This window comes from Rhipicephalus sanguineus, chromosome 4 (genome assembly GCF_013339695.2).
Source record: "Rhipicephalus sanguineus isolate Rsan-2018 chromosome 4, BIME_Rsan_1.4, whole genome shotgun sequence".
Lineage (NCBI taxonomy): Eukaryota > Metazoa > Arthropoda > Arachnida > Ixodida > Ixodidae > Rhipicephalus > Rhipicephalus sanguineus.
In genome coordinates, this window is record NC_051179.1 from 115,144,640 (window position 1) to 115,211,418 (window position 66,779).

Sequence of the window (66,779 nt, forward strand, 5' to 3'; positions counted from 1 at the left end):
GACGTTTTACGGATACTTCTTTATGGGTGGCGCCTGAAAGGATTAAGCCTGTAAAGATAAAGCCTGTATTGGTGGACTTAGGCCCAGGAAAATATTGCACTCAGATTGGAACGATATCGGCGCACACAGTCGTCGGCCGTCGATAAAATTGATGGTCGTCGGAACACGTCGTCTTTTATACACGAGCGATCGAAAATTAAGGCGTTATCGTTGGTGCTTGCGTTAGCTCTAGCATAAACACGACTACGTGCGCAGTGCGCGCGACCGCATTTGAAAGCTCTAAAACTACCGCGACGTTTCTCCAAACATTTGAGCACGCCCTTCGGCGAGCGGTTGTAAGAGTTATTACAGACCAAGCCCGATCAAATAAGAATAAAGCAATCAGCACGCGTGGCAACATTTCAAGAAGTCTATATTGGCGCACTCCTGCACCGAACATATCTTAATTCCTATAGATTCAGTGAAAGTTAGACAACAAGCATAAACTGGGGCGCATGTACCCTTAATGGTGGAACCGAATGAAAAGAGATTTTAGGGTCTATCTCCTATTCAAATTTTATATTTCTATTTTTAAAAGTCATCTTTGTAAACGTCCCATAGAAATGTTTGATACTTTACTTTATGACAGAGCTTACACCTAAAAATTTTAGGACGTTCGTCACAACATTTTCTTGAATCTAAACACTGGCCCCGACGGTGTTTTTCCTTAGTATGATGTGCTTAGTCTCTTGGCGTAACGTCGGTGACACAAATGAAATATTATCTGGTATTTTCCTTCGCTGGCCTGCACACAAAAGTACTATCGTATGCATTTATCTGATCAGGAGACGGAAATATGTCCTTGAAAAACAATTTTTTTCTTTCAGTTTTTGAGGGCGGCTTACGATTTCCTTTTTCCTCCGGCGCCGCGCTACACTCGATGCATCAAACGCAGGCATTTTATTATTATTAATAAATAATTCTTGGGATTCAACAAGTGGGCATTTTATTATTCCTAATAAATAATTGTTGTGCTTTAACGCCCCGAAACCACGATATGATTATGAGAGACGCCGCAGCGGAGGGCTACGGAAATTTCAACCACCTGGGGTTATTTAACGTGCGTCAATATCTAATAAGAACACGAACCTCAAGCTTTTTCGCCTCCCCCGAAAATACGGCCGCCACGGCCGGGATTCGATCACGTGACCTTCGGGTCAGTACTCGAGTGCCATAACCACTAGACCACCGCGGCGGGTTTTCTTATTATTGATGCGGTTCATACTACATGTTGATGGTGTGTGTTGGCGTCAGCTGCCCCACTTCTGATGACATACCGAACGAAAGGAAGGAAGAAATACTGAAACTGAAGAAAAGCGCAGTACGCTGCAGAAAGCATTTACGAAGTCCTGCAAGCATGTAAATCTCACAACTGGAGGCATTCGCACAGTTCTGTAAAGAAGGGAAGCAGCACAAAAGAGTCTGCACACCAGCATATAGTAACTCCCACACATATCTGCATGACAAAACACGACGAAACATGAGCGATAACACAGAAGAAAATGTACAATGGATGCTCAGAAAAAAACATAAAATTCTGTTTGTGTTCAGGATGATCACGTCAAATGCATCTTAAATTAATGCCGGCGACGAAACACGGTGGGACAAAAACGAAAGTCGTTTTGATGCTGTTAGAACGTCGACCTTTCACTCTAAACAGAAAGAGTATATGCACTTGGACCATGGCCAACAATTCGAATAAAGAATAACGAAGCATGCGTTTAAAATATCTATCGAACGTACGAAAGTGCTCGACAAGTACTCAGTATTCTGGTGTGTCCCTTCTGTATAAGTGATGCCACTCCCGCGTAGGACGATAAATGACGAAGACGCAGGTGCGAAGCTACAAGGTTCCATCATTCAGCACGTTTTAGTGGCGAGGGCGCAAGCAGTATGCAGTATTTCGAATAAATTAAATGTTTCCTCATGCTATTCGATATTCAGTGTGAGCCACGCGGTTAAAACATGCGTAGCAGGGTAAATATGCTCCTAGGAAAACACATTCCTGACTAGAAATTCCAAGCCGCGTAAGTTGCCCCCCCATTTATATAGTTCCTTACTCCTGCCCAAAACATATGCGTGAGAAATATTTACTTCGCAAACTTGAAGACAGCCGTTAAACATGCGAATTCATTTCGCTTGCTATTTCTTACGGCTCTCCTTTTTTTTTCCAGGACTTTGTTATTTGTAGAAAATACTGCACTCGTCCTAACGTACTGCACAAATACCAACTCGCCCAGCAACGAGTTTTATTGAACCAAGCAGCATGTAAAATGGTACACGCTAAGTTGTGTCATCTTTTGTACACACACACACACACACACACACACACACACACACACACACACACACACACACACACACACACACACACACACACACACACATACATATATATATATATGTGTGTGTGTGTGTGTGTGTGTGTGTGTGTGTGTGTGTGTGTGTGTGTGTGTGTGTGTGTGTGTGTGTGTGTGTGTGTGTGTGTGTGTGTGTGTGTGTGTGTGTGTATCACTTCGGCACCCTTCTCGCAGTCTCTTGTCGCTGCGAAGTAGTGTCTTGTTCAAGAAAACCTCGAGCGGCAAAGGCTACCTTTTAGTACTCCCCTGTGACATGCGAGATCACATTCTTCTTGCCTGCCATGACGAGCCCACATCCGGTCACATATGTTTTTTTCACGAAGCCTCGCCAGAGTTGAACAGACGTGCTGCTGTCCCAAACTTGCTGCCTACGTAAAGCGCTATGTAGAAAGCTACCGTGAATGCCAACGCCGTAAATCTCCGCCACTGAAGCCTGCAGGCCTGCCGCAACCAATCACACCACCTAGGGTGCCGTTAGATCAAATAGGAATAGATTTATGGGACCATTTCCGCTGTTGTGTGCCAGTAATAAGTGGATAGTCGTAGCCACAGATTCCTTCACGAGATACGCCGAGACGAGGGTCCTACAACGAGCTACAGCTTCCGATGTTGCCAAGTTTTTCATCGAACAGATCGTTCCACGACGTGGCGCCCCGTCATACGTGGTCACTGATAGAGGAAAACTTTAACGGCCAAGCTTATTGGCGACGTATTCAAACTCAGCTACACCAACCATCGCAAGACGTCGGCGTATCATCCGCAGACTAACGGCTTGACGGAACGATTGAACAAAACCATCGTCGACATATTATCCATGTATAAGGACGTTCAGCACAAGACGTTGGATCAGGTCCTGCTGTGTGTAACATTTGCGTAGAACACTACAATCCAGGAAACAACACGATTCAAGCCGATCCCTCTTGTCTACGGGCGTGATGTCCAGACCATGCTGGACTGTATGTTGCCACACGACCACGACGCTTTGCTAACATCTGACACCTGCCCCGCCACGGTGATCTAGTGGTTATGGCACTCGACTGCTGACCAGAAGGTCGCGGGATCGAATCCCGGCCGCGGCGGCTGCATTTTCGATGCAGGCGAAAATGTTGAGGCCCGTGTGCTTAGATTCAGGTGCACGTTAAAGAACCCCAGGCGGTCGAAATTTCCGGAGCCCTCCACTACGGCGTCTCTCATAATCATATCGTGGTTTTGGGACGTTCAACCCGAGATATTGTTATTAACACCTGTCGGCGAAGAAGCTCGCCAGATGGCACGCCTGCCCATCACGCAACAGCAAACTGCAGATGCGCGCCGCTATAGCCTTCGCCATCGACAAGTCGAGTACCACCCGGGAGATCAACTTTGGGTATGGACTCCGGTTAACCGCCAAGGGTTGTCCGAAAAGCTCCTGGGTCGCTACTTTGGACCGTACAAAGCGGTGCGTCCCATAAGTGATGTGAACTATGAGGTTGTCCCAGATGGAACCATGTCGCCCCAACGTCTAAAACACTACCCAGAGACTGCTCACGTTGTACGACTCAAGCCATACTTCACTCGTTAATGCGACTCTGCCCCGGCCTTATCACTTTTTTTTTTCGATGTGACCACACTTTGCTCGTTTGGTCTTTTCTGCTTATCTATGTCCACTTGCACGAGCATGGGGGCGATGTTTTTTTTTCAGCGGGAGAGTAAATCCACCTCGCCATGAACTGCGGCGAGCACGAGCCCGCACCGAGCATAAAAATTCGACAGATCCCACGCGTTGTGGGAATCGGTTTTATGCGAAGCAGTCAGGGAGTACTTCTATGATGTATTTTATCTCTTTGACCAAAGCGTTACGAGGTGGATCGACGTGTTTTTGTAAGTATAGAAGCTGCGTGCACCTCGTGGGCTTACCAGGCACGTAGACAACACTGGCGTCTAAAGGGTAACTTGTGGTTCGACGTAACGTCAGCCCTCACGTTAGAGTATATACGTCAGTACTATTGAAACTAAGTGCACTTTATGGTGGAATCATGTGAATATCATACGTAACTTTCGTTAATGTATTACCCCGGGGTAGAGCAATGCTGAATCATAGGAATACAATTGTAATGTTTATTTGATTGCTATAAAAGCGGAGCGAACACTGGAACCACAATTGACGTTAACCTGACATAACGCCTGTATCGGAGGAGTGCATATGTAGTGCTTTTTGCTTTCTTGTATAACTTGATAGCCAGCAACACAACCACAATTGACGTTGCACCGACATTACGCCTGCATGCGCTCTTTTTCCAAACCAGTTTATTGACCTGGCGTGGCTCTGTGCTAGGACGCATGATTTCCACGCAGAATGCTTGTGTTCGATTCCTGCTGGGATCCTGATTTTTAGTATTTCCATTCGTCAGGTCAGCGCTGCCGATATCGGTTTTTCTTAACGCTCTCGCATTTAAATGACCAATGTCTTTTCTCGCCGTTCCTGGGTAGATATACGCTGTCAATCACCTGTGGCGCATACCCGTACACCGCGGCCCGTGGTAAACGGGTATGTGCCACACGTGTCTGGAGGAAAGAGTACGACGGCGAATGCGATAGGATTTTTACGTTATTCTTGTCATGACCCGACAGTCATATTCGTCAAGGCCTCTTACCCTCCCATGGCAATTTGGTCTACACCAAGTTAAGGAGGCGATCGTCACAGCACCCAGACGTAGGCGACTGTATAGTTAGATAGATACATACACAGATAGGTAGATAGGAACGCTCAAAGTGCGGATGGTTCTCTTAGTAATGCTTCGCATTTAAACCAACGAAGAAGTCGTTTGGGACAGCGCGCGCTCTCGCTCACTCACTTTGGTTTTGGCGCCGCCATATTGTTAGACGTGCGTGAGCCTTCCTGCCTGCGTGGTAGTTATTGCTTGAGGACCTTCTTTTCCCACGTGACTATATATATATATATATATATATATATATATATATATATATATATATATATATATATATATATATATATATATATATATATATATATATATATATATTGTCATGCGGTCATGCGCGCTTATTGTACTTTCATGTATACGACCTGTTTCACGCGTAACCACTGCCTTGCGCGCGGCGCGCCGGACTGTTGTCGAGCATTCCCATTTCTTTTAGATTTTTGTGCTAATCTTGAGTGCACAACACGAACAGTAGAGTTTATTGTGGAACTAACGCGGCCACAACGCCAACGCTGGTATGTTCGATGCCACACGTATAAATGCGGATGTCCCTTGCCGCTGAGCAGATTACAGCCGGCCGACGACTGTGATTACCGCTATGAGTGTACAGTGTGTATTGCTTCTACTTTCACTTTCCATTTCTTGAGCACAAGGCCGCCCAATGAAGACATTCGTCATTAAGAACCCGACTGCTTCCGTCTTCACAGTCGCGACTACATGGCATATGGTAGAGGTGCTGGTTTCTTCATGTTACGGACGCCGTCCGAAAGCCGCCATCCAAGCCCAAGCCAACAAGACATCAAAGGCTTTTCGGATCATCGAGCTCGCCGCAGACAATAAGGGCTACCACCCGAATAGCGACATCTACCCGACATGACCAGGAATACCACGGCTATGACCACATCAGCTAGGACGACAGCCCCCATGGCGCCTACACCTATCCTGCTACAACAACCAAGGCAGCAACTAACACTCCGTGGATCACCATGTGAAAGCCCGGAAAGTTGGCGGAAAACGGCCGGGTCGCCCCTTTGAACAGGTGGGAGCACAATGAAGAGTTGCCACCACGTCTCTTTCTCGTTTCAAGACTGTGCCAGCACATGGTTTGAGAATCGAGAGAGCACGCTGACGACCTGGGACCACTTTTGTGCCGCATTCCTGGACACCTTCATGAGCGCCCTCAGTAAGCAAAGGGCCAAAACTCAGCCACAAACGCGCATACAGCTTCCGAACTAAGAGATGGACATGCATAGGGGTGCGCAGGGTTCCCCTTCAGGGGAGTCAAAGGTTCGTCGCCGCGCCCCCCTCCCAATTATGGCAATGTATGGCGCTGACATTGCGCCCCTCCCCCGTGTCGCAGCGCCCCCCCCCCCCTCTATTATGTCAATGTGTAGGGCTGACTTTGCACCTCTCCCCTTATAGGGGAGTAGGGGGGGGGGGCGACCCCCCCTGCTTCCGGCCCCTGTGCGCACGCCTATGTGGGCATGTACACTGGAGAAATGACTCACCTATTCCGCGCTGCCGACCCTGCCATGTCCGAGGAAAAAAAAAAGCTTCCTGATGCAGGGAGTGAAGGAAGAACTTTTCGATGGACTTGTGCGCCACCCACCTAATGGTGAATTCCATTGGTGGATTCTGAGTGGCCGACAAACTCTACGCCGGAGCACTCCACTCCGTGGAGAGCATCCGAAGGTAGGCTGTCAATGAAACACAAGCGCCCTCGCCAGAGCAAACGGTAGGGGGCGCTAGCGCACATCTGCTTCGCAAGCGCCCAGCATAGAGCACTGCACGGGCCGATTTTTCCGGCCCGGGCCCGGCCCGGCCCGAAAACGCCATGCTCCAGCCCGCCCGAGCCCGGCCCGGTGTTCCTAAATGTGGCCCGTGCCCGGCCCGGGCCCGTAAGGTTTAGGCCCGGCCCGGCCCGTTTCAGCTAGTTATGCCTTGAGCATAGAGGAGGCACTGTCCAACCTTCGGTTATTGTGAAGATACCTGCCGCACACAAGATATTTTCTAGAGATTGTTTTAGGAACTTCTTTCAGTGTCACAATTTTCACCGGTACTGTGTATACTTTTGGTGAATTACGCGCGTGACACTCTTGCGAAATGATTGCAGGGCAATATAAAATATAATTGGAGTCATAGCTGGCTCTTTAATGTACGCACGCAGTGCTAACCACGCAATCTCATTTTTGCATTTCAAAGAACAACTACAAAATATAATACCTGCATAAAGTGGAGAAAAGTGCATGGCAGACATTTTTAAACTGAGTCTATACCAACTGCATACGAGCTAGGGCTGTTGAGTGAAAGTAGCAAGTCTCCTGCAAACCTCATCTATTGCACAGTGCAATGGGGAAAAAAACGTGCTCTATCTGCTCCTGGGAGGAATACGCCAGGCTGGGCAGCGTTACATAAATTAAAGCTGTCGCGTTGACTCCAGGCCACTGCACCCAACCTACACTAAGTTTTCGTGTTCAAGACAACAAGGTTCTTTGTGCCACCCTTCTTCCCCGAGTCACCGCCACCGTCACCTCCACTCGGGGAAACGAGTGTCTCTGTGGTCTGGCGCATCGCCACTAGTAATGGGAAAATCAACAACGGCGTTATAAGAGTCGCTCCGCATCTTGCACTTAAAATGCACGAAAAAATGCTCCTGAGATATTAATGACTCACAAGTCGCGTTGGCCAGTCTGCGGGCATGCGAGCGTAGCTGCATACTCGAAATGTTTCCCTAGATAAAAACGCGCACATCTTATACACACTAATCTAGGCAGTTTACCGTTGTTTTCCTTACACGGTACCCAAGAACGTCTTTCACTCACTATAATGGCGGAAACTTGGACGTTTCTTGAAATCCCATGTAGCATACCGATGGAGCAAAATTGTAGACGTCTTGTACTGTGCAATTTCTATGCACGCCAATGCACTCCAGGTGGTTTAAATTCCCCGGAGCCCTCAACGACGGCGTCTCATTAGCCTGGGTCGTTTCGGGAAGTTAAACCCCACAAAACAACAAAAACAAAGCCACACAACGTACACACGCAATTATACCTATACGTATGAGACTCGGGCCTAATACGGGCCTGGCTCAGGCCCGAGCCCGACCCGAGCCCGAAGACCAAGGGCCCGAGCCCGGCCCGGGTCCGATCCAAGAACCCCTTAATCGGCCCGGCCCGGGCTTTCCGGCCAGCCAAGTTTTGCGCGTGCCAAGTTGCGCGACTTAGTGCAATCTTCTAGCATTCCTTCAATGCTTCTGAATTTAGCCTAAAGGACGCCAGCTACATCTTTGGTAGAGGTTCAAAGGCCTACAATGCTGCTAGTCAGAATCCTGTGACGAGACCAGTGAAAATTGAATGTGCGGACCACATGGAGGACGCCCTTGGGACCAGAATGAGAGTCAAGAAGAAGAAAGGACGAATGCTGAGTGATAATTATGCGGGAAGGCTTACCACTTGGCGGAAAACATTGGCTCACACATAAAGTGACTGACGATGTGCACCTCTGCTACAAACGCCAAAAAACATGAAAAACAGTACACTGATCTTGACCGCAACAATGACCATAATCCTACAATATCTCGGAAACGAAAACCATACCTACGGCTGGCGTGACACATTGGCATCTACCTCTCCTTCAATATATCTATTAAAAAAGTAGACAGGCGTGGGATATGACGGCAACGGAAAGTAATATTCTAAATTAGTATTTACGATTCGAAGAACCCGACAAGGTAATCGCCCACCCATGGCCTGACGACGGCGCCTGCTAGTGAAAGAGAGAGAAAGAGTAGTTGCAGCGGCTTTCGAATACGTAGTGTAAAAGAAAATAGAGAAGCTGAAGCCGGTCCGGCAAAGCCGTTCCCGCGTGGTTGTTCACTTCAGTATACGCTTGAAGGCCGCGCTGACCACTTCACTCCTTCCTCTTACCTGGGGCTTCGAGCGCTCTACTGAACCTCAACGCGCAATGCCAGACCTGAAAGGAAAAGTTGCCATTATAACTGGTACGTTCTTATGAATTTAGGCTTTTACAAGCTGTTATTACTCTCAAAATCATTTCTGGTTGCCCTGACAAATCCTACGCCGATACAGATGTCGTCCTTATAATGTCGCACTGTTTTCTGACATGTCTTATTTCTTTACTAGCACTCGGTCACGGATATACCCAGAATGGCACTAGTTATCCGCTAATTATTCAAGAATAGTACATAACAGTTTGGCTGTTAATCGAATACGAAAGTTATCCAAAGCAAGGTAGACAAGCTTTTCGGAATACGTGCGTTCACACCAATTGCGGCGCTGTAAATATTGTGATTTATTGTTTTCATCTAGAAAAATTGTAAAGGCTATCAGTATCGCTCATGCATTGGAGGATGAGGACAATGTAATTGTAGGTCATCATGGAGTAGTACAATAACTAGGAATATATATTTGGTAAAACTGTCGGCTAGTTTCCCTCATTTCTTAAGGAATTTCACGTCAGCGCCACGATGCTTTTGGTGAACTAATCCAAGTAATTCGTGGTTCATCATGCACATACTGCTACGTGATGAACCGCGTAAGAAAAACGTAGGATGGCGGTCATTGTTAGTTCCCATCCGGCTGTCAGAGCCGAGCGATTCTATGGTGGGTTATGATCTAAGAACACAAGCTTCTTCCGCATAGCTGAGACGTGCATTCTATTAATCTGTGCAAGAGAGTCGTACTTGTGGTCTCCGCGATAATCTTAATTACCTTTTTGCTGTTAATGTAAATATATACTACGCCTAATAATAATTAAATCATTGCCATTCCTACCTATTGTTAAACCTTTCACTGAGCAGTTAGATGGGAATCTTTGATGAATTGATTTGAAAAACGTTTATTAAAAAAATTCGGCAGAACCCACGTACCGTGGGAATCCATGTTATGCGAGGCATGCGCGGGATGGTGACTGTGGCATAATTTTTCACATTGAGCGAAGAGTTATGGAATGACGGTAGAGAAATATGGAAGTGGTATACCCACACTCATATGTTGAAGGGTGGCATATGTATTATATAGCCCGTTGTTTACAGTTGCGTAATGATGGCAACAGCAACATGGGTGCTACCAACACCAGACATGATAAGTTGATATGTAGTGCTTGTATTCTTCAATACCGGATGGCGCGAATCCGAACAGGACAAACAAGGAACACAGACGCACAGGACAGGCGTCATTCGCAACTAAGCTTCATTCAGGAAAGCTTTCCTAGATATATACACAGCCCAACCCGTGACCCAAAGGTCGCGGGTTCGACCCCGGCTGTGGCGGTCGCATTTCCATGGAGGCAAAATGCCAGATGCCCGTGTTCTGTGCAATCTCGGTACACGTTAACGAATACCCGATGCTCAAAACTTCTGGAGCCCTTCGCTGAGGCGTCTCTCATATCATATCGTGGCTGTGGGACATAAAAGCCCAACAATTATTATTATTATCACTTTCCTTGCGTGTCAATGTGTGTGTTCGCGTTTACTGTGTTGGTTGAGGCTCCGTATCACCTGTGGCACATACCCACATAACATTAACTCTGGTTTACGGGTATGTGCCACACGTGACTGAGAGAAAGGGTTTCATGACCTGCGCGACAGGTATTTTATGTTGTTCATGTCATGACCAGTAAATCGTGTTCGTCATACACTGATCCCCTGCTATGCCAATTTTGGTATATTACAAGTTATGGAGACGACCAGGAGAGCGCCAAGACGTAGACGGCGAGATAGATAGATAGATAGATAGATAGATAGATAGATAGATAGATAGATAGATAGATAGATAGATAGATAGATAGATAGATAGATAGATAGATAGATAGATAGATAGATAGATAGACAGAGATAGATAGATAGATAGATAGATAGATAGATAGATAGATAGATAGATAGATAGATAGATAGATAGATAGATAGATAGATAGATAGATAGATAGATAGATAGATAGATAGATAGATAGATAGATAGATAGATAGATAGATAGATATAAACGGACAAAGTCCCGAAGGTTCGCTAAGAAATTCTTCGCATTTAAAAAAGGAGAAGGGGGTTAGAGAAGCAGGTGGGCGAGGCCCCTAGTCCCGGGCTCCGCAGGCCTCGACAGTCCGCCGTGCCTGTTCCAGGAGCGCCACTTGGGCCTCCCTTTCCTCGCTGCCGATCCAGGTCCCCCGCTGCTCTGTTCGGAATTTTTGCGGCGGAATCTGATGCGTGTTAATTTTGGGTGGCCTTAGTTCACATTCCCAAGTAATGTGAGAGAGTGTTGGCTGTCCTTCACACCACAAGCCTGCCTATGCGGTTGGTTGCGTGGCATGTTTTAAACGCAGGCGCGAATATGTATTTGCCTGCAGGCGGCGCCACTCATACGCTTCTTTAACCCCTAGCCCTAGTGATCTTGAACCCCTAGTGATCTTTTTACGAGCTGGCACCTGACCAATAATCTCTCGAGGACGTCAGCTGCCAGCTCGTAAAAAGATCGCTTGCTACGTGACGCCAAAAAGGCCGAAAAAGAGTGTTCCACACTCGCAGCCATGGCTGCGATCGGTGCTAACACTCCTAGGTTTAAATGCACATATATACCATATAAAGTGGACGTGGGGATGACCGCCGCCGTAGCTCAGTGGTAGAGCATCGGACGCGTTATTCGAAGGTCGCAGGTTCGGTCCCTGCCGGCGGCAAGTTATCTTTTCGTCCACTTTACTTTCTTCACATTTATATTCCACTTATTACAAATAACATCTTTTATACTTTCCTTGGCATTATTGTCTGTTAGTTCTCATTAATATTCGATATATTTGCATATTTGTTATTATAGATCTTATATCGAAGCAGCAAACGCCTATTTACAAAAATGATCGCTAAGTTTAATTTTAATGAAATATCTGTTGCTATCCAAAACGTTCGGTCTTTCTTCTATATTATTAGTTCGGTCTTTCTTCTAAGTATATTAGTTTAATTCTGAAACAACTTAATGGGATTGCTTTGACTGTTAAACATGACTGCTCTTTATACGATGTGCTGTTAGTGGTTTTAGCTTCTCACTTTTGTAACTGATACGAGTTGCTGCTCTGCTTGCCGACCAGCTAGCGAGTTGCCATCCACTTGCAAGAACGTCAATAAGAAGCCTTCCCACGATGCCAAATACTGCTGTGCAGTCTTAGTATGTCCGTAAAGACATTACCGGGTTCGCAATACCGGATCAACCGACAGGTTTGCAGCAACAACCAACGCTGGTAGGGGTGCATTCTTGTGAGATATACCTTGCATACATTGAGTATACAAAGCTTCATTGACTTGTAATAATGTACTTTTCGGCTGGCGTGAAGCCTTCGCTAAATGTGTTTCAAACGAACGAACGAGCGCAGACCATAGCCTACCGCTTCTCGGGGACGATGGCGTTTCCTTGCCGAGTGCGGCCGTCAAAAATACTGACGCACTGTGTAGCCAATGCCTAGAGTTGCGGCCGCTTATTTCGTCACAGTCCGTGTGTCGGTTGTTTCGCTCCAAGCACGTTTGAGAGCACTGCAGTGCGGCAGCGCACGAGAACAGCCATATGGTCATATTTAGCGAGCTTTAAAAATTCGATAGGTCGTTTTTAATGCCCTCTACAACGTAACGAAACACACTTGCCCCTACAGTGAATAATAAAAATGTTGCATAGTTGATCTTAGTTTATTAATAAATTAAGTGCAATATAAAAATACCCCAATGGGCGCCACATGAGGAAAACCATGTCCTTGGTTTCATTCAGGTCAGGTTAACCACTTTTACAGAGAAAGCTGTTATGAGATCACAACAAGGGCCGTTTTTGGCGCAGTAGTTGTCCGCTGCCGCCACCGCCGGTGTCCGTAACCACTATCGCGCGAAATAAGACACAAAACGAGATAAAGAAAAAATTTCCAGGACAGAACAGGGTTCGATCCGGGGCCCTCTGCGTTGGAGCCGAGTACTCTACCTCAGAGCCATGCCGGTGCTTGAACCTGCTTTGTAAAAAGACCCTATACAGGCTTCATTTCGGGAAGGAACCACATTGACGTATGTAATGTAGCGTGGTAAAAGAGTAAAATAAGAAACAGGCGTCACACAACGCCAATTCTGAAACCAGGCGTCACACAATGCGATTTGCGCAACGAGTGGGTTGGTGAATGCTTGCAACCCATAAAGGGCTCTGCCATAATTCTTCATCGTCATCAGCCACAGCATCAACAAAGTGCATATAATGCCGTACAGGTGCTTAGCGGGTACCACGGTTCTCCTGACAAGAGAATGGCATAGTGGCTGCTTCCCTACTTCACAAAAATTATGATTATTTATAGCGTAGTGGGTTTCTCGCAAGTGCACTTCTATTGGTTGCCAAGGAAGCCAATAAGGCCCCCATGATTCATTTCCTCAGGGTCTCATTAAAGTTCTCTCCCTCTCTCTATCTCTTTCTCACGTTATCGTATGCTATAAAGCGTGGTGGGAGAGTGAAATAACGAACGGGCGTCACACAATGCGAATTACGTAACTAGGGGGTCGTTTAAAGCTTCCAACCAATTACAATGGGCTCAGCCATAATTCTTCATCTTCATCAGCCGTAGCATCAAAAAGTGCATATAATGCTTTACAGATGGTACCTCGCTTCTCCACAGAATGACGAACAATGACGTAGTGGGTGCTTCCCAACTTCAAAAAATTATGGTTTGTGGCGTAGTGGGCACGCTGCTAGTGTACTTGTCCCAAGAAAGTATATAATGGGCTCTAGAAATGCCGCTCTTCCAGCTTTCGCTGTGACTGTGCTGCGCAATCCGCGTAGGCTTGGCGCTTTTATTTTTTTTGCAAATGTTTGGTTGTATTTACCTGAAACACTTTGTATAAACGATACAGGCGCCTCCTAAAAGCTGCGACAATTGACCATTATGTACCGTAAATTTGGATGTTAAGGTCAGATAATAGAAAACTTAGCACCTATGGAATATAGCATAAAACGGCTCGTGGGGACGCTCATAAGAAAGATGGAGTACTTGGTATTAAAATGTTTCTCCATCCTTCATCCTAACATCTTTGCGACATTTTCTTATATTTTCCATTAATATAATGCAAACTCAATTTCGCTATTTTACTAAGTCGTAACCAGAATTTTTGTTACTCTATACTCCTGGCACCAGCAGATCATTTTACCTTTGTCCTTAACATCACCTTGACATAAAAGCGAACTAAAGTGGGATGTAGATACGTAACTAGAAGGCTAAATGCAGAGAGGTAAAAAATACGAATGAAGCACAGACCGCATTTTAATAGCAGGTTACAAAAACATATTGCAATAAACGGACGGAAAAGCTATACAGATGCCTAGGTAATGTATGGGATGCTAAAAGAGGACAGCAAGGAAATCACGTGTGCTAACAATCACATTATGATTTTAAAAATTCTTCAATAATTAGCCGGAAAAATAAAGATACAGTACGCCAAGGTATGTTCTGTTACGTAAATACTGGTTCTGTAGGAGCTATCACCGGCACCGATTGTGTGAGAATTGTTAGAATCTAATTTGCATAAACTCAATCGTATCGTATGTAAGTAAAACATACATCGACGAAATATTTCAACTCGATTATGTGTGAGAGCCGCAAGACGCAAAGCAGCCCCATTCTTGCATTCTTCAGACGCAACAAAGAACCAGGCAAGGTAAACTTCGATAACGACACTAAAAAGGCGTCATAACTTGCGCGATAGACGCCGCATCCATCGGGGTATGCAGCACAGTACAGCGGCTCAGAATAAGTGTCATAGTAAAGACGGAATTGAAAAGGAAGAAAATGTTGAGGAAGAGCCTGATGTTGGGCCTGTTGGTACATAGCTTGGAAAAATGGCGCCGCCGAAGGGGACGGGGGCGGATGTGTTTGTTCGTCGGCACCCATTGTCAGCCCGCATTCTGCGGTAGGGACCGCCAAAAGGTCCGAGGCGCTCTCGTTCTCTGTGGGCTCCACGACCAAGGCTTCCTTGGTCTGACCGCTGGCGTCTTCATCTTTGCGTTCACCGAAAACCTCGGCCTCTCCTTTAACCCGTGCCGGCGAGACCATCTGTCGAGTCGCAAGCGCCGCCCATCGTCCCTCGGCCACTGTCGGGACCCCAACTCCTTTCGCCTCGAAGTAGGCCGCGGTCATCTCATCCAGCCGTTGGAACGCCTCGCGAAACTGTTGCATCGTAGTCTCCATCTTGCTGGCAGCGTACGGCTAAGTCCCCGTTGGGCGCCAGATGAAGGGTTCGCGCCGTCGTGCTGCCAATGAAGCGATGCTGGCCGGTCGAACTCAAAAATAAACGTTTAATAAATATAACTAACCTCGTCGAAAGTTACGGGATACAATAACGTGGGCACACGCACGCGCCCCTAACCTTGACACCGGCGGGGCATACCCCTACCGCGCACACAGCATTCCGTCACCGACTGTCGGGCCCGCGCCACGGCTGCCGCTTTTAAAGCCCGAGAGTGGGCCACGCGCATCACGTGTGCGTGATGCCTGGCGATGGGCGAGATTCCCACAAGTTTCATACTATAATACCTGGAGGGGAATCTGGCGCTATTGTCTATGCGGGTTCCTTGAGCGGCGCTTCAACCACCATGGGGATGATGGGAAGTACAGGCTTCGGATCTGCTTCGGATGGATTACGCTCTTGAGATTCGCGACGCTTGTTTGACGAGTGTAAAACAAAGTGATATGAAGTTATTTCTAATTAAAACTTGCTTCATTCTTTTGCACGTAAAACTTATTACAAAACGTTTGCGTGACCGTGAGACGGAAGTGAAACCTGGACAAATTCAACCACCAGGGTATGTATTGCTCTGCAATTGTGTTACAAATTTGGCATCACCAAATAATGAATAAATTTTTTACAACACTTGAGAACAAACACGCCTGTTTTTCCCTCGAAAGAACGCGTTATTTATTTATGGAAATTACAGTACTGTATTGAGTGAGCAACACTTAACGTATCATCTGCTGCGATGCCAGGAGCGTCTGTCCAAGTGGTCTGCCCCCAACGCATCTCTCGTTTTATTATGAAGTCGAGTCAGAGGAGCGTGACGGTGCATCTACTTAGCTCCGCCGTCGTTTTGCAGCCGATTTGAATGAGTTTTAACACGAAAGTGTTTTATGCCGGGGACCGCCAAGACTTTCATGACGTATTTCCGTGACGGAAATACGTCAGCAAAATGAATGCCATCAAATGGCAAAGAAAAAAAGCTATGAAAAAGTTCCGCTAATAGGAATTGAACCGACGACCTCTCGGTTCGCGATCACGGCTATCGAACGTTTAGCCCACTGAGCTACCGCCAAACACATAACAGAGCCTGCATGAACGCGCATTTTATCTTTCACACTTTCCTCTCAGTGCTCTTGGATGGATGGATGGATAGATGCTATGAGCGTCCCCTTTATAACAAGCCATTGCTACGACCGTCCCATTCGGCGCGTTTCCAATAAAGTGTAGTTTCGTCAACGCTTTCACACACCGCTAGATGGTGGCTTTACTTCAAGCCTCGCTCATGGCATCCATCCGTATCGAAAAATAGCCTTCAGACGCTCGCCTGGCTGTCGCACGGCGTTCCTCTCTCGCCCTTCGAGAATTAACGGCCAGGCTAAAGGGAAGGTACACGACGCGCGAAGCGTTTCTCTTCGCGTTTCACGACGCTTTGAAGGAGTGCATATCGAGTATCATTGTTTACTATGTGCTTGTTGATGCCATATTTACGCGGCATTCACCATATGCTGTATCCACGTATATGTGAAGAACTTCAGCTACTGCAGGGGTCAAATCATGATCATGGGTGTTAGTCGTCGGTATGGAGATGTGCCACCAGGCGTCAACGTGAGTGCGTCCACATGAAGCGGTGCTATATCTGCCAAACAACAGTAAACATAGTACAAGCTCTTATATACTAATGCTCTATAAACAATCAACTACTTTTGTGACGACACGTTTCGCTTTCGTGTTGTACCGATTCCCGTGACAGAGGAATCAGCCATCTTTTTGGCAAGACGCGCTTATCAAACAAACGTGTACTCTATGCAGTTTTCTGCACTGGAATGGGACGCTACATCTGTGCGCAGTGGTGAGTGCACGATGCTTTGCTAAAACTGTCAAATACAACCTGTAAAGCTGCAACGCGCACCAAACCAAGAGACTAGCGGTCTTCGGCCTCTATGAACAACAAAGGCACTGCTTGAGTGCTTTGCAACGCACCCCACTGCCCACGACTCGCGAAGAACGAAACTAAAACTGCAAAAAGATCCGTAAACAGTTCGCTAGCTGACGGAATCAAATCCGGAACCTGTACTTCCCACCATTCCCATGGTGGTTGAACGATCGCAGCGCCATTTTCCTCTCTAGGTTATTGTATGAAACTCTATGCTTCCGAGTATGCGAATATTTGTAAGATACGGCTTACGCATGCAGGTTTCACAGTGCATAGGTAATTGAGAACTAATTTTATTTTGATCAAAAACTCATGTTCCAAGGAGGTTTATAATATTAATAGTTGGGGTTTAACGTCCCATAACCACGATATGTTTATGAGTGACGCCATGGTGTAGGGCTCCGGAAATTCCGGCCCCCTGAGGTTCTTTACAAGCACCTAAATCCAAGTACACAAGCCTCAAGTCGAACGAGCTCTCGTTCAAAAGTATAAACCAACTAGCCCAACAACGTGTTTTATTAAATTCCTTGCTTTGCCAAAAGCTAGTGCAGGTTCCTAACCGAAGAATCCGTCCCGTGATGCAGAGTACAGCTCTATGCGCTAGTTGCCCACTTCTCGTCTTTCCAAGCAATTAAAGTGAGCGCCACAAGCACAGCATGAAAAAATTATTCAATAGAAATTGATCGCATTGTGACGGATACGTGTTGGTGTGAAATTCCAAACTCATAGAAAAGGAGTTGTGAACGAAGAATCCTCCGAAATCAATTGATATTCAAACAACCTATTTCTTTCATGCGAATCGTGTAACCGCGATACCCAACAATCATAAAGGTGCAATGTATGTAGTGGTATGCCTAAAATTTAAATACTGATAGTACGCGTTTAGCGTTGAGTCCGGGATGCGTTTAATAAATAAATAGCACAGGTTCAGCGACCAGCAGTCCGAAACGGAGCGAGCTCGAGCACCAACAACCGTCCTCGTCTTCGTCTTTTACTGGCGCCCCTGTTTGCGCCCTATCCATTCTACAAATCACTCCCCCGCAGAAAAGGAGCCATCCTGGCGACTTAAGGAACAGAGACGACTCGTGGGTCGTAGTGCGGCTTCAGTCGGTCGACGTGAACAATCTCGCGGCCACGGCGACGCCGGTCTGCGGATGGTTGAACGGGCTCGACAACATAGTTGACGGGAGAGGCTTGACTTAAGACACGGTAGGGGCCTTCATACTTCTGCAGTAGCTTTGTGGAAAGGCCAGGAGCAGAGGAGGGAACGCGAAGCCACACCAATGTTCCAGGCGAATATGACTGGGGAGGCAGGTTTGCGTCATGGCGGTCCTTTTGGCGTGCTTGGTCTTGTGCTGTTAAGGAACGTGCGAGCTGCCTGCATTCCTCGGCGTAGGTGGCGACTTCAGATAGAGTTGTAGACTCTGAAGCGTCCGGGCGGTACAGAAGAATGGTGTCCATGAATGAGGAAGGTTCGCGGCCGTAAAGGAGAAAGAAGGGAGAAAATCCTGTCGTAGACTGAGTGGCGCTATTGTAAGCGTACGTAACAAAGGGTAGTATGCGGTCCCAGTTGGTGTGGTCAGCGGAGACGTACATGGACAGCATGTCGCCTAGTGTGCGGTTAAAGCGCTCAGTCATTCCGTTGGTTTGTGGATGGTAGGCGCTGGTTGTCCGGTGCACAACGTTGCATTCACGGAGGAGGGCTTGTACGGCATCAGAGAGGAACGTGCGTCCGCGGTCGCTGAGTAGCTCGCGAGGCGCGCCGTGGCGAAGAACAAGTTGGTGAAGTATGAATAAGCCGACTTCACGTGATGTGGCCTCTGGCAGCGCGGCAGTCTCAGCATAGCGTGTCAGATGATCGATAGCGACGATCACCCAGCGGTTCCCGTCTGGTGTGTACGGAAGGGGGCCGTACAAGTCAATTCCGATGCGATCGAACGGCCGGGAGGGACAAGGCAACGGCTGGAGCGGTCCAGTGACTATACGTGGGGGGCTCTTCCGGCGCTGACACTTGGAGCATGAACGCACGTATTGGCGGACGAAGCGGTACATGCCACGCCAGTAGTACCGCAGCCGGAGGCGTGCATAGGTTTTGATTACACCAGCGTGTCCGCATTGGGGATCCGCGTGAAAGGAGGCACAGATATCGGCACGGAGATGGCGAGGAATCACCAACAACCACTTGCGACCATCAGACAGATAGTTGCGGCGGTATAGGAGCCCATCGCGGATGGTGAAATGTCGAGCTGTGCGCCGCAGCGAGCGAGTGGCGGTACGTGGTGACGGCTTAGATAGGAACTCCATTAAAGAGACTATCCAAGGGTCCTGACGCTGCTCAGAAAGCATGTCAGCGTGTGTAAGGGCCGCAGAATCGTAGCTGGAAACAGACAGATTGCCACAGTCATGGGGAAGGGGAGAGCGAGAAAGAGCGTCGGCATCTGAATGTCTACGGCCTGACCTGTAGACGACGCGGATGTCGTATTCTTGGAGACGTAATGCCCATCGCGCTAGACGACCAGATGGATCTTTCAGTGAAGATAACCAGCAGAGGGCATGGTGATCAGTCACGACATCAAATGGGCGGCCATATACGTAAGGTCTAAATTTTGTAATTGCCCAAACGATGGCTAGACATTCTTTCTTCGTGACCGAATAATTTTCTTCAGCTCTGGTGAGAGTGCGACTTGCGTAGAAAACAACGTACTCGTCGAAGCCAGACTTGCGTTGAGCAAGAATAGCGCCAAGGCCGACTCCACTGGCGTCCGTGTGGATTTCGGTAGGGGCGTCTGGGTCAAAGTGACGTAGAATCGGTGGCGATGTCAGTAGATGACGTAATTTCGCGAATGCGGCGTCGCAAGCGGAAGACCATGCCATGACACCTTGGCTGTCAGCAAGTAGGCGTGTTAAAGGGGCCATTATGGATGCGAAATCACGAACGAATCGCCGAAAATATGAGCAGAGGCCTATGAAGCTCCGGAGTTCTTTCAGGGTCGACGGCTTGGGAAACTCGGCGACAGCGCGGAGCTTTGCAGGGTCGGGTAGAATGCCGTCCTTGCTGACAACATGTCCCAAGATGGTGAGCTTCCTGGCGGCGAAGTGACACTTCTTCAAATTGAGTTGTAGGCCAGCCTGTGTGAGGCATTCCAGGACGCTTGCGAGGCGCAGAAGATGGGTGTGAAACACTCTCCAGACAGTTGGGCGCGATCACGCAAGCGCTGCTCGGCGCGGAGCTTGCGCACTGTCGGTCGGCCGAATACGTCCGCGAAAGTCGTTTTGAAAGAGGCCCAGGTGGTAATCTCAGCTTCATGGTTGTTAAACCAGAGTTCCGCGACTCCTCTCAGGTAGAACTGGACGCGGCCGAGTTTGTCGTTATCGCCCCACTTGTTGTTGACACTCACTCTTTCGTACGAAGAGAGCCAGTCTTCGACGTCCTGCTCATCAGTACCGCTGAAGATGACTGGGTCACGCTCCCTTAGAATACCGGGACAGCGAGCAGCTGGGGGTGTGGCAGCATTCTGCTGTGCGACGTCGTCAGGCATTGTTGACAGGGGAGGTAGAGTCCGGTTGCGGAGTTCCAGGGTGCAAAAGAGAACCAGCACTCTCCACCACTTGATAGTACGCGTTTAGCGTTGAGTCCGGGATGCGTTTAATAAATAAATAGCACAGGTTCAGCGACCAGCAGTCCGAAACGGAGCGAGCTCGAGCACCAACAACCGTCCTCGTCTTCGTCTTTTACTGGCGCCCCTGTTTGCGCCCTATCCATTCTACAATACTAATAGCGTTAATGAAATCTTCATTCGATATTTTTCAAGCTTTGCATACCTACTGTAGAGGAATGTTTTTTTACTACATTACTAAGAATACATGACCAGATGCATGGTACGAGGCGCCACGAGCGTGTCTCGTCTCTCGGAAGCGTCTGGTGTTCCACCCTGACCCCGGGTGTAACTCGAGACGACGTCTATAGTGACCGCGCCCTGGTTGCCAGACGTTGGCGGTGAAACTAAAATCGAAACTCTCGCTACACTGCCTTTCTAGCCTAATAGTTTACTTACATAAGTACATCGCTTCTCTGAAAAATCTCCCAATGCTGCTGGTTTCATGTGCGCATGTGTATATACGTTCTTCCTGAACGAAAAATGTTTCTGGGTACAGCTGATCAGCTCAACCTACTTTGACTTTCTCTTTCAGTTGCCTAACGCAGTCAAAATATGAATATGCTGTCGAAGCACATTTATATTAACAAATTATGAATATGCTTTTCATAAGGCCGCAATTTGTACCCCTTACCAGGCGCGTCGTCAGGCATCGGGGAAGCAACGGCTCTGCGTTTCGCTTCTCTCGGCTGCTGGCTTTCACTGACTGCAAGAAACAGGCAAGCTCTGGAGAAGGTGGCCAAGGAATGCTGCGCGAGGGGAATTCCCTGTGACAAGGTGGGCCAACAGCGGCAAAACTTGGCTGTTGCTTCGTGTTACGCAGTTGGTGCAACCTATAGGCATTTGAAAGTGCCCCTCTGAATTTGAAAAACACATATACCTTCGAAATAAAAAGCTTTCCCACGCAGAGTTTAATTAAAAATAATGAAATCTTCGTTTGAACAAATATGAATGTTCGTGTTTACTGCGAGGTGTTGCATGAAGTTAGAAGTAAGGTAGGTATAAAGTTCAAGCCCGCATTTCATGCCACTAAATGTTTTTATGTACGTGCCCTGGCAACCATCGTTCTCAATCTCAATTTCGATATCAACCGTGAGATGTTGATTTGATGCCTGCTAATTGTCACGGATTCGGGTGGTTGCTGGTGATGGGCTCGGACAGGACTCGTCGTGCATGAAAACACGTTCATCAAACAAACACGCGGCGCTCTACAATATACAACAATGTACAACCAATACAAAGAAGCTCAAGCTAGCCCCAAACTATATCCCTCGTAAATACACTGTCTCACTCTCAGTCAGGCTACTCTAGAGGCACTGATGTGTCGGACCGCTCTTGCTTGAATATGCCGACTCGGAACGGCTTTTAAATCCAATCTGATGCCCATGATGTACGGTCATTTCTTTTCATCAAACTATGCCCTAAGAAAAACATGGTTGATCCCTCCGTCATAGGAATCGGAATAACACGAAAGTAAAGCGTGCCCTTACAGAAGTAACTGAATGTTTACTGTACGTTGATATAAGAGAGTTTGCACAATGTATACTGATGTCTCGCAGCTATGGCACCGTTTAACGTGTATACACCCACTTTGACGATTGGTGGTGCACCTCCATCCCGACGACTAACGTCCATGTTAAATCATTAAACAAACCCTTGTGGTAGCTGTAGTAGTTAACGGTAAAAGCGTAATCGGAGAACGAGGTGTAATAGCCAGAAGAGCGTCCCATATTGAACGCAGAACTTGGTCGCCATCCCGCGGCATGTTAAAATGTGATTGAACACCACGGCCACGCTAGAGGGAAACGCAAAGCGCGTCGTGCCGCCCCGGTAGCCCGGCCGCGATTTTTCGTGGGGCGAGCGCGTGAGCGGGGAACGAATGTTACAGCCAGGTAAGGCAGGCGCGCGTCGCAGAGCTATTTTTGGATAAATTAGCGTGATGCTATGAGCGAGACCGGCGCTTTTACGACGCTTGGGGGAAGGTCGCCACCTCGCGGTGGATTAAGACATTGACAAAATTGAACTTCTATTGAAAGCGCGCCGAATGGGACGGACGTGTAACGCGTTGCAGGTGCTAATCGCGGAGGCCACAGTAATGACGAATTACTTTACTTTACCGCTCCTAGAGTGCAACACCACCCCGCCGACTGGGAGAGTGGTAGATATAAAAGGCGCGTTTGTAAAGCCTCTACAGTTTGTCACCGTGGCGCATTAGATAGCGCGCCCGGCATCTGTTCTCGCGGACCGAGCGGTCGTGGGTTCGATGGCCGTTGACGGAACTTTCTTTACCATCTGATCGTGTAAATTTGTTCGACGTCATTTCCGTGACGGAAATACGTCACTGAAGTCTTGGCGGACCCTGGCATAAAACACTTTCGTGTTAATATCTTGGAGTCCACGACGAGTCAGCCGTCGTCGCCTGTACAAGCAGGCCCTCCGCTACCCTTACTGCTAGGCCCGTTAGACTAACGTCGGTTTGTTCACCCGGCGTGGCGTTCCACTGCTGACGTGGCACTCCGGGGATTGCCTTTGGTGGCCTGCTGCCGAAGGGGGCTTGCGTCAGGAACGCTCGTACTTGGGTGCGCGGTAGCTGCATCTCCGAGGAGCCTTACTCCAACGCTGCCGAGTTCGCTGGCCGTATTTCGGGACGTCCGCGTCACCGACAGCAGACCCGAACGCCCGTCGCCAGTGCGTCTGCTGGCCACGCAACCTTCCTCGTCCACCCGGCCAGCGCCTGCTCACTCCTCTACGTGTTCCTTCGCAGCTTGGTTCACGTGCCGCGAGCTCCCTAGAATTTTTTCAGGCTGGCACTCGTGCCGACTCGAACAATTCTTCGTCGCCTTTCTCCCTCCGAGGGGCTCTTACTCATGACACTAATACTAAACTTATTCTGGATCCTATAGGGCATTAAAGGGGCGATGACGCAGTCACCCAAAAATTTGTGGCTTTAAGCGAAAACTGGAAGTAGAGTGTCTATTATGCCTATACAGATATGAAAAGTGGGCTGTAAAGACTATTTCAGGGCAAAACAAGCCCTAGAAGTCCGGGGCTGTAAACCCCCGCCCACCGCCGGCAACCACCATTTTGCCATGGCGCGTGTGACGTCATGTGCAGCAAGGAGCGAACCCGTTGTCTTCTACGAAAGTTTCAGCCGCTGCAAATCGTTCAATTTCAGTGCAAGCTGAACATCGCTGAAATATCCCAATTTCACGCGCAGCTGACGACAGAATAAAATCGTTCGCAGGAATGTAGACGCTCGCACAGCTAGCTGCTTGTTACGTCACGGCTTGCGGGTGCGAAAGTGTTGCCCGACTCTCAGCCCGCTCGCGTGTTTAGAAAAATATGCAATTATAAACTAAGTGCGCGAGGAAATCCGCTAAAATTTTGCCAGCTTATTTGTGAACGCACAAGGATTAACCCTCATACCACAAATAAGATTGAAAATTCGGTGCCATGGCCCCTTTAAATATGCACCGACCCACATGGGTTTGGCACCTTAGCAAGTGGTGTGCCAGCGAAAATGGCTCGAGGTTGTAAAATCTTGCGTGCATGTTCATCTTGAAGACGCGTTAATCCACATTACGCAATCATACCTGCCATCGCTATTACGGGCACTAAGTTTTGTTTCCCTTGAATAGCATTGCATTTAATGTGTTGTGAGTACCCAACGCACGCAATACACGTAGAAACTAAGAGGAGGGGCTGACAGTTTGCATTAATTTGCAAACTCGTGTTTCCTTATTGGATAACTAAACTGTGGCGCATGAGTGTTCTCGCTCAATCCCCGCACGAGATGGCGGTTACCAATGGACAGATTTAGTTGAGCGTCCGCATCAACGTACGGACGCAGCCTGCCATAGGAAATGGCTGGCAGGCTGCGTCCGTACGTTGTTGCGGACGGCCAACTAAATCTGTCTATTATTAGGAAACCTACCGGCTACCTCATTATTGGCAGACGTATACGGCAATATGTGGCTTATTGAAGCGCGTCGCATAAAATTTCTTACTGGTAGCATTTATGTTTTTTAAATGCGAATGCATTTCTTAGTCGGGGGTTGTCCTGCGTCCCTGACCGGCGTGCCCACAGGTGTTATCTCTCCGCGCGCGCTCTTCCTCGCCCTTAGCAACAGCTGCGCCGCGCCTAGCAGCCGGAGCAGGTGGTGAGCGGCGGAGGGTAAGGGAAAGGAGGAGTGTACCCGGTGAGGGCGCTCGCATCGCGGAGCTCGCTCGGCGGAGAGAGAGCTCGGGCGCTCCTCCTCTCCGCGCTTTGACCTATATATTTCATGCAGGGAGCGCGCGCTTTGGTGTCTCGATAGCGATGGAAGTCGGTGAAGTCGAATCTCTCGCGGCAACGATACCACCAGGACGAAGTGTAACACAATACAACTCGAGCATTACGTCTCTACGTGCACACTGTCGTCTCTCTTCATTAATTATTCGCACACTCATCGGGTGCACCCAAATGCATTCGCATTTCCTCACGATCCCCTTCGGGGAGGTGCGGGGGAATTTTTGTTTTGTTCTGGCAATGGTTTCTTATTGTGCGCCGCTTTTCAGTGGTGACTTCCACGAACATATAAAATTCATCAGAATAAAAAAAATGAAACGCACAATGCATAAAATAAAAATGCGCGAGATTACGAGCTCTGCAGGAAGCTTCAAGAATAGGCTTTACTTTCATAGTAATGAATAATCTCTTAATGATAGCTTCTGTTCGCGTTGGCGTATATATGTTGCCTTTTTTTCGACTTCCAAAATGCAACACATTTGCACTGTTCTAAATGCGGGAAATTCACGGAGAGGTAAATTTTGTAGTCAGCGCGCTCCGGTGTTCTGGTTCATTCGTTTGTTCCCCATTTCAGTTTGGAAACATATCTTAACGAAAGAAATCACTTGTCGCAATACTTCCTATTTCTTTTCTGCTGTCATGTATTCGGTGCACATACCTGTGAAGCCTGTTCGTCTATTCCTTCTATGCGAAAAAGTATATCAATGGCACATCACACACTGAAATAAGACAGCACACAGTAGGCTATATACTAGAAAATTTTCTCTGCTCCGCCTTTTGTCTAAATAGTTACATCCGTCGAAAAAAAAACATTAAGGGACATTTTATTTTTCTTTAAAAGCAGAATAATACAGGGAAGCAACAGGCTAACGCCGGGAACAAACCTAGTTTCGTTATGTGGCTTTAAACTGCGGATACGAAGATGAAGGCGATCTGTAAATAGAAGCTACGGTGGTGTTACGGCTGTTCAGTGGTATAAACTGGCGGCTAAATTGAAGGAATGCTGTTAAACGTAATATCCAGATGGCCTGTATTTATCTGAAGGACGAGTTAACAAGTGCGCATCTTCCGCCGCCCCCACGACACAATTCTCGATTACAACATCCAGAATCATAACCTGGCGATCGATACAAGTTACCTTCATTGCCAGAAAACTATGTTTCAGGTAAACACGTGACAGAAAATGAATGATCAAGCAAAACAAAAACCCCCCACAAGATGACTATATCGCTTTCCAAGACTGCAGACGTTTCTGTGCAGAAGCGACAATGCGGGGCAATTTTCTTGCTACAGTTCTCTTGTTTGTTAGTATGAGCAGCTAGCCATGGTGATTCAAGCTCCGTTTAAAGTGAGGAATGATAGCACATGCAACGGAAGGCAACAAGGACCTCTGAACAGGCCATTCCAAATACGCTACCTGTCATCGGTCATAAGGACTTTGACTCCGCATTGAGATCTGAATGGTGCAGTGAGAACCTTTATCATATGATGTTCGTCCTCGCCGCCATTGTCGTGACGCCTTCGTTTTAAGAAATGCAGTATCAGAGCTTTATACCACAAGACGAATACCTTGAGCTTGTTCAAACTTCCACTTCAAGACAGCCGTAACAGGGTTTTCGTAGTGATATCGTAGCACGCACAAGCCACAGGCAAAGTGGGGCAGACAAAGATGCTCAGAACCCTCAAAACGGTTATTTTTGTAAATGGTAAAACAAATAAGGAGCAACTTTATGCATTCACTATGCGCAAGATGGGGTAGGAAATTTACAAAAAGAGAAAGAGTATCTAAAGGTGCTGTACGATATTAACCTGAATAGTAAGAAACTCACCCAACTTTCAGTTCTTCTTTCACAGGATGCTTTTTTGCCTGCATATCAGTGCCCTGGTGTGCTACAAACATGACCGTGTAAGCATTTTGCGTGAGGTGCCCGCATATTGCTTGCTGCAACACATGTGCTACATTCCACTTGAACATTTTTGCGGTGAAAATATTGGTCTGACTTGTCACGATTTTTTTTTCTTTCTGCAGGTGTTAGTTGTGCCTGGAGATATATCATCGGGGAATGACGTCGCTACTGTGGTGGAGACGACGGCAAAGTACTTTGGCAAAATTGATATTCTCGTAAGTGCAACCCCTGCGAATAACAGAACGATTAAGTGGTGCGGAAACAGGACGTTACCATTTCGCAGAGCGAATCAAATGTATCGAAATACTGAGAATAAGCGAGAGCGCGATAAAGATGGTTATTGAGGAGTGCGGCAGGCAGGGCGGGTTGGTACAGCTGCAGGATGACAGTGAAGCGCAATAAAGACAAGGACGAAGAACGAGAGGCGGAGACGGTGTAAGCGCGTAGCCTTACAGAGCTCGTAACGTCTTATGATTTCGTTTTTTGCCCTTGCCCTTCTTTGCACTTCACTGTCATCATGACGATCATTGTTGTCAATCGCAAAGATGTCTCAATGGATGCAACTGTTTTTAGAGTGCATGCTGCTTATCGTCGTTATCCATAGTCGCAGTGTGCACTCCTCCAATAGATATATATATATATATATACACGTAAAAATTTTACGAAAGCTTGTGGAATTATCGCGATGGGATACGGAACTTTTAAGCCATCTCCAATGTCATTCATAAATGTTAAACCACCTTTTCAAGTCTCACCATTCGTGGAACAACGTTAGTGAGGAAATTGTAGGTTTTCGTAATGCCACGCCCGCTTCTTGTTTTATTTTGATGTATTCGTGTTTGATCATCAAGGACGGTTAGCAACGCTCGACGCTGACCACGCCGCAGTGTTCCAGGAGCTTCGCGATTGTAGCAGACCACTTTGTTAAGGTTGCGCGCAGGGCGCGAATAGCCTAGATTATTCCAGAGATTGCGCGACCACCAGTGAGAAGACTGCAAAGCTCGATGCGTGATGTATAAAAGATGGCACGTCCCAGCCATGAGCACTTTTATCGACGGCCGACGCCCTGTTCGCCGCTATCAGTGTGCAGCGTGTATTGCTGTAGTTTGACTTTCATTTCCCGGCCAAAAGTTCGGCCAAATAAAGTGTTTCATCTTGAACACGCCGACTGCCGTCTTCGTCGACATCACGACCACGTGACATCTGGTGGAGGTGCCATCTACGCAGAAGAGATGTCTACACGGAGGTGTCACCTACACGGCAGAAATGAATCGCCTGTTTCGACACGCCGATCCAAGTATGCCCGAAAAGAAGAAAGTCAGGTTCCTGATGCGGTGTGTCAAACAAGAACTCTTCGCTGGATTGACAAGGAACCCGCCGAAGACGGTCGCTGAATTTGCTTCGGAGGCTTCGACAATCGAGAAAACGCTTGAGATGCGAACGCGGCAATACAACTGCAGCTTCTTGGCCACAAGCTACGCCGACGTTTAAGCGCTGGGATCCGCCAACCTGCGTGAGACGATTGGAGAAATTGTGCAAGAGAAGCTGCGAAAAATTCTACCTTCGTCGCAACCTCAAGTAGATCCCATCGCCCACGTCGCGCGCCAGCAGATCCAGCTGTCATTGGGCGCGCCTCAGCTAGCAGAGCCGCAGCCGCAAGCTATCAGATATGCTGCTGCAGCCTGCCGTCATGCTCCTCCTCCACGCCCACGCCAAGACGCCACACCGCCACAGTACCGTCACCAGACGCCACCGCCGCCACCCTACCGGCCACCTGTCGGCCGGCGTTACACCCCGAGGAAGACCGATGTCTGGCGTGCCCCTGACCACCGCCCTCTCTGCTACCACTGCGGAGAGGTTGGTCACACCTACCGCCGCTGCCGCTACCGTGAGATGGGCCTGCATGGATTTTCCATCAAGGCGCCACGTCCAGAACGAGGTTAACGGCCACCATACATCGCCGACTATCTCGCAGGAGCGCAGTGGACTCTATGATGACCTTTTCGATCCCCATCGCCAGGCCGCTACGTCTCTCCCCAACGCCGGCCATACACTGGCCCAATGCGGGGCCGGTCACCTAGCCCGTATCCGGAAAACTAAGGGCAGCAACAGATGGAGGTGCGGTTGCTGTACGACGAACTACCGAAGGTCCTCCGCCGCCGACGACAACGCCGTGACGATGCCCAAAGAACACGACGCAAACCGGACGGTGCCCCCACGACGAAACTTCGCGGCCCGAAGAAAACCTGACGACGCAACGTCAAAACAGCGGGACAAATCGACGAAGCCGTGATCCGACGCACCGACCTAACCGCAACAGAAGGCGACGAACTAGCGACCTCGACGTTCTTATCGACGGCCACAGCGTTACAGCTCTCGTCGACACCGGAGCCGACTATTCTGTCATCAGTGGACCGTTCGCCACGAAGGTAAAGACAGTCAAGACCGCCTTGGAAGGCCCAGAAATCCGGACAGCTGGAGGTCACCTAGTAACGCCGGCAGGAATCTGCACAGCGAGGGTCTCCATTAACAACCGGATTTATCCCGCAAGCTTCGTAGTCCTACAGCATTGCTCCAGAGATGTCATCCTTAGTATGGACTTCTTAGGCCTTCATAGTGCAGTCATCGACCTAAAATCCAAGTCGATAACACTAGCTACAGAAGAAGCATTACCATCGCACACAGCACACGGAGAGCACGCCTTGAATGTGCTCAAAGACCATGACACTCTCCCCCCTCGCACCAGCGTCATCATTTCCGTTGGCACTCAGAAATCAACAAACCTTGAAGGCGTCGTTGAAGGAGACCAGCATTTCTTGACCAACCGCGAGATTTGCGTCGCAAGAGGAATAGCCGAGCTGCGTGGAGAGAAAGCAACAGTGGTGCTCACGAATTTCAGCAACGAATACAAGCACGTGAGCAAAGGCACGACGGTTCCCTACATCGAAGAAATTGTGCAAGCCACCAGTGATTTCGCCCTCACCTATTCTAACGAATCTACTCCGACGAACCGAGCTCCTCAACCAGCTTTCGACGTCGATCCGAGCCTTCCGAAGCATAAGCGAGAACAGCTCAGAACCCTGCTCCTGCAATACAAGCACTGCTTTTCGTCGTTGTCAAGAATTCGGCAGACTCCAGTCGCAAAACACCGCATCATAACAGAGGAAAGTACCAGGCCACCCCGCCAGAGCCCATACAGAGTTTCGACGCGAGAACGCGAGGCCATAAAGAAACAATTCGACGAAATGCTACACGACGACATCATCCAGCCTTCGAAGAGTCCGTGAGCATCACCCGTGGTGTTAGTGAAGAAGAAAGACGGAACCCCTGCTCTTCTGCGTCGATCCATCATCATCATCATCAGCCTGTCTACGCCCACTGCAGGGCAAAGGTCTCTCCCATGTTCCGCCAATCAACCCGGTCCTGTGCTTTATGCTGCCACGCTATACCTACAAACTTCTTAATCTCATCTACCCACCTAATTTTCTGTCTCCCCCTCACGCGTTTGCCACCTCTTGGAATCCAGCCAGTTACCCTTAATGACCACCGGTTATCCTGCCGACGTGCTACGTGCCCGGCCCATATCATTTCTTCTTCTTGATTTCAACTATGATATCTTTAACCCCCGTTTGTTCCCTGACCCACTCTGCTCTCTTCCTGTCTCTTAAGGTTACACCTATCACTTTCCTTTCCATCGCTCGCTGCGTCGTCCTAAATCTAAGTTGAGCCCTCTTTGTAAGTCTCCAGGTTTCTGCGTCCATTATCGCCGCCTGAACAAAATCACGAAGAAGGACGTCTACCCTCTCCCACGGATAGACGACACCCTGGATCGACTCTACAACGCGAGGTGCTTTTCGTCAATGGACCTCAAGACCGGCTACTGGCAAATCAATGTCGTCGAGAGAGACCGAGAGAAGACCGCCTTTATAACACCAGACGGCCTCTTCGAGTTCAAGGTCATGCCTTATAGTCTTTGCTTGGCACCTGCGACGTTCCAGCGCGTTATGGACACCATGCTGGCTGGATTGAAAAGGCAGACGTGCCTTGTGTACTTGGATGACGTTGTTGTGTTTGCCTCAAACTTTGACGAACACCTCCGGTGCCTTGAAGCTGTACTTCAAGCAATCAAGACCTCCGAACTCACCCTAAAGCTAGAAAAGTGCCGCTTCACGTACGACGAACTCTTGTTCTTGGGCCATGTCATTAGCAAGTCTGGAGTTCGCCCGGACCCGCGAAAAACAGCTGCCATTGCTGCCTTCTCGCCGCCCACCGACAAGAAGGCCGTATGCCGATTTCTGGGCCTGTGCGCCTATTACAGACGTTTCGTCAAGACATTTTCACGGATCGCCGAGCCACTGACGCAACTCACGAAGACCGACGTCGTATTCAGGTGGGAAACATCGCAAGTTCAAGCATTTCAAGAATTGAAACAACGCCTGCAGACGCCTCCGATACTTGGGCATTTCGACGAATAAGCCGATACGGAAATCCACACCGACGCAAGCAGCGTAGGACTCGGCGCCATCCTTGTGCAGAAGACCGACGGAATGAAAAGCGTTATCAGCTATGCCAGCCGGCCGCTATCAAAGGCAGAAATCAACTATTCCACAACAGAAAAGGAGTGCCTGGCCATCATCTGGGCTACATCCAAGTTTCGCCCCTACCTGTACGGGAGACCCTACAAAGTTGTGAGTGACCACCACGCCTCGTGTTGGCTAGCTAACTTGAATGACCCTTCAGGTCGCTTCGCACGATGGAGCTTGAGACTTCAAGAATTCGACATTACCGTCGTTTACAAGTCCGGAAGAAAACACTCTGGCGCCGACTGCCTGTCGCCTGCCCCGTGGACCCGCCGCCGCAAGACGACCAGGATGATGACTTCTTCGGAACCATAAGTGCAGACGACTTCGCTGAGCAACAGCGATCCGACCCAGAACTCAGAGGCCTTATGGAATACCTCGAGGGCAAGACCACCGTCGTTCCGAAAGTATTCAAGCGAACACTGGCGTCGTTTTTTACGCAACGGCGTTCTTCAAAAGAACTTCTCATTACTTCGAGCGAAGTACTTTCTCGTGGTGCCTTCAGAATGGCGACCAGAAGTCCTCCAGGCCCTGCACGACGACCCGACAGCAGGACACCTCGGTGTTTCCCGAAGGCTGGCAAGAATACACGAAAAGTACTACTGGCCGCGTCGACGTCACTCGCTACGTAAGGACATGCCGAGACTGTCAGCGACGCAAGGCACCGCCAACAAGACCAGCGGGCTTTCTTCAGCCGATCGAGCCACCTCGGCGACCGTTCCAGCAGATCGGGATGGACCTCCTGGGGCCGTTCCCAACGTCGACTAGTGGTAATAAGTGGATCGTCGTAGCTACCGACTACCTGACCCGCTACGCCGAAACACAGGCCCTGCCCAAAGGCAGTGCCGCCGACGTAGCCAAGTTCTTCGTTGAGGACGTCGTCCTGCGTAATGGCGCTCCAGAGCTCCTCATCACGGACGGAGGTACCGCCTTTACTGTAGACCTAACTCAGGCGATTCTTACATACAGCCAGACAAGCCACTGTCGGACCACCGCCTACCACCCACAGACCAATGGCCTCACCGAGCGTCTAAATAAGACCATCGCCGACATGCTGGCCATTTACGTCGACGTCGAACACAAGACCTGGGATGCCATCCTTCTGTACGTGACATTCGCATACAACACGGCCGTGGAAGAAACGACGCAGATGACGCCCTACAAGTTGTTCTACGTAAGGAACACGGCAACGACGCTCGACGCCATTTTGCCGGACATCCCGGACAAAGAAACCCTCGACGTCACTGTTTATCTTCAGCACGCCGAAGAAGCCCGAGAGCTCGGCCGCCAACGCATCAAGAATCAGCAGATGACCGACAGCCGCCGTTACAATCTTCGATGATGCTTCGTGGAATACCAGCCCGGCGAACGTGTTTGGGTCTGGACGCCGATACGCCGACGTGGGCTCAGTGAAAACTTCGGCGATACTTCGGGCCATACAAAGTGCTTCGACGTCTCGGCGCTCTTGACTACGAGGTCATCCAGGACGGCATTACGAACTCCCAAAGACGCCGCGCACGGCCTGAAATCGTCCATGTCGTGCGCCTCAAGCCATTTTTTGCGCGTTAGCGAACCTGAGGACTCTGCGTTTTGTTTGTTTTTGTAATTTATTTGTGTATGCACTTGTTTTCTCCCTTCTATATTCTGTCACAAGCATCGTGACGATGCTTTTTCACAGGGGGGCAATGCCACGCCCTCTTCTTGTTTTGTTTTGATGTATTCGTGTTTGACCAGCAAGGACGGTTAGCAACGCTCGACGCTGACCGCGCCGCAGTGTTCTAGAAGCTTCGCGATTGTAGTAGATCACTTTGTTAAGATTGCGCGCAGGACGCGAATAGCCTAGATTATTCCAGAGCTTGCGCGACCACCAGTGATAAGACTGGAAAGTTCGATGCGTGATGTATAAAAGGCGGCGCGTCCCAGCCATGAGCAGTTTTATCGATGGCCGACGCCCTGTTCGCCGCTATCACCGTGCAGCGTGTATAGCTGTAGTTTGACTTTCATTTCCCGACCACAAGTTCGGCCAAATAAAGTGTTTCATCTTGAACACGCCGACTGCTGTCTTCGTAGACGTCACGACCACGTGAAAATATGAACGATCTAATCCAGCACTAGTTAACTTACCACTGGAAAACTTATTCGCAGGAAAGCTCAATTACAAATCATTCCACATTACCGGGGAGCTTTATGAATAAATTCAAGATTATTTAAGTACCATAGGACAAAATATCTGAGCAGATAATGTTACAAATAAAGGCATACGGCATGCGCTACACCAACGCAAGCCACAATGAATAGACAGTAATGGACTGAGGCACTCAAGTGAGGCTCGTAGCAGAGATGTAGAACTGTAACGTTGAATTCATCTTTTTTAATTTGGGACAAAGTTGCTTTTTTTTTGCTTTCTTACTACAGGTGAACAATGCTGGCATGGTCATACTAGGCACGCTAGAAAGTACTCCTGTCGAAGACTTCGAGTGCATCTGGAAGACAAACTTTCGTGGCCCGCTCTGCATGATCAAGAACGCCGTGCCGTACTTGCGTCAAACCAAAGGTGTCTCTTCTAATGCAGATACCTTCTTGGAGCATATTCTCGAAGCCGATGTCTGGTTGATATTATGCTAGATTTAGAGCATTTGAGTGTGTGAACAACGCAGATATGCGACGTTACGCAGTGGCGCAGCCAGGGCGAAGGGCACACCGGGCCCGTCCCCCCTCACCGAAATTTTCTTGCCGTGGCATACAGAGCTTATAATGACACTCGATCACGTTTGCCTGCCCAACCCCCCTTCAGATCAAGGAGGTGACCCCCCCCCCCCCGAAAAACATTTCTGGCTACGCCCCTGGCGTTACGTCTCCATGCGTCGCATCTAGCTGCAGTTTGGGGCTCCTCAGACGTGTCACAATAATATTAGAAGATTAATATAGATATATTAATGCACGAGTGATTGCACTGCCATGGGTTTTTATGAGGAGTTCTTGAAGCACCGTTGATTGCCGAAACTATAATGCTGATAGTTCATTGCCCGGTATCCGTGGGCCGTGATATCAAAAGGATAAGCGTCGCGCAAATCGTTCAGCCTCTGCATTCTACATCGCATAGGTCGCCGTACCTTTTGCACAAATGACCCCTTATGATTAATATTGTCCGTATCTTGCAGGTTGCATCGTCAATGTTTCAAGCGTTGGATCTACAGCTGTGGTGAGTTGGATGATCTTCACAGTCGAAGCATTTCTTAATTTTGGATTGCTACATTTCTGTTTGCATTCCACCGCCGTTAGATACTCGGGTCGATAATGAATGTGACAAGGGGAAACTCGAGAAGTGTGATGTGAAAGCAAGCGGGCAGTTCTGCCCAGCCGCGCTAAATTGAGAAATTTTGCATCGTAATTCACCCATATTCGACATTTTTCGCCCACAAAGAACATCGCATTGGAAAAAAGTTCAGAGCGCCAAGCACACACACGCAAGGAATTAACGTACAGGCACAAAGTGTGCTAACTGCCAATTTATTTAAAGAAATAGAAGTGGCATGGTGAGATTCTAGCCCACGCGCAACATGAAAGATATGACGCGACATTGAAGGATTATATTTGCCGTTACATCTGCGTTTCAAACAAGTCGATCCCATTATTACACTACATGAGTGAGCTACCTCTCTTACACGGCGTACCTTTCTTGTCGTTAAAACGTGCCTCAAAGACATAAGGAGCAGACTGTTGGCCGTTCCTACCCAGCATGGTATCGCGTCTATACAGCGGCTCAATCGTGCATGTAGTGCAATGTATGCTGTGATGGGCACCATCCTATTAATCAAACTGGCGCAATCCAATCATACGATGCTACACCGCACGTGTGAAAGCTACAGCATCGGTTTTTCAGCATAAATTTAGGAAAGTCAAACAGTCAGGAAAGTGGCAAATTTGTACTAGCTTATATCCGTATTTTGTCCTTGGAATATTGTATATAACTACTAACTATACCTACAAATGCTCATCCTATAAATGGCTTGCACTGACGTCACTGAAACAGCCACGTTGGAGCACGAACATGGCGGGATGCGAACTTTGCGATGTCACGTTTGTGTTATCAGTACATCGCATGCTGGTTCCTTCGTCAGTCATGCACTGCATGATGCTCAATAACGTTCCAGCGACGTTGTTATCACGCTGAAGAAGGTTAATCGCCGCGTGATTATACTGTTTTGACGTCATCTAAGCCACCATGTTGGAGCCATGTTATGCATTCGTGACGTCATGTGAAAGCCATCAATAGCAATGTGCTTGAACATTTCTTTCACTATCTTCATACTATCTTTCGGTGCAGGTGATGGACGCAGTACCCTATTGCACTGCAAAAGCAGCACTGGACCACCTGACTCGATACGCTGCATTAGGTGAGCGGGTTGACTTTCGTGGAGTAAAAAGTCAACGTGAAACAATGCAGATAATTCAATTTTCATAACATACCAAGCGAAGCAATCTTAGAAATATGCAGCTCTCTATCTTTCTTTTAAAAAATTCTCAAAGCTAAGTTGCTTTTGAGGTAGCAGTGTGTAATGAAAAATACAGTACACTAGTTTTCGAAGTCGTTAGCACGGGCGTGAGACCGATCAGTAGTGCTCTTATAGATGCTGTAAAAGGCAAAAATGGTGCATCGTTAGGCATCGCCTGGCGCATGCTTTGTAGCCAGTCATACCGTAGACTTGTTTTTAGAATTCGAAGTCGCACAAACATTAACGAGGCACTCTTCCGCAGTCTACAATCGTCTTGATGCCGAAGCGAAGAGTTAATCCTATCGATGGATGTGCCGTATTGATTATATACCGTTGGATAGTTTGCAAGAAATGACTTTAAAGCTACATAAAGGAACGGTTCATTAATCAACAAGTGTCACTTCAAGCGTTTCACATCTCAGTTATCTTTAGTGTGCGACGTTTTGCATAGAATCATCATTAACTCATATTTGATAACTACAACTGCTTCAGTGTCAAATTTTCTGCAAGACTATCTTGCTTTTTACGAAGAGAAACTGGAAAGCTTTGTGGTGCGTTGTTCACACCTCTATAGACGTCAAACGCTGGAGTTTCGCAAGAGTATCGCATCTGTTTTCCGCGCGCCGCCGCCGACGCGATTGGCTTACTCGCATCACGTGACCTCTCGCCGCCATATCCTTTCTAAGTGCTTTGGGTGCAGGCGCGTTGAATGCAGAGCGTGGCCGGATATTTAGCAATACCACGGTCCCTAGAAGTACTACGTTGTTTTTTTAAACGCGCCATGCAGATGCCAGAGAGTGGCTCACCAACAACCGAACGTTGCTGGTGAGCTGTTAATGTTTCCCACACGTAATGCAAAAATATACGAGATTCCCGGAGTAGCTGATCAGCAACCGAACGTTGCTGGTGAGCTGCTCCGGGAATTTAGTATATTTTTGCATTCTGTGTGGGAAACATTAACGCCAAAGAGCGTCGTTCGATGTGGCTGCATAGTTGGCCGCGGAATGAATTCGCCCCCCTCGAAGAACACTCCTTTCCGCAGTGAACGACACAAACTTTGCTGGAAAACCTCTCATGCAACAGGATACTTCACCTTTTCGGTTCGCTACGTTCAGCGATATTGAAAACTACATACCTTTTTATTTGCTGGGCTGTTTATATACCGATCTGTTGAACAGATTGTGCATGCATTTTGAGTTATAAGCGTGTCACGCACCAGAGCGAAATTTTATTAAAATAGTAACTGTCTACTGTATACCTTGAAGGCAATTGTGCCATGATCATTTGCCACTGCTCAAACCGAAGCGTGGAACTCTTTTGATAAACTTGGTATAGGGTAATGTTATTAAGCGTATTTTTAAATTTTTTTCAAACAAGAAATGTTGGTAATGCTGCACTGCACCGAGTGTACCCTTACAATACTGTTTAGTGGGTGAGAAATGGTCACAGCAAAAAAAAAAAAAAAGAAAGAAAGAAAGAAAGCAGGCTTATCCTTCCAGGCATTGAGGGAATCGATTTCATGCGAGCCCTAGGTCTATACTGTGCTCAGCTCTCCCGCGCAGGGGGACCAGGTTCGAACCTCATTCCGTCCTCTACGTGTTGCAGTAGCATGCGCGTTAAAAATTTTCGGGATGTTCTATTTCTGTTCAAAATAACATAATTAAGCACTGTGCCGAGGAAGTTTTAACAAGAGCGCATTATAAAAAAAAAGTTGTATTAAAAGCAGTGCAGAAACCGAACCCCTGCTGTTTACGCGCTGGCAATATCAACAAAAAAACTGTTTGTTGGAACACAGCAAAATATTTGCCAATGCACTGCAACGTTGGGAATATTAAGGAGACAAAAAATAGGAAATGAAACAATTAAGTAGTGATGTCAATCATTTTTGATGGCCTAGTTTCTACGTATCTGTTAGGAAATGACAATGTATTCGCAACATAAGATGCACCTTACCTACCGCACGCCGATTTGCCTGTGCGTTCGGCTGCTGGCGTTCCGAACCGAGACATAAATACGTCGCGCACAACTTCCAATTACCGTACACACACTATTTCTATTACACGTAACACCCAGTTGAAAAGCAAGCGTGGTGCGCAAGCAAGGTATGCCTCAGCGATCAGCCGAAGGACGCAGTGTTGAATCTTCTCGATGTTGTTCGATAATGTTCTCGATTGCGCTATGAAGTGAACCTGAACACTGACTGCAAAGCTAGCGCAAACAGACAAGATTCACCGAGTGTCGAAGTAAATGGCATCTCGCACGAAGTCACTGCGCTTATGCAACTATCTTTACAGCTCCGGACCTAGCGAACGCACCCGGCCGTGATACGAACAGACACCGATAATGCCATGAAGAGAGTTAGCGTCTTAGCGAGCACATGGCAACATTCGCCGCACGTTTCTTTAGTTACACCGCTTACCGCGCAGTCGATTCATAACTGTCGATGACTCGAAATGACTTCTGATATCCTGTTGAAGAAACACACACACATATTGCAGTTACGCCAAGCGTAACACGGCATCGAGGCAAAAAGATAGGTCACTTCTCAACACACGCTGCCAACGCGCCGAACGGTCTGGAAGGGAAATGGCCGCCGCCGCCCAATGTTGCCCGCGTGCAGCCTACCTTTGAGGTACTCTGAAATTTTCTAGTGACTATAGTTTCGCAAGACGCGTAGCGCCGCCTGTCGGGGCGAGAAGAATGGAATTGAGTAGTGCGAAGTCGGACTCCCTTGCAAAGTTTGCTCTTGCTGTGGAACCAAGAGCAACTAGCGAGTGCGGAACAACAATTTAGCTTAATATTGCGTGTGTTTGCGCATTTAACACTCACAAAGAGAACTATGAATTTCTCTTACGTGGTTCTCTATGTGCGCGTTCTGCATGTGCACCTAATGCCGGTTTTACCTAGCGGTTTTTTTTATTTTTGAAACCTTACACTATTTCAAGCAATTGTGTATATTAAATGCGAAGCATTTCTTAGCGAACCTCAGGCACTTTGGCCGTTTCTATCTACGTATCTATCTAGCCGCCTACGTCTTGGCGCTCTCCTGGTCGTCTCCATAACTTGTAATATACCGAAATTGGCATAACAGGGGATGAGTCTACGACGAACACGATTCACTGGTCGCGACATGAATAACACAAATTACCTGTTGCGTACGTCATGAAATCCTGTCTCTCAGTCACGTGTGGCACATACCCGCATATCAGAGTTCATGTTATGCGGGCATGTGCTACAGGTGATACAGAGTAGAGCACTGCACGGGCCGTGATTCTCGGCCCGGGCCCGGCCCGGGCCCGGGACTTGTTCCAATTTACCCGCCCGAGCCTGGCCCGGCAACTCAAAAAAGAGACCCGGGCCCGGCCCGTACCCGAGAAAAAATTTCGCCTACCCGGCCCGGCCCGGCCCGGCCCCAGATCGGGCCCGACAGAGGCCCGAGCCAATAATCTAGGTGGTGTTGCCTGAAGATAGAATCGACCGCAAGGGCGTTTTAAGCGGCAAATATCGACGCATGCTTGGCGCATGCTTCGCTAGCAAGTATACTTTAACCTATGGTACTTTCTTGTAAAAAGGTGCTGGCTCACCGTGGAAACAGTTGAGAGGACATACTGGATACGATGAACGTTTGTTCGGCAATGGTGTACTGTACCCAATTTTCTAGGAATACCATCGGTATCATCAAGAGCGTTTTGTAGCAGATATTGTAGGAAGAAAAGCGATTTCCAGCATGAGTCCGGTTTTGATAAGGAGCGCAATAAAAACAGAGGGGACAAAGAACAGAACGCTCTCTTCACTTTGTTTTTATTGCGCTTTCTATTGAAATTTATATGGACACGAAAGTGAGACAATGAATCGGCTTAGATTGACAAAATGTGCTTTTAGAAATCTAATGCCATTAGTTTCACCAACAGAGATTCATTAATAAAGGAGAAAATCAAGGTCAACGTTTCATTTTTAAATTTCGCGACAAAATCTCACGCGTGACAACACGGATTTCAAAGCGTATTTTTCGTATTTTGGCGACTTTGGCTTGTCGAAATTTCCTGAAACTTCGTGTGTTAAGTCTGTGGCTCCCCCTCGGAAGACAATGCACTTCATTTTTAGCGATTAGGAACTGTGTGCGATCTAGTAGACGCCGTCACAATCTATGACGCGTTTGATGCGGGAATTTCATGGTGGCGTCACCAGCCGTAATTTCTTTTTGCGCGTTTTCGCGCTTCCCATGCGTCTTCTCGCGGCAGGTGTGGTGATTTAGAGTAATTTGCTAATGCGACAACAATCGTTTCCTCCTTTAGTGTCCCTCCAAAGCATGCTGTAACGACAAAGTCCACGCTTCTGGATGTGTAGCACATGTATCTTCATCGTAGTAGCACCTTGCCAATCAAGAGAAGTACAGGAAAAAATTCAAATTTATTAGATTTTCTGTAAATACACTAATCTAGATAAAAATTATAACGAATCGCGCGCAGCACGTGGACTTTGGAAATATGTAAAAGAAGCCGAATGGAAGAAAAGCAACTATTTGTCACACCATTTTTTTGATATACCCCACCACTGCTATTATAGACAGTCAATAAAATTTTGTGGCAAAGTTTATAGCTTATTTGTTCGCATGTTATTGTACAAAAAATCAAATTAAAAAGAGATTCCACTTAAACACACCGTGCGCCCTTGCATCACCGCGCTAAAGTTTCTTGCACTGCGCTAGCCGCAGGTGCGCACATGTGCCTTGAGAAATGTGAAGGCGTCGGTAGTCGTAGTTCTTAACTCCCATCACTGGAGCAAATTTAGGGTGTCTTTTTGGACCTCTGCAGAATGAAAATAGCTGTCCAGCTGATCCCTTCATTTCTCTATTCCTGAACGTTGTGTCACTCTTCATTATAATCTATAAATGCCTCTGAGGGTATCTCCTTGCACTTTTCAGCAGTATTTTTTATGCACGGCTTGCACAGGGCTCTTTTCTGTCTATATTATAATGCTGTATGCCTTCCTGACGATGTTGTACCTGTAAAGTGGCCTACGCTGGTAAGACTGCACTGGTAGGACTGGCAATAGGCGGACGAAGAGATTGCAATCTATTTTCGGGGTTCATTCCAGTTTGGTAATAAATGTGTGAATAAGCTTCGTGACGTTTACTCATTGGCTGCATATAATTCGAGGTAAGGGGACATTCCACGGCATGGAATTCGTGATTCTTATTTCAAGCCAGATATTTCGTCAAGGTAATATACTTTGCCTTTAAACATGAATGTACATGTTTGATGGACTTATGCTAAAAGAGCAGGCAGCTAGGCATTGTGCCCCTCTTGGTGGCAGTTGCCAGCTTGCTCTCTTCCTCTTTTCTCTGTGTCCTTGTGCTTGTATGTATACAAATCAAATAAATAAATTCCTGAACATTCGAACGCTGCTGTGGCAGTATCAAGTAGCATTCTACTATATAGTGCAGGGGTCTCAAACACGCAGACCGCGGACCTTTCGCTAGCGGCCTGCGGACCGCACATGACTGTCTTCGTCCTATTTTTTATTTTTATTTTATAAGTACGCTCTCGAGCTACACAGGCATGCAGGTCTAAAGCATTTTTTTCGTGAGGCACCACCAGCAGCCACCATGTGTTGATACATAACCGTGAAACAAAACTCTGTGTTGCAGAATTGGCGTCCAGAGTTTAGTCATTTTAGAGATAGGTATCTATATATTGGTGGAAACTCGCCGCCAAATACCCTTCAGAAATGACCCATATATGAAATCTGAAAAAGGTCTTTAAAATTTCAGCGTTAGCTGACATCTGCTAAAACCTATTCTGCCCCCCCCCCCCCTCCCTCTCACTCCTACCTTCGTCACTATCCTGGCCTTTGCGGAAGTAAATTTTCGTAAATGCGGGACACACAAAGCAGGCTGTGCATGTCCAGCTTGCGTCACATGATCTCAGGGAGCCTAGACGGAGCCACAGAAAAAGAATTTCTTTATAGGGATTGTAATAGGGATTGTATGCAACGAGACTACGCGCAGTCTCTTCGTTTTAGTGGAGGGCTGGAACTTGCAAGAACGCTTGCCCGCCTTGGGCCTCCGCGATCGCACTTGCGATGATAAGTTATAGCTATAAATTTATTATATTACATTTATCACTGCGACTACAGAATAATATTTGAGATATAAAATAATAACGAATGCAAATAAAGCACGGAATAGCGAGATGTTAGCTATATAAGCGCCTGGTCTACTTACTTTCAGTTCGCTCGTTTTAGATAAATCAGGTAGCTCCGTATGCAAGAAACGAAAGAAGATCAGTACTTGTCACTCATAAAACTTCTCCAAAGAGCTTGACCCACATAAAAAAAAGAATAGTTTTATCGAGATGAAATGTGAAACGTATATATGTACGCGCAACTTATGAGGAACGCATTTGAAGGGACAGACACATCAAGAAAAGAAAATGCGGGGGGGGGGGGTGTCGGAGATCTCTGTTCGTTCCGCATTCGTTCTGGCGGTGTTGCGTCACAAAAGTGGGCGGTCCGCAGCTCTCTTCCGCCGAGAGGAAGAGGACAGCCAATCGTCAAGCGGTGAGCGGCGAGCTTTGCGGAAGTAGACGCGCATCGTTTTTCCTCGGCAAGGGGACCGTATATTTCAAAACGAAGTCTTTCTCGCCTTCTAATATATACAGTTGTTATACGAAAAGATATTGTTTTTCTTCTGAAGCTCAAACAGTTTCTGAAACAGCAATAGGTTTCAGTGCTGATATTTATTGGTGTTAATTTTTCTAACCTGCTCGCTATGTGAAGTCGTGCACGCGAAAAAAAAAAAAAACGCCAGGCCTGCGCTGAAACCGCAGCACAGTCACAGCGAAAGCTGGAAGAGCGGCGTTTCTAGAGCCCGTTAAGCTCTCTTGGGGCTACAATACAAGTACACTAGAAAGGTACCCACTACGTCATAAATCACAATTTTTGTGAAGTTGGGAAGCACCTACTAAGCCATTATTCGTCATTCTGCGGAGAAGCGAGGCACCAGCTACACGTCTGTAAGGCATTATGTGCACTTCGTTGAAGCGACGACTAATGACGATGAAGAATTATGGCTCAGCCCTTTGTAATGGGTTGGAATCTTTAAACGGCCCACCAGTTACGTAATTTGGATTGGGTGACGCCCGGTCGCTATTTCCCTCTCCCGTCATTCTGTATAACATACGTTGACGTGGGAGAGAGACGGGGGGGGGGGGGGGGCGAAGAACTTTACTGAGACCCCGAGGAAATGGATCATGCGCTTATGGGCTTCCTTGACAACCAATACAAGTGCACTTGCGAGGAACCCACTACGCTATAAATCATTGTAAAATATAATTTTACTGAGACCCCGAGGAAGTGGATCATGCGCTTATGGGCTTCCTTGGCAACCAATACAAGTGCACTTGTGAGGAACCCGCTACGCTATAAATCATTGTAATTTTTTAGTAGGGCAGCAGGCACTGTGCCATTTTTCGTCATTCTACGGAGAGCGTTGGTACCTGCTAAACCCATGTAAGGCATTATGCGCACTTTGTTGATGTTGTGCCTGATGACGATGAAGAATTATGGCAGAGTCCTTTGTAATGGGTTGGAAGCATTCAACAACCTACTCGTTGCGCAATTCGCATTGTGTGACGCCTGGTTACAGAATTCGCGTTGTGGGACACTTGGTGCTTATTTTACTCTTCTACCACGCTATATTGCATATGCTAATGTGGTTCCTTCCCGACATGAAGCCTGTATAGGACCTTTTGCAAAGCAGCTTCAAGCACCGGCATGGCTCAGAGGGTGAATACCGGGCTGCCACGCAGAGGGCCCAGGTTCGAACCTCGTTCCATCCTGGAATTTTTTTTCTTATTTAGTTTTTTTTCTTATTTCGAGCGATACTGGTTACGGACACCGGCGGCGGCGGCGGCGGACAACTACGGCGCCAAAAACGGCCGGTGAAATGATCTCATAACAGCTTTCGCTGTAAAAAAAAAAAAAAAGTAGCGGTCGGCGCAGTTTTTCAAAATGTCGTCCCACCGGAATGTCTGGCTTGGCTCCCGGGTGTCGGATCGTCAAAGGGAGCTTCTGCTAGCTTTTATGAAAGAGCACCCACAGATCGCTACGCCGTCGTGCCCGCTGGGGCCGTCGTACACGAGTGAGGACCGGGAGGACACGTGGCAGTAGCTGGTAGCGCTTTTGCACTAAGTCCCTGCGCGTAAGACCACAGCCCAGTGGCAGGCCCGTTCATTTCGTTCTCACTGTTCGTTTCGAGAACCTAAAGCGACGCCGCACTCGCTCATGTCTTCAAACGCATCTCGCACCTCTAACCGCAAGAGAAGCACACGTCGCAAGCGCCATTTTCTCAAAATCAGCTCTTGCGGCCGCCGCAACCGCTGCATCATGCCGTGCGAAGCCATTTGTTCGCTCGAGAGAACGCGTGCGAACGGTCTCGCGCTCCGTTCGTTTGTAGCAGACGACATGCTCGTTATGACGCGGTATGACGTCATCAAAAAATAAAGGATCAAGCAAAAAGAAAAATGGCTACGCCCCTCAGAGACGTGGTTTTTTCCGGCTTCGGCCAATCGCGTGCGCCGCCAGAATGGGCGCAGAACGAACGGCGCAGAACAGAAATCTCCGATCACCCCACTCGTTATGACGCGGCATGATGTCACCAAAAAAGAAAACCTCAAACAACAAAAAGAAATGGCGACACCCCCTGCCTTGAGTGGCATCTCCCGCTTCAGCCAATCAGCGCGCTTGTTCTTCCCTAGGAGAATGAACAAGCGGAACGAACAGATCTCCGATCGCCCCCCGGGTGCCGACGCCACCTTTAAAATCGTGCAAAAAAAGCAGTGACGTCATAGCTTCTGATGGCGACTACTGGGATCTACGTACGGTTCGTAATCGGTAAAAATGAAGTACATTGACTTCTGAGAGGGCTATAGACTTAAAGTCTTAACATACCAAGTTTCAAGAAGTTTCGTTGAACCAATCACCCAAAATTACGACAAATACAGTTTGAAATCCGTGACGTCACGCGCGGAAATTTCGGCGCGAGATTTAAGAATGGAACTTCACCCTTGATTTTCTCCTTATGATGGTGAACCTAATTACATTCGAGTTGTCAGAGTACACTTTATCAGTCTTAACTGATTCGTGGTATCACTTTAGTGTCCCTTTATGAGCTGAGCAGAGTCCAAGCCCGACCCGAGCCCGCCACCTCAAACCCGGGCCCGGCCCTAAGCCCGGAGCCTCAAGCCCGAGCCCGGCCCGGGCCCGCCATGAAAACTACTTTACCCGGCCCGGCCCGGCCCACGGGCCGGGCCGGGCCCGGGTTTTCGGGTAGGCCCGAGCCCGTGCAGTGCTCTAATACAGAGTCCCAACCAACACAGTAACGGCGATCACAGACATTGATACGCAAGGAAAGTGATAATCATAATTGTTGGGGTTTTATGCCCCAAAACCGCGATATGATTATGAGAGATGCCATCAGGGGTGTAGCCAGAAATATTTTTCGGGGGGGGATTCAACCATACTTTATGTATGTTCGTGCTTGCGTTTGTATGTGTGCGTGCCTATATACGGAAGCAAAACTGAAAAATTTCGGGGGGGAGGGGTCCTGACGACTTTTCCGGTCGATTCGTACAGTTTACTGCGCTACAAGCAGGTATTTCTTTAAAAAAAAGAAAAGAAAAGCTCTTTTCCGGGACAAAAACGGCGGCTTCCGGTGGCTTCACGCCCGCGTGCTCGATGCGCCATCCAGCTCCTCCTAGTGGAGATGAGTGCGTGGACCACGTGGGATACAAAAAAAATACCGGGGTCAGTGCTTCCCTACAATAAATCTGCCGATAGAACCAGGCCTGTCATAATTACCGGTGATTCCAACATTGACTTACAAACATTTAACAACACCTGACCCTTATACTGCGTGAAAGATTGCATGAATGTGGACGGGGCATCAAAAGAACTCGGTGCCACGCCCAGGACAGGACGCTTCATAGATCATTTCTGCGTAAAAGCCATCCAGGATTTGATTTCTACCCCCTGTACTATGCCTCACCCTTCACTACACTTGGACCCCTCGTAGCCGCATTCATGAACGGATCCGATAACAAGTCCGGTCCAGCTGCTGGTGCTCACTGATCACGGTGACGATGACCTTGTTCAAGAAATATTAATAACCTCTTCTACACATACACACAGGTTCGTGAAGCGTGCCTCCGTTCTCCGTCATAACGAACAAGCATAAGCATAAAAATGTAACACTACTGTAACAACTGCAACTGTGACTGTAACGTACGTGCAGTGCGCCTGCGCGTGCCACTCGGCTGCGTACCATATATCTAGGGAAAGTTTACTGAATGAAGTTTAGTTGCGAGTAACGCCTGGCCTGTGTATCTGTGTTCCTTCTTTGTCCTGTTCGGATTCGCGCTATCCTGTATTGAAGGATATAAGCACTACATATCAGCTTACCGCGTCTGGTGTTGGGAACACCCATGTTTCTGTTGGCATCGTTACGCAACTGTAAACAACTGGTTATGTAATACATATGCGACTATTGAACATATTAGTGTGCGTACACCACTTCCACATTTCTCTAGCGTCATTCCGTAACGTTTCGCTCAATGTGAAAAATTACGCCGCAGTCACCATCCAGCGCATGCTTCGCATAACATTTATTCCCACGGTACATGGGATCTGCCGAATTTTTTTTTTTTTTTGTTGTTGTTGCGAGATGCGGCATATTGCATTTTACTCGAAAGTAAATGCAGCTGTGAACTTCACAAACAATGTATCAAGTAAACTTCAAAGCGGGCTTTTTTTTTCTGATGTCAATTCGAATTTATTTGTTTTACATTTATTATGGAAGGCACTTTGTGAAATGACAACGTTTTTACGTTTACTTACGGAATGTGAGCAAGCATCATTTTATTTTCTGACACCTAGCCCTTACATTGGTTATTGATATTTAACTCTCTGAAGCTAAATTATGACCCCTGCAATTACCAGAAGTCAACGCAGCACACAAAATCTTCGCGAAAGTGCTCGCTACACACGCGATAATGAATGGTACAATGCTTCCCCATACTCAGCTCTGTCAACCATGTATCTCGCTGCTTCTTGGTTTCGGGGCATGCATGGAAACTCAGACCAGGCTCGGTCGAATACGTTCGCCACTGAGCAATAAACCATACTGAAGCAAAAAAGAACTTCAGCCTCGGGGATCAGATACATCGAGCAGCGTTGGCGTGGCTTTCGGCGGCAAAGGCCAGTCACGTGATGTCGCTTAGCACGTAATAGCGATAACAGCGCCGGTCTCTCCTGTGGTGGCCCTCGGGGACAACACACACGTCCTAAATTGCTGGGTTACACTCGAGCAATAAGACATATATGGAGGCCATTTCGCCTCAATCAGCTTTCATCGCTGCGGGCACAGTGCCTTTAGGAGCAAGCACAATTACACGATTGTGCACATCTAGTATACGTATCAAATAAGCACGCAAGCTTTCTAATCAATACAGCTCGAGGCGACGCACAGTGAAGTCCAGGAAGAGAAAGACAACCACAAGGCGAGGGTTGACTGACAGCAGAACTTTATTAAGCCCCGTGAAGAACAACCCATCTAACCATATCAAACGGCGTCTATAGTCGGTGACAAGCGAAGAATAAAAATTTAGCTGTACCGCTGTCCATTTGTATTATGCGCGTCCAACTACGGCCGCTCTTTACCCAGACGTAACGCTTAAGACGAACCAATTAAAAATGCAACATGGCGCCGTTCGCGACGAGAGGCGAGGTACCGCTGCACCGAGACCGAGAGCCGTCAATTCGATTTTCCTGTGGTATTTGTTTCTTCCAGAAGAAGCTCTTTCCTACTGTTATGCTCACGTACTCCGCACTATCCTCGCCGGCCGTCATTCGATGCCTGTGCCGCGTTTGAAGTGCACTAAAGCGGCAGCAGCTCGGAGTGTTTTACAACGTTTTATCGCGTCCCGTTGTTTCGGCAGCGTCAAGTTGCAACACGGCGTGTGTTCCCTCCATCGCTCGGATACACCCAGCATGTCACCTGAGGGTCGGTCACCACATCGGCGATTGTCTTCGCGTTCATTCGTGTGCAGTGAGGTGAAGGTGAAGTCGGAATGTGCGCGTCTGTGTGTCATCTACAGGCCGCAAAAGCCATGTAATTAGCGTTGCCACATGCGTGTGCGCGTATGTGTTACTTGACGTTGCAACGTGGGAATTTTGGTGATCTATTGTGATAAGCGCCGTGCTTTGCGCCTATATGAGTGACGTGTGTGCGGACGAAACGTGAGAGAAAGGAAGCGACCAACATAGCCCGTTAGCGCAACACAATGAGAAAGTAAACACATCAGATGTGCAGAATATGCACTCGTGTGTGCATTGTAAGAAAATAATTGTGGTCATCCGGTGCGTGTGTGAATATGTGACGTGTGCCTATTGGCGCAGTTGCGTCGTATAAACGAAATTCAGTTCCACCAGCCCAGAATTATGTGCTCGGTTGAAAGTGCTAAGTGCTCGATGCACGAACGCCTTGCATGAAAAACGCTGTGCGAGGTAATCGTTGTCTACAAACCGCGAAATGATGCGAGCTACATAATGTCGCTGTGACACAGGCCCGCGTCAGTCCCGGACTGAATCCTCAGGACATCAATAAAGTTATACATACCATACTATATAGGAACTTTCGATTGCATGGATCGTGATCGTAAGTGATGTGACGCCGCTAAAACTATTACTGAGTGAAAAAAAAGCTTTTATATTTAATGGCGTTGCATTACACTTCACAATATCAAATTTGGAATTGTCGCTTTTGTATAAGATGCGTTGTTTTCATTTCGCGTGTAATGTGCGCACGTATTGAGCAGTGTTAATTTGTTTATATTAAAGAGGTACTGACAAGATTTCGCCGCCGACATAGTCTGCGGGATCGATTCCCGTGAACATGCGTGTATCATCTGCAAAATATCAACAGCGAATATAGCTTCGAAAGTATTTTAAATGAATTTTAAAGTTTGCGTGAGCGATCGACACCCTCGCGCTATAAGGCCTCAAGAGCTGGTACGGTGGCGCTACTGCTCTCGCCCTCTGTCGGCCCAGTGGCGCACTGTTAGGATTGTCCGGGCCCGTCTGCATGTTTCAAGGCGGCGGCGACGGTTACGGCGGCCGCTCTTATCCAAGAACGGCAACCGTAATTCTTTTCTTTTTGTCTGCATGTGTAAATACGACGTGCTAACTTATGTTTATTTATGTTTTTCTTCCTGTCTGGGAAACCTCTCAAACTACTGCCGTTTAAAGCTGCAGCGCAAAAACCAGCATACAGCGACTCTTGTTAACGTAAGCATTCACAAAACTTCGTCCCCTTTTCGCTTCAAGCCATTCGAGAAAGACAGACCCCCGTCAGTCCTTTTTTTCGCTGAAAACGGAACTGCCAGGCCTACTAAAAAAAGAAAGAAAAAAACGGGAAAAAAGCAGAGAAAACACAGCTGCTTGCGCCGGAAACAAGTTCTGTTCCGTCCCTTGTAACCACGCGGAGAACAGCAGACCCCCCTACCAAGCACACACACAAACACGCTCACAACACTCACAATGCATACACACAAACACACACAGGCGCGCGCACACGCACACCTTTACAGACTGTAAGCGCCCATCAGTTCGTCACTGGTTGTCGTCTGCTTGGGAAGCGCATCGCCAGCCCGTGCGTGAACGTGAGGGCAAGAAGCGACGATCGTGTGTTGTTCTACGGTTGCCGTAGGATTGAAATTGCAATAACATGTGTTTCAAAAGGAGTTGTTCGTCGCTGGGTACGAAGTGCACGCGAGTGGTCAGTGTGTAGTCTGAAAGAAGAATTGATGGGCGCGATGGAATCTTCCGACATTATTGGGAAATGCATAGTGCAATTGAAAACCGTGGATTACGACGTACGAGTGCAATGGAGCTTTTGATTTTTCAGTGCTCTACGTGTGCTGAGCCATATTGAACTCTTTTCGTTCCCAACGAAGAGGGCGCTGCAAATTCGTGGCCGTTGTGAGCCTGCTATCTTCCAATTTCTTTGTGACCTTATAAGTTTCTGTATACATTTAAAATAAATAATAAAAGGCAAAAAAAAACGCGAGAGAGTGAGGACACTTACGGACGGAATTCGAGGTGTTGCTTACGCGCCGCACAGCTGCGGTAGAGTTGTCTTTCATTTTCGTCCGACTTCTGTGGTAACCGGCAGAATTTTAAAGCTAGTTGCTTCCGCACGGTGTTCCTACAGCTGTTGTGCCAGTGATGCACGCAAAAGTACGAAAAAGTACCGGACTTCTGCGACGTTTTTACGTCCTTTCGGCGAAGAGCCATGCGATTCTACCGTGACTGCGCGCCCGAGAGCAACGAACGACAATCCCAACTTTTCGCCGCGGGCGTCTGGTGGCGCTGCCTGTTCGCTTCAAAGCTGCAGCGCAGTAGGCCTATTGACACCCTCAAAGGTGACCCTCGGTGACCCCCCTATTTCACCTACGTGACCACGCTGCAGCAAGTTATGATGACGTCATAGCTGCCATTTTTGCCGCGTTCGCTCCAGCAGCCTACTTATCGGTGGCTGCTCCCGCACCGCGCGGAAGTACGTCACAGTTCTGTGTGCTGACGTGTCGAGTGCTCAACCCGCTAGGTGGTGATAGTTGCATCCGGTGGCTTGTCGTTTTTGAAACCGAAACTGACAATGATCGGTAATCAGGAGCCTTGATTTATTATCTGTAACGCACTGCAGCAAAGGATGTGCCGTGTTCATCGAAGCCTCGAAAATTTTGCGAAGGTAACGATCGGTCTCCGATCGAAACGTCGACGAGTAAACTGTTTTTGTAGAAGCGTATATCCTTTTCATGTTTTTCTTACGGCAACCGAAGACATCCTCTTCACAATATATATATATATATATATATATATATATATATATATATATATATATATATATATATATATATATATATACAAAGGAACAAAAACATTACTTTTAAGGGCTCGTTTTTCTGTTAGACACAATCTTAATGAGAACTAACGGGCAATAATGCCAAGGAAAGTAAAGTGGATAATATTTGTAGTAATTAGGATATAAATATGAAGAAAGTAAAGTGGACGAAAAAATAAGTTGCCGCCAGCAGGGACCGAACCTACGACCTTCGAATAACACGTCCGATGCTCTACCACTGAGCTACGGCGGCGGTCATCCTCCCGTCAGCTTTACGGGGTATATATATATATATATATATATATATATATATATATATATATATATATATATATATATATATATATATATATATATATATATATCACAAATCCCCCTGCTGTAATGCCCACTGGGCGATGCAGGTATGTTGTCGAAAAAAGAAACAATCCCACGTAAAGCTTTTAGTCACCGCCACTTTAGCCGCGTACAGCGCCTTGACGTGAAAGTAACGGCAACGTATGCAATGACCCACAGAGTTAAAGACCATGTGTTCTACACGCCTTTATTTTGTTAAAACAAAACGTCAACTGAAGCCTTGGCGTTTACCTCAAACATCATGACACGCACGACGTATAGAGAGGCAAATGCGGTACTCAAGGCATCACAAGAGTCGAAATTCACGAAGGCACTCTCAGACTACTTCGTCATACTTCGCTTTGAGTCGCAGTTGCCATAGTTACAGCAGACAGTGAATAAAACTGGCGGCAGCGAAAGTTTCGTAAAAAAAGGTTACAAACGACCTTATCAAATGTGTGTAATGTCCCTGTTTTGTTTCGTGAAACGTAAAAAGACAATTCCTTTATACTAAATTTTACATGAAATCTGGCATTCTTTGTTTTAATGCCATGATTGATACTGCGCAGAAACATCACCTTTGAGACCTACATTACTTCTTTGTAGACTCCGAGATGACCGTGGAGGGGGGTGCGAATTAAACAAGATATATTTGTTAAGCTGACGCTGAACTTCTTCGTGCCTTCACATAGTTTTATCTAGCTTCATCTTCCTTATTTCAAGATCAATGCGGTATTGAAAATAATGTTTTTATGCGTGAAAATTACTTCCATTCTTTAGAAACTACTTCGTTTGCAGCGCGGAGGCATGCTTATATTTATACTTAGGCTGTCACCGAGTATAGACGGCAATTCGTGACTGAATGTTTCTGCAATCGGCTACGTTACATATGCATCCTATTGCTCGTGCACCATGCACACAAGTTACACAACGTATCACTCATAGCCCATGACTGCTGCGTCCTAGATACGGTCAAACTGCAGTGACGTTGTCTCGTTTTTTTTTTTTTCAGAGAATGCCCCCTTCGGTGTTCGTGTGAATGCTGTCAAGTAAGTTAGCCATGCTATCTCCTTGAGTATAGAAGTTAGGGGGCAGTACTTATTAGAGCAGGGGTTCTCTGTAGATCTGAACATGATTGCCATTCTCGCTGCTCTCTTTTTTCTTCAAAGAGTTCAAGTGTAAAGGGCTGGTAAATTGCGTTTCGGTACGTCACATTGGACGCCGCACCTTGGTACAGCGACAATTCTGTATTTATTTGTTTGACAATACATGATTGCCGCGGTGCGACCGTGCGATACACTAAAGGCGACGTCATGAGCCCCCTCACTAGGCCTGCAGCACCACGCTGTACATTCTTCACACAACGCAACTGTATTGAAAAAAAAGAAACGCACGAGTACAATAACATTATTAAGAACTAGGCGAGAGCTTACACAAAACAGAATAAAACAGGGCAACGAAAATGTATACCATAACGTACACGTATCATTACAAAAGTGGATGTAAAATAAAATAGAGCAATAGTAATTTAGACACCGGTGTTCCATATGGGAACATATATACAGACTTTCATACATGGAGAGCCACATGAATAGTCACATGTGTAAAAGTGTTATATATGTGACTATTCATGTGGCTATCCCTGTACTAAAGTCTGTATATATACATTATTTTTCGAAATGAATTTTCTGCTGTGTTCGCGATGTTGCAAGTTTTGGTCGAATTGCTTTACCGCTGTTTTGTCTATCTTGCCCTATCGACACATAAATGTGAACTAAGTGGCTTCCTTTCGGCATGCAACTAAGCTCTGGTGACTTTACTTCCCAAATGCTCCCGCTGGTATGCAATACATAACAAGCAGTCTGACAGCTCGAAGGAGCATCTCTTCGCACGTCTACATCTGCTGCTAGTGACTCAATAAGCGACAAAACGGCAACAGTTTATGTACGTAGTCTGTGTTTTTCAAGAATAACAACAGTATCTCATGCGTGTCCATGTACATTCATTTAGGATTCTTATAAGATTCGACCGGTAATAATTTCTTTGCGATCATACTGATGTACAGACGTTTAAAGAGCGGCTCCTTCTTGATTGATGGAAAGTTCCAGCGATTTCTCTACTTACTCGTTACAACCGTGACAATTTGCAAATTATCTTGACGGACGCCCAAAGGTGAACTTCAAACCTAACATTTACATACATAATCTTTTGTTTTCACAGTCCGGCTGTAATAAAGACGACATTTCTGATGCAACCTGGTTTGACGGAGGACAAATATTTTGAGGTGCGTATGACAGGAGCTGCTATAGCGTTGCCTTGCTTAGTTGAAATACAAGAACAGTATCTAGCTCTAATGCGCATTGCAAAATAAGGATATTCAAGAAAGTTGGCGTTGAGTAAATTTTTTAAAAGGATAATAAAATTGCGTTTCACACGTTCCCTCTCGGGCTACCTTGCAGTAGTCAAATACACAGTAGTAAGACTTTAGGTTTAGCTAGCTAGGGAAGATACAAATACGGAATGCACCATGGCCATTGGCGCTGAGATAACGTTCCTGCGACAGCCTATTCGAGAATTTCTTCAGCAGGGCTTTCAATGTTTGTACAAGATTGACGGCGGTAGTGTGGTGAGGCGTTTACCTATGATTGTTGTGTATTTTGTGAAAATGTGGTTTATACACTGTGATATTTTGCATGCCCACCGCGGTAGCCCAGCACGTAGGCTACTGTGCTGCTAAGCTCGAGGGCGCGGGTTCAATTCCCGATCTCGGCGGCCGCATTTCGAGGGGGGTGAAATGCAAGGAACATCCGTGTAGTTATATTTAGGTCTACGTTAAAGAACACCAGGTGGTCGAAATTTGCGGAGCCCCCCACTACAGCGTCCCTCATAATCATGTCGTGGTTTTGGCACGTACAAACCCCAACAATTATTATTACATTTTGCACGAAGGCGGCCATACTACAGTGACACATGCTCAGTGACTCACTGATAGTAAAGGAGTGTGGGTAGTTTGTATCCGACGAGCGATACGCTTCATGCGACCATAGTGAAAGTTATTTACTGCAGCGAGATATAAACGCAGACAAGAAAGACGTCACAGAAGGACATCGGGAGAAGAAATAATAATATAAAAAGAGAACACGTTAGGTTAGCTGCTGCTGTGGTACCAGAATGCGCATGATCATAGACATATACGAACAGACAGCCCATGAATATCTCCCATGCTTCCTAATGAAAAATAAAAGCTTGCGCCGCTTTCTTGGTTTTCTCTTTCCTCGTTTTCTTGTTGTTCGAAAGATCATTGCACCGCCACCACGAAATACATCGAAGCCGCCATAGAAAGCGTTCTATTCTTACATTTGTTTTGCAATGCGAGTAAAACACACTGATATGGTTTGGATACATTCATATTCTGCAAGGATGGGTGTGCCCAGTGTTAAAGAAGATCACTTTCGGAGCGTAGGGGCCCACTTTCAACCTCAGTCCGGCCAAGAAAGTTATTCAGTTTGAGATACGTAGGCAGTTCTATGACGACTCAACCAAAGAACTGTCTTTCCGTCCCTCTGTCACGAAAGACGAACATCGCCATAAAGAAATAAATTAACAAGATGTTTTTCTTGGTGGGGCCGGATTTCAAGCCGGGCCCTCACTCTCCAAAGGCGAATGTCAACCACTGGGCCACACACCCATGCTTGCAGACTTTGCGTATATCTGAAGGACATGGATGCATTGCACCGGCGGTGCAAAACAAACGTCAAAAACCAACTCTTTGTCTGATGGATAGACGAACAACTTTACTGAGGTCCAACAGGTCGCGCAAGTTTCCTAGCCCAAGCTGGCCGTTCCCACGTTTGGACCGAAAGGCCTATTCGGCCGCTTCGTGGGCCCGTTGGGCTACCCACAGCTGTCCCTCTAATGTGAGCGTCCCATCGCCCTTCAGTGTTTTCCTTGTCACTGCGCAACGCGAAGCAACGCCACATCATAAGAGTGAGATCTATGCATCGTGGCATTAATCGCATATTGTAGGAGTAGAGAACTCCCGATAAATCTTCCTAATTAACTGCGGGTTTGGATGGGTTCTTGTTTGTAAGAGTCTCAGCGTAATGACCTGAGCCCTGTGCGGAGAGGGGGAAGACCCTGCGTTCTTGGTAGAAGTGCTTGGTTAGCTCGCTGTGCGAAAGGAGGCGATGCCTGCAATCTGGAACCTCAGCATCTACTTTCCTGGTGGCTGCCCGGTTAGCAAGACCGCCTGTAGCACTGTGAGCAGATTCGTTGAGGTTAGCGGGAGCACCGTTGATTTCTCCCATATGAGCAGAAAGCCAGATTATCGCGTGCGGTTGGACGACCTATCCCTCGAGAATTGCCAGGGCCTGTATAAGCGGTATTCACGCGGGGGACAAACTCTCGGGGGATAAAAGCGGATCTTAGTGACGTCACCTTGGGAGGAGAATTCCCCACAAATGTGCCCCACTCACACGGACGAGGCGAGCGGAGGGGGAGACCAGAGTTACCAGACTACTCTGGTGGCTTGTACCTCCCGTGTCACCAGTTGCTGACGACGAGCTGAAGACGACCACCTGCAGACGGGACGCCGACTGCCGCCCTCTGCAGAAGCAAGTGCACCAATGTGGCCAAACAAGATGTCGAAATTCTGCTATATCCCCCACCGTCGGGGGTTAGTTTTTCCTGTTGGGGAAAACATCCCCATGTCCTCCGCACGATAAGAAAATAACCAGAAAAGGGAGTAAACTGCTTGTGCTCTAGCGCATTACCCTTTCTGGGTTTTGTTGTACTACGTACCACTCGAGGTAAACATTTACTCTCGTGCTAACTGAGTTTTTGAACGCAGAAACGGTAGTAGTTATTTACCCCGCTGAGGTTTTCAGCGAGTATAGTCAGGGTAATTTTTTATTGCCTTTGCAATGGTTTTTCGGTGATTTATGAGAGTTAATTCTTGGTCGACAGTTTCTTGTGGCTGACGTAGTAGTAATTATTTACTCCCCTAGCTCAGTTCTCGCGGCTATTTCTGGTGGTAAAAAAAGAACTAGGGCGTGCGATTGCACCATGATCCATCGTAATTCGAATCTAATCAACGTAGAAAACACAGTATCCATGACATATACGGAGATAGACACAAACAAACACACACACATAACCAATGCAAAATAAAGCACCACATCAACCGCTCCCCAACCCTACACTAGCCACCCGGTATATATAATCACCGCATCTTGATCTGCCATGTAGTGCCGGTAAGATACTTATGTTTTGCTTGCTTGAACAATAAAGATTCACAGAGTATACGCGTAAGTTTTTAAGGTTGGCGGCAAGTCGCCATGAGTCACACCGACCTTATAGTATAAAGCCGCCTTACCTCACCTTTTTGATTATCCAATTATTCGCTGGCACTCCGTGTTGGCCGCACCCGCGTTCGCAGGGCTGATGCACAAACCCGCAAAATATACCTAAGCACACACAAACCACGGCCACTCAGCAATTTTTTCATTGCGCAGCGGTGCACAAACACAGTAGCAGCACATATCCAGGAACGCCGGCGAAGAAGAGCGGCGCCGCGTCTGTACTGGCTTCTTGCCGACGGCATCACTAGGCCTTTTCGAGGAGCACGGCTATGTGATGAACGACAGCTGGCGATCACAGAATGATCTCCTGCGCAATTTTCGTCGTCGTTATTTGAGACACCAATTAAAAATAGGTGTCCGCTATTCGCGACGTCTTACAGAGCGATGCACTCACAACGAACGAGACGGCTTGCAGGCTCGGTTTTCGCCGTGCTCGTACTCGCAGTGCACCGGCGGACGCACGTTGGTTCTGTCTGCCTCGTATCGGGGATCGCATTCACGCTAGATATTTCACAGCGGCTGCCGAATGGAGCGAAATACGCAGTTTGGACTGCACACAGTTCGGGCTGTTTATTAAAACAAAAGCTGTGCGGCGCTTGTTTCACCTGCTCCGGCGACGCACTCACACCGGGCCCGAGTCGGCACGTCGGCACCGAGCCGGCCACCGGCCGGCTCGGTGCCGACGATGTAGCGAAGCCTTTTTCTGATTGCTTCGAAGTTGTGGCCGGTCACTCTCCAGGAAGCAATCACAGACGATCCCACCAGCTTGGTTTTGTTGCCGCTGGGAGTGTTCTTCGTAGCTTTTCGCGATTCGGCACGGAAGCGAGGTATCCGCGGCGTAGAGGCTCGGAGGCTTCGCTGGTACGTGCAGAGATCCAGCCTGCTGTGCTCAGCTGGACGCCGGCGCGAGTTGAACTTGCCATCACCGCAATGAGACATATATAGCGCAAGCTTCTTACACTCGCTTGTCTTCAGGGCCCCTAGACAAGATACACCAACGATTTGCGAAAATCTTCAATACGGCTTTCCAGCAGGTCTTTTTTTTCTTCGAGTAAGCCCTTCCGTTCACAGACTGCTTCTCTCGCTCGTTGTGCTTCTGCAGCACTATACACCCTAGCTGCAGTTGCAGTGAAAGTGCGTATGCTGAGGGTCAACCATGAGGCGCGACAATGCCCATACCAGCTTTGAAAAAAGAAAAAAAAATCATTTGTGATGTTCGCATACCTTCGCTGCAACTGGGAGGGGCGCTCATCGGTGGACAAAAGCCGCCGAAGCAGGGGGAGCGGGGGGAGCTTGAGGTCCCGTGATAATAAACTCTTAAACGGTGGTTAAAACTCACGTGACAGAAAACTCCCCACGTAGTAAAATTGGCTAATAACATCCTTTTACTACTTTCCTCAGAGATAGTGGTAAAACTATGTAATGTGCCACTTTTACTCCAACATGAAGTAGTAATTTCACGAGCGAGGGAGTTTTCAGAGGTAATGAACCGGAAGAACCCCAACCTCGGCTAAGTTTTGCTTACACTGCGAGGATCGCGCCCACTCACTAATCCGTGACGTCGCGGTCACGTGATCCGCAATCCCCCCGGGTCCCCCGCGGATTTCTCCCTCGTGTGAATACCCCTATATAGAGACGACTCCTTCGGCAAATGCTCGGACGGCTTCCGTAAAATTGATTAAACTGGCCAATTCGGCTTGTTCGTACCTAATGCTGACACACTGCGGCGCAAAAAAAAAAAGCACGGACGAACACAAACCAAGCCGACAGGCGCTGAACTGGTCAGACATTTTATTGGAGAAGAATGACGCATACGTATATATATATATATATATATATATATATATGTATATATATATATATATATATATATATATATATATATGTGACGCTATGAATGAAAGACGGGCCGTGGCTCATACGCCATACTTTTATACTACTCACGCGCCACCTCTTCTTCATCGGCTTCTACCAGACATCACTACCTTTATACGTCACAGGATTCCCCCTCCCCCCGAAAGAATGCGCGAGTTTAACAACAAAACATGAACACGCAGAGTGTTAAAGCTAAAATGTCAAAACGCGGAGTAGTTCCATGTAACAAGAGAGCTCCGTAAAACCACTAAAACTTTCAAACCGAGTCCAGCAGTCCGGTGATATTAAACACAGCTCTGGCGGGCGAGGCTGGCTGTTCCACATTGGATGACATAAGCGTGCCCGGCTCGTGGACACTGATGATGACACGGTTCTTGGGAGGAACGAATAAGGTTGAGAGCCGTTGTAGTAGATGGTCGGATATCGCATGAGTCGGATTCTGTGCCGTGGCTGGCACGGACACTTTGCTTCCAGTTTGCGTGTGCGATGATCGAAACTGACAGGACGACGTCGACGTTCTTGTGGAGTACAATTGATGGCTTTGTGCCTTTTTTGTCGCTTTCTGTGGTGCAGAAGATGTCTCTGGCGGTGTACGGGCAGATGCCTTACATCTTGAATTTTCCTTTGGCATAATCTTGTCTTCGGACGTCCTTCAATCCGTGAGTGAGCTTCCGATGAAGTTCTTATTCGTCGTTGCCTTTGTTGTAGTTTTTGTTGTGTTGGATGATATTCCTGTTGTTGCCTTTGTTGGAATTCCTGATGTTGCCGAAGTTGCTTGTGTGGACTCCTATTAGGAACACGAGTTAGATTTTCTTCGTAAGCTGATGTGGTGTCCACTAGGTAGGCGGCGCACTGTGGCCTGTTGTGATGATTGTCGGGCACTGTACATAGAGCGCCATCATTGCTAGAAAGCTCTTCAGAGGCTTCTGCGATGTCGCTCATTACGGACGCTTCTGACTCACAGCTGCGTGTGAGGTTTGATACATCCGTGCCTTCTGCATCGATTCGACTCACGGGTGCATTAGCACTGGGTGGCGATACCGCAGCGGAGATGACTTGATCAGGTTCCAGTTGCGAATTTCGGCAAGACTGCGGAACTATTGAAATAGAACCTTGCTGCGAAAGGCACCTCTTGGGCTCATCCTGAGGTCGTTGGGTATTCTCCCAATGCTTCAGCTCGCTTACCGTGAACGCAGCGATCTTATCAGGCAGTTGGTAGGCGTTAGGAGCAACTGGAGAGCCGCGTGAAGGATAACCAGGCGGTGGTCTACGTATACGAGGCGAAGAATCAAAGGCATCGGGTGTTTCAGTAACGCCTCGTGTCATACGGTGGAGTGAAGACGTAAATGACGAGTTTCGTGCAGAATGGAAATCTGATGGATGTCTAGATCTTTTGGGAAAAGAGCTTGGACTGCGATGGCATAGTTGAAATTTCTCCAGATGGTGGATTACAGGCGAATCTTCACTGTAGTCAATAAATCGGGTGATCATTTCTTCCCTGATTTTGTTCCATGATTCATTGTTTTGGAAGATGTGCGTGAGGTAAAAGCGGAAGGCCTCACCGGTGACGTAGTCGTTGAAGTTTTTGACCATGTCCCGTTCTGACCATGATGCAGCGGTAGCGTGGACCTCGAAAATGTGGAACCAGTCCTGGACGGGTCCATCGTCCGCCGATCCTGCGTACTTCGGGATGTCGAGGTCTGCTGATGATGCTGCCATGAAGCTGGTCACTGTATGCAGCGATGATGTGCGCAGATGGTCCGTATGTGGTCAGGGTGTCTTGTTGAGAACGTTGATGATGCGTGGCTGATGAAGTGGCTGCCAGGTCTTCATCCTGTCGACTTGTGTGACGCTATGAATGAAAGACGGGCCGTGGCTCATACGCCATACTTTTATTCTACTCACGCGCCACCTCTTATCGGCTTCTACCAGACATCACTACCTTTATACGTCACATATATATATATATATATATATATATATATATATATATATATATATATATATATATATATATATATATATATATATATATATATTGCCGCGACTCTTATATTTCATGAGTGTAAGCTTCACCCACAAAGACTGTGGGCAACGCGCTGCGCAGGCCTCGCCGTGAGTGTAGGAAGCTTCGCGATTGTTTTGGAACAATCTGTTAAGATTGCGCGCCGCACGAGAATGTTCCAGCTTTGTCGAGAGATAACGCCGCCACCAGCGATATCGCTGGAAAGTCCGATAGCGCCTGTATAAAAGCCGACGCGCTTGACTGCTTGTCAGTTGATCGACGGCCGACGCCCTGTTCGCCGCTATCATTGTACAACGTGTATTGCTGTAGTTCTAGTCCTCATTTTCCCGGCCACAAGTTCGGCCAAATAAACAGTTTCATTCTGCAAACGCCGACTGCTGTCTTCGTCGACGTCACGACCACGTGACATCTGGTGGAGGTGCTGCTTCATGATCCGGACACCACCGCGGAGCGCTGACCCAAGCCCAAGCCGCGAAGAAGACGACTCTAAGGACAACCCGAATCCTCGAACCAGCCGCCGGCAGAAGGGACTACAACCAGAGTACGGGCTCCTTCCCGAAAACGCCAGGCAACCGAAGACCGTCACATCGACCACCGAGACGATGACTGACGCAGTGCCCCCTACGGCGATCGTGATGCAGCCACCCAGGGAGCCGCCGACGTTCCGTGGTTCGCCATGTGAAGACCCCGAGACTTGGCTCGAGACCTTTGAAAGGGTCTCAACATTTAATAACTGGAACTGCGAGGACAAGCTGCGCCACGTATACTTCTACCTAGAAGACGCCGCGAGGACGTGGTTCGAGAACCGAGAATCCGCCCTACAAACATGGGATCTCTTTCGGACGACGTTCCTAAGCACGTTCACGAGCGTGGTCCGCAAGGAACGGGCCGCGGCTATGCTGGAGACCCGTGTGCAGCTGCCCAATGAAAATGTTGCCATCTACACGGAAGAGATGAATCGCCTGTTTCGACACGCCGACCCAAGTATGCCCGAAGAGAAGAAAGTGAGGTTCCTCATTCGGGGTGTCAAACAGGAACTCTTCGCTGGATTGATAAGGAACCCGCCGAAGACGGTCGCTGAATTTGCATCGGAGGCTTCCACGATCGAGAAAACGCTTGAGATGCCAACGCGGCAATACAACCGCAGCTTCTCGGCTACAAGCTACGCCGACGTTCAAGCCCTAGGACCCGCCGACCTGCGTGAGACGATTCGAGCAATCGTGCAAGAGGAGTTGCGAAAAATTCTACCTCCGTCGCAACCTCAAGTAGAGTCCATCGCCGACGTCGTGCGCCAGGAGATCCAGCATTCACTCGGCGCGCCTCAGCTAGCAGAGCCGCAGCCGCAAGCTGTTAGCTATGCTGCTGCAGCCCGCCGTCATGCTCATCCTCCACGCCCCCGTCAAGACGCCACACCGCCGCAGTACCGTCGCCAGACGCCGCCGCCGCCACCGACGCCCTACCGACCACCTGTCGGCCAGCGCAACACCCCGAGGAAGACCGATGTCTGGCGTGCCCCCGACAACCGCCCGCTTTGCTACCACTGCGGAGGGGCCGGCCACACGTACCGCCGCTGCCAGTACCGACAGATGGGACTACGCGGATTCGCTATCAACGCGCCGCGCCCGCAGCCAGGCGAACGGCCGCGCGACATCAACGACTACCTCACCGGAACACAGTGGCAAGAAAGACGACCTTCCCGCTCGCCGTCGCCCGGCCGCTACATGTCACCGCACCGCCGGCCGTACACTGGCCCAAACCGGGGCCGGTCGCCTAGCCCGTATCCGGAAAACTAAGGGCAGCAACCGATAGAGGTGCGGTTGCTGAACGACGAAATGCTGAAGATCCTCCGCCGTCGACGACGACGCCGCGACGAAGTTCCGAGCCCCCGCCGCACGCCGAACGACGTCCTGAAGATGAAACTTTGCGACCGGAAGCAGACCTGACGACGCAACGCGGAAGCAGCGGTGCAAACCGACGCAGCCGTGACCCGACGCCGCGACGTAACCGCAACGCAAGACGGCGGACTAGCGACCTCGACGTTCTGATCGACGGCCACAACGTCACCGCTCTCGTCGATACTGGAGCTGACTATTCCGTCATCAGTGGGCCGTTCGCAGCACAGTTGAAGAAAGTTATGACTGCTTGGGAAGGCCCCGAGATCCGGACCGCTGGAGGCCATCTGATAACGCCGATTGGTGTCTGCACGACACGAGTCGCCATCAATAACCGGACTTATCCTGCGAGCTTTGTAATTCTACAAAACTGCTCCAGGGATGTGATACTGGGAATGGACTTCCTAAGTGACCACGGCGCCGTCATCGACCTGAGGTCTGAGTCGATAACACTGAACTCAGACAAAGCGCTCCCGCCCCACGCAATGCCAGGCAACCATGCATTGAATGTGATAGAAGAGCAGGTGACCATTCCGCCGCGCTCCAGCGTCATTATTTCCGTCGGCACCGAAAAACCTGCGAACCTTGAAGGCGTCATCGAGGGCGATCAGCACCTACTCCTGAACCGTCAAATTTGCGTCGCACGAGGTATAGCCGAGCTGCATGACGGTAAAGCAAAAGTAGTGCTGACAAACTTCAGCCACGAATATAGGCACCTCAACTTCGGTACGACGGTTGCCTACATCGACGAATGTGTAGCTGCCAGCGATGCTTTCGCCCTCTTCGATGCTGCCGAACCTGCTTCGACGAATAGAGGTCCCGAACCGGATTTTGACGTCAACCCAAGCCTTCCGAAGGCCAAACAAGACCAGCTCAAAACCCTGCTCTTGCAATACAAGGACTGTTTCTCGTCGTCATCGCGGGTCCGACAAACGCCCCTTGCGAAGCACCGCGTTATAACAGAAGAAAATTCTCGACCACTCCGTCAGAGCCCATACAGAGTTTCTACTCGAGAGCGCGACGCGATAAAGAAACAAGTCGACGAGATGCTATGCGACAACATCATCCAGCCGTCCAAGAGTCCGTGGGCGTCACCCGTGGTGTTAGTGAAGAAGAAGGACGGGACACTGCGCTTCTGCGTTGATTACCGGCGCCTGAACAAAATCACGAAGAAGGACGTGTACCCCCTCCCACGAATAGACGACACCCTGGATCGACTTCACAACGCGACGCACTTTTCGTCGATGGACCTCAAGACCGGCTACTGGCAAATCGAAGTCGACGAGAGAGACCGAGAAAAGACTGCCTTTATAACACCCGACGGCCTCTTTGAGTTCAAGGTCATGCCTTTCGGTCTTTGCTCGGCACCTGCGACGTTCCAGCGTGTCATGGACACCGTACTGGCCGGATTGAAGTGGCAGACGTGCCTTGTGTATTTGGACGACGTCGTCGTGTTTTCCTCGACCTTCGACGAGCATCTCCGGCGGCTTGAGGCAGTACTTCAAGCAATCAAGGCCTCTGGACTGACCCTGAAGCCAGAAAAGTGCAGATTCGCGTATGACGAGCTCTTGTTTCTGGGTCATGTGATCAGCAAGTCTGGAGTGCGCCCAGACCCGCGGAAAACAGCTGCCATCGCCGACTTTGCGCCACCCACCGACAAGAAGGCCGTGCGCCGATTTCTCGGCTTATGTGCCTATTACCGACGCTTCGTCAAAAACTTTTCACGGATCGCCGAACCACTGACGCTTCTCACGAAGAATAACGTGGAATTCAGGTGGGAAACGGCGCAAGTGCAAGCCTTTCAAGAACTTAAACGACGCCTGCAGACGCCACCCATACTTGCGCATTTCGACGATTGCGCCGATACGGAAATACACACCGACGCAAGCAGCGTAGGACTCGGTGCCGTCCTTGTGCAAAAGACTGACGGGCTTGAAAGGGTTATCAGTTATGCTAGCCGGTCACTATCCAAGGCAGAAGCAAACTATTCCACAACAGAAAGAGAATGCCTTGCCGTCATCTGGGCTGCGTCAAAGTTTCGCCCCTACCTCTATGGCAGGCCCTTCAAAGTTGTCAGTGACCATCACGCCTTATGTTGGCTAGCTAACTTGAAGGACCCTTCAGGTCGTCTCGCACGATGGAGTCTGAGGCTTCAAGAATTCGATATTACCGTCGTGTACAAGTCTGGACGAAAACACTCCGACGCCGACTGCCTGTCTCGTGCCCCCGTCGACGCGCCGCCGCAAGACGACGACGATGACTGCTTCCTCGGAACGATAAGTGCCGACGACTTCGCCGAAAGGCAACGGGCTGACGCGGAACTGGGGGGCCTTATTGAGTACCTCGAGTGCAAGACCGCCGTAGTTCCGAAGGTATTCAAGCGAGGACTGCCGTCGTTTTTCTTACGGAACGGCGTTCTCCTGAAGAAGAACTTCTCGCCACTTCGAACCGACTACCTTCTCGTCGTGCCCTCATCATTGCGACCAGAAGTCCTCCAGGCCCTACACGACGACCCAACGGCTGGACACCTCGGTGTTTCCCGAACGCTCGCCAGAGTACAGGAAAAATACTACTGGCCACGCCTTGCTGCCGACGTCGCCCACTACGTTAAGACTTGCCGAGATTGCCAGCTACGGAAGACACCGCCGACTAGGCCAGCGGGACTTCTGCAGCCAATCGATCCACCTCACCGGCCGTTCCAGCAAATCGGGATGGACCTACTGGGGCCGTTCCCGACGTCGACTTCCGGCAACAAGTGGATCGTCGTAGCGACTGACTACCTCACCCGCTACGCCGAGACAAAGGCCTTGCCCAAAGGGAGTGCCGCCGAGGTAGCCAAGTTCTTCGTGAAGAACATCGTCTTGCGTCATGGCGCCCCAGAGGTCCTCATCACAGACAGAGGTACCGCCTTTACTGCGGACCTAACTCACGCGATCTTGAAGTACAGCGAGACGAGCCACCGCCGCACCACCGCCTACCACCCGCAGACCAATGGCCTCACCGAGCGTCTAAATAAGACCATCGCTGACATGCTCGCCATGTACGTCGACGTTGAGCACAAGACGTGGGACGCCGTCCTTCCGTATGTGACCTTCGCTTACAACACGGCCGTCCAAGAAACGACGCAGATGACGCCGTACAAGTTGGTCTACGGAAGGAGCCCGGCGACGACGCTCGACGCCATGTTACCCAACGTCACCGACGAAGAAAATGTCGACGTCGCCGCTTACTTACAACGTGCCGAAGAAGCTCGACAGCTGGCCCGCCTGCGCATCAAGACTCAGCAGCACACCGACAGCCGTCGCTACAATCTTCGACGACGCTTCGTCGAGTACCAGCCCGGCGACCGTGTCTGGGTCTGGACGCCAATACGACGACGCGGACTGAGCGAGAAGCTTCTTCGACGATACTTCGGACCGTACAGGGTACTTCGACGTCTCGGCGTACTCGACTACGAGGTTGTCCCCGACGGCACCACGAACTCCCAGAGGCGCCGAGCTCGACCCGAGGTCGCGCATGTGGTACGCCTTAAACCGTACTATGCTCGTTAGCGCACCTGAGGACTCTAATGTTTGCTTTATTTATTATATTTCTTTAGTATTGCATGTATTCATGTTCTGTTTTTAAGCATCGGGACGATGCTTTTTCAGAGGGGGGCATTGCCGCGAGTCTTATATTTCATGAGTGTAAGCTTCACCCACAAAGACTGTGGGCAACGCGCTGCGCAGGCCTCGCCGTGATGTGTAGGAAGCTTCGCGATTGTTTTGGAACAATCTGTTAAGATTGCGCGCCGCACGAGAATGTTCCAGCTTTGTCGAGAGATAACGCCGTCACCAGCGATATCGCTGGAAAGTTCGATAGCGCCTGTATAAAAGCCGACGCGCTTGACTGCTTGTCAGTTGATCGACGGCCGACGCCCTGTTCGCCGCCATAGAGTTTCCTACAATACTTACTAGAGGGAACTCTGGCGCTAGTGTCTATGGGAGCTGCAATGCATCGCGCTTCAGCCAGCATGGGAATCATGGGTAGTACACGGATTTGTCTAAACTTCGTTCTTTCGGCTCCGTTTGGCTCCGCGTCGCCTGCATCCGCTTTGTCGCAAAACGAAGTTCAGCAAAAA

General features: G+C 48.4%; 1 protein-coding gene and 1 non-coding gene across 2 annotated transcripts; one reads left to right on the forward strand and one right to left on the reverse strand.

Annotated features, from left to right (window-relative positions):
- Positions 1–27,306: 27,306 nt before the first annotated feature.
- On the forward strand, positions 27,307–60,448 carry LOC119391528 (17-beta-hydroxysteroid dehydrogenase 14-like). Its single transcript, XM_037659206.2, has 6 exons — positions 27,307–27,350; positions 34,131–34,269; positions 34,877–34,917; positions 36,043–36,112; positions 52,519–52,555; positions 60,358–60,448. The coding sequence occupies exons 2-6, from the start codon at positions 34,146–34,148 to the stop codon at positions 60,446–60,448; spliced, it is 363 nt and encodes a 120-aa protein (XP_037515134.1). The 5' UTR covers positions 27,307–27,350; positions 34,131–34,145.
- Trnat-ugu (transfer RNA threonine (anticodon UGU)) lies at positions 51,352–51,423 on the reverse strand. The gene has a single exon. It is a non-coding gene; the product is annotated as a tRNA-Thr (tRNA).
- Positions 60,449–66,779: the final 6,331 nt, after the last annotated feature.

Coding starts and splice junctions, on each gene's coding strand:
- LOC119391528 (XM_037659206.2), top strand. CDS start 34,146: ATGGTCATACTAGGCACGCTAGAAAGTACTCCTGTCGAAGACTTCGAG. Junction 34,270..34,876: donor GTACTTGCGTCAAACCAAAG/GTGTCTCTTCTA, acceptor CGTATCTTGCAG/GTTGCATCGTCAATGTTTCA. Junction 36,113..52,518: donor GACTCGATACGCTGCATTAG/GTGAGCGGGTTG, acceptor TTTTTTTTTCAG/AGAATGCCCCCTTCGGTGTT.